This window comes from Vombatus ursinus, unplaced genomic scaffold (assembly GCF_900497805.2).
Source record: "Vombatus ursinus unplaced genomic scaffold, bare-nosed wombat genome assembly UNPS02014825.1, whole genome shotgun sequence".
Classification (NCBI taxonomy): Eukaryota; Metazoa; Chordata; class Mammalia; order Diprotodontia; family Vombatidae; genus Vombatus; species Vombatus ursinus.
The window spans coordinates 6,062,449-6,133,066 of NW_020954603.1; the positions used below are offsets into that span (position 1 = coordinate 6,062,449).

Consider the following 70,618-nt stretch of genomic DNA (forward strand, 5'->3'; position numbering starts at 1 on the left):
GGAGGGTCTTATACTTGAAGCTATGTGCTAAAGGGCTTTCTGAGCCCAGGCGAATACTTTATCTATAGGGTTATTATTAGGAAAAGAGGGGGAGACTTTCTCAGCCAGTTACTTTATAGGGTTATTATTAGAGGGACCTTTCCAGCCAGTTCTAGGGGCAAAAGTAAAAAAAAAAAATAAGCAAGAGATATTTGATACAGAAAACACGTCAATTAACTAGCAAAAGTCGGGAAACTGCCTTTGGTTGTTCTTTCAAGAGAGGACTCAAAGGCCTCCCAGAGATGCCAATATTTTCCCCACTTTGGCTTCTTCGTGTGAATGATTAAGTGGCTTCCGTTGGGGTGGGGGTGAGAAATGACCTTCCAATACACAAAGATGCTAATAGGAATAAAGACCTTACTTTTTAATATAGCTATATATAGATGTGCGCCCGCATTATTGATTCATTTGCATTCCTCAGAGTGAGGAGGAAGCGCACTTATTGAGACAAAGTTCTAAGAAGCCAAGCCAAGACCTCAGACACGTAATGAGAAAGGGTATAGAACTCCAGAGAGCCGACCTTGTGGAAGGCATGGAAGCGCTTAAGGTTTCTTGGTCCAGCCCCTGTGTCAAACACAGAAGAAAGACCAAGAAGGATAAGGATGGAGAAACGACCATCAAATACGAAGCAATTTCAGTAAAAGGGCGAGTGCTAAGTAGTGGAAGATCTGCAGAAGACTTCCTGAAGGAGAGGGTGAGTTTTCAAGGTTTTGGTGGATTCTTCATGGTGGAGGTGAAGAGGGAGAGAATGCCAGGCTATCTAAAGGCTGGAGATGGAATGCCATGGACAGTGTGCAGGTCAGCTTGGTTAGAATAGAGGGTGCATGAGTGCAGACTCATCAGAACATCATGCAGGGTAATGGTCAATCAGTCTAAAACGATAGGTCGGAGCCAGTAGGGGAGTTTGAATTTTATCATAAAGGGGATGGAGAGTCATTGAGGCTTCCTGAGCAGAGGAGGCACATGGTCAGGTTGGTGCTTTAGGAATGTCTATTTAGCAACTGTTTGGAAGATGGATCGCAGAGGAAAGAGATGGGAATCAGGGAGGCCAATTAGGAGGTTAGTGCAATAATCCAGGCAAGAGATGATGATAGCTTAAGCTAATTGACAGTGTGAATGGAGAGGAGACTGCCCCTTTCATCACTGCCCTTTGACCAAGCCCTTCTGCCTCAGCGCAAAGGCAGAGGCCAGCCATTTCCCCCTCTGTTGGAGGGTATCAAGGAATGCCGTGTAATTGCCTTATAAACCCTCAGGGCCATCACATTGGGTGTCCAGCCTCTGCAAACACTTCTTAAGACCATGGCTGTGAGGCGCTGTGTCTTTAAGAAGTACACAGGGTTATTACAGGCTAGTCTCTGGAGGGTCTCCATTGGCATCCTCTATTTCTCTGCCATCAGATCTCTGCTATTCCTACCCTTCCCTCTCATGTTCTAGCTAGGACCCTAACAGGCCCAGGGACCACCTGAAAAATACTGTACTGAGGCCCTTGTAACTCGACTGATTGTTTGACAGTCTGCTCCTCTCCTCTAGAACTAAGCTCTACCACCATTTGCTTTAGTTAACCTGCATTTATTAAGCACCTACTATGTGCCAGGCACTGTGCTAAGCCTGAGGATACAAAGAAAGACAAAAGACAGTCCCTGCCCTCAAGGAGCTCCCAGTCTAATGGGGGAGACCACATGCAAACGACTAGGTACAAATAAGATAGAACGGGATGAGTTGGACATTATCAGCAGAGGGAAGGTACTAGGATTTAGGGGGCCTGGGAAAGGCTTTGTGGCAGAAGCCCTTAGTTCTTGGCTGTTGAGAATGCTTTCCTTGTCAAAAGTCATTGACATCATCTTTGGTCTAGCCTGTTCTCCCCATGAAGGAGTTAAGCTCTTTCAACAGCTCCTGGTCAACCAGACCACGTGGTGGGACAGAAGGAAGTAGCTAATTTCACAGAATCACAAATGTCCCCATTGGGACAGCTCTGGATGTTAGGAAGTTCTTACTGACATCAAACCTGAATTGGCTTCTTGGCTACTTCCCTTTACTCATCCTGGTTCTGCCCTCCGTCTAATTCCTTTCCCATATGATAGCCCTTGGGATACTTGTACACAGCTCCTGTTAGTCCTGAATCTTCTCTCATTCATGCTAAGCCCTCCTAGTTCCTTCAACTGGTTTTCTCAGGACGCAGAATGCAGGCACCTTCCCAAGCCGGTGGTCCTCCTTTGGATACTCTTCAGCTGCTCCAAACTGCTATACCCAGAACTGGACACAAATTCCATATATGTTCTAAGGAACTCTTACCTCTTTATCCCTAGAGGCGGTACCCCTCTTAATGCAGCCCAAGGCCTCGTTAGCATTTTTTTAGTTGTCACATCATGCTGCTGACTCAGAGAGCTTGTAGGCCAAAAAAGCCATGGATCTATTTCAGAACATCCAATGTCTAACCATGCCTCCCCCATCTTGTATTTGAGAAGTTAATTTTTCTTATCTAAGTAAAAGACCCTACATTTATCCCTACTGAATTACATCCTACTAGATTCAGCCCAATACTCCAGGGGTGGGGAACCTATGGCCTCATGTGGCCTTGAGACGGCAGGTTCTCCACCCCTGCTGTAGCCCATCTGTCATCCAGTACGTTAGTTCTCCCTCCCAGCTTGATGCCATCTTCAGATCTGGTGATAATACTGTCTACGTCTTTGTGTATCGTGTCCCTGGTAAAAATATTAAACATAGATCCCTGGGATACTTCGCTGGAGACCTCTCACCAAGGGGACACAGAACCATTAACGACTATTCTTTGAGTCCAGCCATCCAATCATCTCTGAATCCATTGGACTGTCTTATTGTCTAATCCACATGTCTCCATCTTCTTCTCAAGAATAGAATGAGATATTTTATCAAAAGTTTTGCTAAAATCTAGGTTAACAATATCCACAGCATAGCCTTCATTTACTAGCTTAGTATTTCTGTCATTATAGGAAATGATGTTGATCAAGTTCTTGATGAAATCACATGAGTGCTTTGTAATCACTGTCTCTTTTTCTAGATGGTCACCAACTATCTCTTCAATGATATACTCTAAAAATTTCCCATAAATCAAAGTCAAGCTCACTAACTTAGAGTTTTCAGACTCCGATCTTTATTCTTTTTTTTTTTCCTTGAAAATCAGGACATTTGCCCTTCTCCATCTTGTGGTCTCTCTCCCATTGTCCATGATCTTTCAAATATTTCTGAGAGTGGCTCAGTAGTCACACGTGGCAGACCCAACGATGTCACTCATCTGGGCCATCAACAGCAACTTGGCTTTCATACTTATTTATTTTGCTTATCAACTCCCAGTCATTTTTGTTCTGTTGTTTTCAGCACAAAGGTCATCCTCATTAAGCAAAGGCCCTATCTCTTCTTTGATTCTCCTATTTCTCCCAATATAGCCAAAAAAATCCTTTTAAAAAAGCCTTTGCTTCTGTCAGCATCCTCAGATCATTTTGAGCTTTTGCATTCCTCATCCTATCACAGAATTGTAACTTACTCTTCTATTAACTGTTTATTCCCTAGCCTCACTTCCATTTTCCTTACATTTCTTTTAAAAATTTAGGATTACTGTTGAATTCCCAGTGCATCCACATCAATATCTTTAGACAAATCTCATTTTCCTCCTCATTGGTATTATTTCCCTCGGTGTCTTCAAAATTTCAACTTAGAGCATCTTCCATCCTTCTTGGCTAACATCACCTGTAGAATCTGATACATGGGATTCTATCTATTTTTCCTCTGAAATCTTTCCTGATTCCCCCTGGCTGCTAGTGCCTTTCCTCTGTTGATTATTTCCAATTTATCTGGTACATATTTTGTTTGTACATAGTTTTTTGTATGTCGTCTCCCCCATTAGACTGTGGACTTCTTGAAGATGGGAACCATTTTTGCTTATTTTTTTGGATCCCTGACCTCAAAATGGCCCCTGTCCTCCTCAAGGGGCTTGTGGAGAGACAATTTGTGCCTAAGTATATACAAGATACATTTGTAACAGGGAGCTGGCCAACTATGCCCAATCTTTTTGAGCATGTGCAGAGTACTTGGTTGATGTAATCCTCACATGTACTTTGGAATATGCACAGACCTTCTATAACTGGTTTCAGTGTGCTAGCCATATGAAGAGGAGCCTTCATGATTGGCCACAGAGATGGAACTGGGGGGTGGGGGAAGGGGTGAATTGAGAATGCACCAGTCTGTGGAAACCAGTCCTTCTTTGGCTGACTCCTTCATAACTGGTGGCATTCTGATGCTAGAGACAGAGCTAGAGGGGAAAGACTTCAGGATGACAGGCAGCCCATGAATATGGACCTCACTTTTTTGTATTGGTATTTATTCTTTCCATCTTAGGTGAATATATTAGAGATGCTTATGCCCTTGTGAGCTTCTAGAGGTTAGGAAAGTGATCTACCCAAGGATCAGGAGTGGAATCTTGCTGAATTTTGTAGCCAGTCTAACATAGGGGCATTGAAGTGAGGAATAACTATTGGTATTCAGCCAATGGCAACACCACATTTGTTCATGACCTTGGTGGGACCAACGTCATGCCAAAACTATTCACCTCTGAGACCAAAGGTATCACCCACTAAGAATGGCAGACAAAGCAAAGCAAGGCAGCAAGCATTTATTAAGGGCTTACTATTTGACAGGTACTATGCTAAGTACTGAGGATACAGTGTAAGCAAAAATACAGTCCCTGCCCTCAAGGAGTTTGTGTTTTAATGATGTAAGATAACACACAAAAAGGAGCTTATCGGGAAGAAGGTGGAGGAAGGTACCTATGCCAGGGAGTGGTGTCGAAGTCCAGAAAGTCAGAATCAGAGCCAGGAGAAGAATAAAGGTTGGTCAACCTGGACACCCCCTCAAGATGGAATCCCCTGGAAGAAATCACCAATGGAAGACGGGGGGCCAGGATGGTAGAGGAATGTTCTAGGGTGATACAGCAGCTGAAGCACCATAGTGGCAAGGTTCAGAAAGTCAGAAACAAAGCTGGGATGGGAATCCACCAATCAATCAACTCACATCATCAGGCAGCTGACAGGATTTGAAGGATCACAGGGAGAAACTGGTGGGGTGTGTCATGCAGATGTTGTGCAGAAGGATGGCATAGGGGTGGGTGAGTTCCTCTGCAACAAAGATACAGAATACGCCTTGCTTATACTGGATGACTCCAAATTCCATTCTCATGAGGATGAAACTTCCTTAATCAGAGTTTATCCAGAAAAAAAAAAAAAGCATCAGCTATCTATGGCTATTCCTGCTTTAGGTCTGGATCAAGGGGCCATGATTCTCTATATCAAAGCAGTGGTTCCCAGACTCTAGCTCTCCCTATGCATCAAACTAAAACCACTGATGATTTGTGTAGATGTGTGTGCATGTGTATGTGTGTGAACCAAGTTGCTTTCTGCTTGGAATCTATAATCTAAATTGACTTAATGTCTTAGGAAATTTTAAAAATAACTTTTTTTTTAAAGGAAAAACTACATAGCATGAATGGTGTAAAGCTGAGTGTGCCCTTTCAGTTGGGGAGGAAAAATATTTATAATTCTATTCTTGCTATATCTTCAAAGTAAATATCCCTTTGTAAAAGATCATTGATGTTAATTGGTTAAATGGAAGTCAGGAATTAATCACTGGCAGACAAAAGTTGGGGGGGAGACACATCAGAATGAGTCCTTAAGCCTATAACATTAGAGAAAAAATACCCAAAACCCCTCAGACAGTACCCCTAGGACCTTGAGGGGAAGATCTAGCTGACCTCACCCTTGGAGTGTGAAGGCAGAGCTATATTTACACATACGAGATAGTATTTGTAAAGTGCTTCATAAACCTTAAAGCATTATATGTGTTAGGTATTATTATTGTTGCTGTTGTTGTTGTTGTTGTTATATATACACAAAATACAGAAAGAAGGCAAATAACCTTAGAGGAGAAGGTTGTAACAGTTGGGGCATTTGTAGCATAATTCCCATGGTATCCTCCTCACCACACTACCAGTGGGTGATCCCCCTCTACCCCCACTCAACAGTCCTTGAAGAGGGTCCAAGTCAGTCTCCTAAGCACCAATTCTATCATACCAGAGTAGGTAAAGTAGCTATTCATACCAACACACTAGCATGTAATGTGCCTTAGACCTTCTACAAAATACACCATGACCCCCTCACAAAGTCAGCAACAGGACTTCAACAAAATATGCAGCGTCACTTTAACAGAAGCATAGACTGCTTTCCTGAATCAAAGGGCTTGGATTGCCAACATGATTTACACTGGGAAAAAAAAAAACTGCTGCCAAATTACTGGAGACTGAGGGGAAAAAATTCTCAATGCTACCAGTATAAGCAACTTAAGCAATATAATTTTCTGCCACTTGCTTTCTGCAGTAGCAAAAAAAAAAAAAAGAAAAGAAAAAAAGAAAACAACGTGGGTGTCTATTGATTGTTGAATGGCTGAGTAAACTGTGGCATGTTGATGTCCTGTCATATTATTCCACTCTGTAAGAAATGACAACTATGAGGAATTCGGAGAAACATGGGAAGATATGTATGAACTGATGCAGTAGGAGATAAACAGAAATAGGAGCACAATAAACACGATTGCAATCCTAAATGATACTAAAACATACTAAATGATACTAAAATGTATGATACTAAGTGATGCTAAAAAGTAGCTAGACTCTGATTGTTTGGTCCCAAGAGACAGATGGTGAAACATGTCGCCTGCCTTATCTATGATTGTAAGGGAGAAGTCAACAGGGGTATATCAGGAAAAGACTGGTGTAAAAAAAGAAGTCATTACTAAAAATGTCTCAAAAGGGGAAAAAAATGGTGGCTACTAGTATCAATAATTTACAATTTAAATTTTGTAGCCAAAACCTCCCTCTCCCCCCTCCCCAGTTTCAATGGATCCCTGTAAATACCCTATCCAGAACAATGCATTGTATATTCATAAATAACATGAGTTTCCAGGATAAGCCCCCACCCGACGATGTAAGGAGTCTCCCACTCAATCCTACACCCTCAGTTCTACTTTGGTCCAATGTGGAAACCAATATTTAGATTTTGTCTCTGCTCATTGTATTCTCTCCCAATACTCCTGGGAAATATTTACTTTAATCAGGTGGCAAAATGTTTCATTGGAACAGAATTACACAGTAAATACCAGAGAAGGAAAATCAAGCAATAGAAACCTGCTCAGTCCCGATGAGTGTCCTTGTTTATAGGCTCCTTAAATTTTCTAGTTCACTCTTCTTTTAATCCCATCTAACAGCCTCCAGCATTTGGAGGAGGGAAACCATTGTTTCTAAGATGTGTGCCAATGGGAAAATGCTTAGATGTCAGTGCCTTGAATTGTGGCTCCTCCTTAGGAACGGGCAAGGGCTTTTGGTAAAGCCTCTGCCTGGGCTCGTTCTGGGGTTCTCCAGATTCTGCTGGATCTAGGAACACCATGGCAGTCTTGCTCCATGGAGCTCCTCTGCCCAAAGTTTGGCTGGTACTTTCTGTGTACTCTTGCCTGTTGGCTGGTCCACCTCTTAGACCGCCCACTTCTCCTAAGACTTCCCACCAATCAGAATCTGTGACTCATTGTGCAACCACCTGCACCCAGACATAGGGCCCCCTGGGAAATGGAGTCCTGGGAACCTCTCCCAATGAGAGTTGCTCTCTGGGCCCCTAGCATTATGGGGGATGTAGTCAGATGGCCCCGTCCCATCTGTCCCATCTGTTAACAGAGCCCTAACAAGGAATTTCAGCACCTGGGGCAAATAAAGTTGAATTGAGGAGGTTTGGGGGAGGGGCTGTCTAAGGTATGAAGGATCTTTTGGATGGTTGAGACAGACTAGAAGCAGAAGTCTTTTGGGGAGCTTTTCCTCTGACTACTGCCTAGCTAGAGGAAACTGAGCAAAGTGTGGAATAGCCACAGTTCACGCAGGAGCGGATTCAGTGAGTTAGCAGACACTATGAGTGTCAAGAGAAAAAGAGAGTAGTCTTCCCCTCAGGGAACTTATAATCTAATTCAAATTCAATGTCTGCCAAGTGAGAGAGGGAAGGGGCTAGAGTTACAGGCTTGAGGAAAGAGGAGAAAGTTTGGAACAGCTGCATTAGGAATGTGTTAGGGAGTCAAAGATGAATAAAAGGATTATTGTACAGCAATGAGAAGCTTGCTGAGGTGAGAGAACATGAATTTTCAGGAGACCTCCTCAGTATGGGTTCATGACTTCCTTCTTTTTTTAATCAATGTTGAATTAATATTCTTTTCTTTCTTATATTCGCCCCTATCACTCCCCACCGGAGTCGTTCCTTTCTTCCCCTACCCCCACCAAAGAACTTTCCCTTGTAACAAGTAATTACCATTAAGCAAAATCAATTAACATGATCTTGCCTAAATATATATGCCTAGCTCTACACCATAGTCCATTACCTCTTCACCAAGAGGCAGAAGACATGCTTCCCTGTCAGCCCTCTGAAGTCACAATGGGTCATTGCCTTGTTCAGAAGTCTTCAGTCTTTTGATATGTATTTCCTTTGCTTTAATGTGGTCATTATGTAGATTGTCCTGGTTCAGCTTCCTTTGCTCTGTGTCAGTCCATCCAATTCTTCTTTGATTTCTCTGAATTCTTCCCATTAGTCTTTCCTTGTGGCTCAGAAATACCCCATTTTGTTCACATCTCAGAATTTGATCAACCATTCCCAAATCAGTGGTTGTCGACTTTCTTCTATTCTTTGCTACTACAAAAAGCTTCATGACTTCTGTTGTCTAGACGGTAGTACTATAGGAGCAGAGAAGGTATGTGGTACCTCAGAATTGATATTTGTAAAAGTCCTTTTTTAAAGAAAACAAACATTACTGTTAGTGATATAAATACTGTACAATTGAAAGTGTCAATGCAGCCAAGACCTCCTTTTCCCTCTCTCCCCCAATTTCAAAGGGATAAGGGACTATGGGATCATAGATTTAGACCTGCATAGATCTAGAATTAGAAGAGACCAGAAAATAGCTAGCCCAACCCTTCACTTTATAGAGGAGGAAACTGAGGCTCAGAGAGAGTGAAGTAACTTATCCAAGGTCATATAGAGAGTGTCAAAGATGAGATTTGATCCCAGGACCTTCGACTTCAGAGGTCATGATCCTTCTACTATACCATGGAACCTCCTCTATTTAAGGGTGGAGGACAGTGCCTGATTGAAATGGTTAACTATAGAGTCAATAGTCAAGATTGTGAAGGGAATGAAGTGAATGTGTCCTGCAGGGGCAGCTAGGTGGTGCAGTTATGTGTCTGGCCTCAGACACATAACACTTACTAGCTGTGTGACCTTGGGCAAGTCACTTAACCCCATTGCCTAGCCAAAAACAAAAAACAACAGAAAGTGTACTAGAAGAAGAGGAACTGAGCAGTCAGTCAATAAATCAACCAACACTAATTCAGCTCTTACTATATATACTAGGTGCTAGAAATAGGAAGACAAAATTGAAGCAGTCCTTACCCCCAAGAAGCTTAGATTCTAATGGGGGAGTTAATATGCAGATACCCAAGGATAAACAAAATGCATAACAAACAGATTCAGGGTTATCGTGGGGGAGAGAGGGTACTAGCAATGAGGACAAAAAGCCCTCATTTCAGTGGAATGAGATCATGGAAGAGAGGAAAGGACAGAAGATAGGCACCGCAGTGAGGAATTTCAGAATTTGGGATCTTGGAAGCCCCTTCAAGGCAGAGAATGTTTTTATTTTGGGCTTTGCATCTTCTATCATGGTGCTGGCACATATTAGGTGCTTAGGAAATGTTTGATAGATTAAACCAGTGGCGAAGCAATTTCAGTTAATGGAGAAGCCTAAGATCTATGACCACATTTGTGGGAAGCTGAGGTGGGCTGGAGATGAAGGTCCTAGGATTTAAAGAGGGAGGATCTGATGGTGTATGTTTGTGGTGAGGGGAGGTATCAGAGCAGAAAGGCAATATGATACAGTAAAAATGGCATTGGATATGGGATCAGAGGACTTGGGTTCAAATTCTGTCTGCACCACTTACCATCTGTGTGACCCTTGACACATTTCATCTCTCTCTGAGTCTGTTTTCTCATCTATAAGATGAGGAGGTTAGATCTCGGATCCTATCTCAGAAGACTCACCATAGTACAACACCCTGTTATAATGATTAGCTCTTTTAAGCCCAGTGGACAATATAATAGCCGCTAAGGTCTGCCAGGTTTCCTTCTCCTTGACTTTTGGGAGTTTATTTTAGAAGAAAAATTCTGACTTTGTCACAATCACTCTGAGCCCCCAGTTTGGAAAATTTCTAACACCTAGGCAGAGTTTAGGTTAGGTTCTCTGCTTAACCTTATTTTTATATCTATCTCTAACTCCTGATGGCTTTGTGGTTGAGGCAAAACGGAAATTACTGGAAACATCTGGGTAACAAAACAGCAGATTATATTATGTTATCTGTGGCTAACAGGCATCAGGATGGGACATTGGGGAAAGAGCAGACCTTTTCTTGGGACTTGCTTCAACCTAGATTGTCCTCTCTGTCATACCTATAAAGCCAAGAAGTCTCCTAATATAATCTCTTTGGCTCAGTCTTTCCTTTGCTCTGTGAGATGCTCAGAATCTCTTCTTTCCTGATTCTGAAATAAATTCTCCCTTTAATATGAAGGCTTTAGGTTATGACCAAGTCACTCACATAGTGACTTTGATTGGTGGAAGAGGTGTACAGGTTGGTTTGCACTCTCCTGATTACTTGATGCCATTTTTAAAAAAGTGTTCTCAACTGGCCAAGGCACCAGAACCAGACAGGATGATTTTGATCCCACTTTTACAGTAAGGTCCCAGATTAAGAGCTGGAAGGAATGTTAGGGACCCAAAGTCCAACTCCCTAATTATATAAAGAGGTTAAATGATTTGCTGAGGGTCACATGCTAATAAGTGGCAGAGGCACAACTGAATCCAGGTCTTCCTGACTCCAGGTTTAGAGTTCTATTCCCAGTATGAATACTGAAGTCATCAAGATGATGGGGTGGAGATCACCTCACTGCCAGATGTGGAAGGCAGTCCTTGAGCAGGGTGGGAGAGGGATCTGGAGGTCAGTCAATAGTAGCAATAAGCATTTGGACAGGGCAATAGAATTGGATAGAATAAACTTCAAGGTGTGTGTGTGTGTGTGTGTGTGTGTGTGTGTGTGTGTGTGTATGGGGGGGGTATCTAAAAGTGGCAGTAGAGAACAAGGAATCTATTGGGTCTCCCCTCTCTGCCTCCGGCCCCATCATATGTGAGAACAGTAGGAAAGAAGCCCCAGAAGATGGTGGCATGAGGTGTGCAGACTCTGGGAGAGAAAACCAGGTTTCTGATGGTGCCAGGATATGGAGGGATGGTGAGAGGAAAGGCTCCAAGGTGAAGGGAAGTCTATTAATGGAATGGGCACAGTCTGGGGGAGGGCTCCCTGACCACGCCTTCTGGTGATCAAGTCAGAGATCCTGATGACGAGCCCCCCTCACACTAACAATACATTAGGTGTCCCGGTGGCCAAAGGAGGAAAAAGACTGGGAAAGATGTTGGGCTGAGCTGGCTAGGGATGAGGGTTTGTCAGGAAAGTGACTTTTGCCTAGACAGGTGGCATTTCTGAATGACAGGGATTAGAGGATCAGAAGGATTTGCTAGCTCTGGAGAGAGGGGGGAACAAGGAGTCAGAAGCTTGCAGCGTAAATGGACTGCAAGATAACGGCTGGAACACTGGCAGCCCGGGTGCTTCGGCCATGGTCTCCTTTTCCCTGGTGGCAGTCCCTTAGGTGAACAGAACAGGGTCCTGCACATAGTAGGGGGTCAGATTATAGTAGGTGAGCCAAATTACAACCTGCTTGAGAGTAGGAGTTGCCTCATTCTCTGCACATGTATCTTCAGGCCCTAACAAGGCCTGGGACATGATAGGAACTTAATATATGTTTGTTGATTGATTGATTGAATTCAAATATTCCAGGCTCCTAGAGGACTGGGCAGCAGTTTTTTCTCCCCTTACCCAGTGTCTCCTAGCACAGGGCTCGATCAACATTCCCTGGATTGAACGTGCTCCAAGAAGGGCTACAGCTAAGCCACCCTTTGCCCTGTTTCCCCCACCTTGTGAGGAGTCAGAGGAAGGACTAGTAAAGTCCTCTTCACTCTTCCCAGAGACAGATGAAGCAAGGGATGCTGCCAATTTGGCCTAATCAAGCATAGTCATAGAGACCCCAGGGCCATGCTGAGCTCAGAAACACACCAAAAATTGGATAGAAATTTCTTTGAAAATAGAGTGCAAAGCAAAAGCAGGATGAATACTAATTAGTAGAGAAGAGGATTCAGTTCAACTGCCAGGCACAGAGCTAGGCTTTGGGGATACAAAGACAACAATGCCATAGCCCCTGCCCTCAGGGAGCTTGTATTCTATTGGGAAGGGAGAGAAACAGCATGTACACAGCCAAGTCAGTACAAAACAGAGAATTGATGACAGTAGGGGATTGGTTAGAATCAAAGAATGTCAGCTTAGAAGGGATCTTGGAGATCATTGTGTCTAACACCTTCATTATACGAGTGAGGAAACTGGAACTGAGGACAGGGGAAATGACTTGGCCAAGGTCACACAGCACATTCACCCCCAGGTCTCCTGATTTCCAGGCTGGGCTTCTTTCCATTAATACTTTGACTCAGGTGAAAACTCTGAAAGGAAAAGCCTTCAGGACTGGTTGATATCAATCAAGAAATGCTTCTTTATTCAATATTTCCTGTGGGATTTGAATCAGGTTTTTTGGGGGGGAAGCAAAGACAAATTAGGCAATGAGAAATGGATAAGATTTTGAGGGGCTCTGAGATGAGTTGGGAAGACAAGATACCCAAGATACTTTGCTGAGTGCGAAGGGATCTCATAGGTCAGCTAGTACTGTCCACACCAAAATATAAATCTCTCCAACTGCATCCCTACCAAATAATAGTCCAGCCTGCACTGGGAGACCCCAGTGATGGGGAGCCCAGTACCTCCTGAGGCATTCCATTCCATTTTGAGACAACTCTCATTGTTGTGGGAAGTTTTTTCCTTACATTGAGCCAAAATTTGCTTCTCTGTAACTTCCCCCCATTGTTCCCAGCTCTGCCCTCTGGGGCCAAGCAGGAGGCTGATTCCCCTTCCACAGGACAGACCTTCAGATACTTAAAGAGAGCAAGTCCCCTTCTTCCTCTCCTCCCCCACTCCCAAGTCTTCTCATCCTCAGACTAACCATCCCCAGCTCCTTCAGTCAAGTGACAAGCTCTTTCACCATCCCAGTCACCCTTCTCTGGACGTGTTCCATTTTAGCAACATCCTTCCAGAAATATAGCACCCCAAACTCACCAGAATTCTCCAGACAGGGTCTGACTAGGGCAGTGTACAGCAAAACAATTCTGGACACTGAGCCTCTCTCAATACAGGCCATGATTAAATGGGCTGCCTTGGCCACCATATCACACTATTGAGCTTGCTGTCCACTAAAACCCCCAGATTGTTTTCCAGATGAACTTTAATCTAGTGATGCCTCCCCTGGCTATGCTCCAGAAATGAAAATCCACGGCAGAACACTATCTTTTTAACGAACTGCTCATTTCTGAAAACTTCCCTTGCTTTGCTTCATCTGTGGTGATGAAAACAATACTTGTGCCTGCTGAGGTCTTCAAGTTCTTTCCAGCCCTTACCGATGCGTTCTAGCATATTTGAGAGTTGGAAGGGACCTCAGCAGCCATCTAGAATGATCCATATTCTCAGGAAGCATTCAGGCAGTACCATTTATGCCCACGTGAACCACCCGAAACGAGTAGATTATGGCTATCCATTCAGCAAACGTTTATCATTCACATACATCTATTAGGCACTGGGAAAGAAATAGAGTTTATACAGCACATGGTCCCTGGAGCTTACAGCCCAGTAGTTGTTGAATGGTAATCTAACCCAACTTCTTTTATAAATGAGTAAACAGAAGCCTAGAAAGGCAAATAGTGTTCCCAGATGAAGAAACTGAGGCCAAGCAAAGGGAATTAACGTGTTGGGCTGTTGAATGAATCAATGAATGAGATTTGGCCAAAGTACACAGTTATTACAGCAGTATCCATAAAGAGGCAAAAGAGGACTGGAAGACTAGAGATGTCTGATTTCTGATCCTGGACCACTAACTGGTTTTGTGGCCTTGAGCAAATAATCTCTCTGGGACTTAGTTTCCATTTCCTCTCTCTGTGTCCCAGTTTTCTCCTTTGTAGCAGACTGGAGCATCTTTAAGATATCTGCTAGTCCTAATGTTCTATATTCTATGTTCGAACATTTTGTGTTTTAACGTCTCTGCCAGCTCTCATCTTCCACATTCTATGTTCTAACATTTCGTCCATATTCTATGGTCTAACATTTCATGTTCTAAAGTCTCTGCCAGCTCTAATATTCCATGTTCTAAAGTCCCTCTTAGCCCTGGAATTCTGTTCTAAGGTCCTGTCAACTCTGACATTTATGTGGAAAAGAGAAGACTTATTGTTGTGAAATCGCTCCGGGAAGAACCCAAGCCTTGTCCGTCCTCAGTAGCACACAACCTTGTAGGAACTGAAAAGGAGACAGGTAGAAGCAAACCACTAGGTATTTTGGAGTCAAAATACCTGAGTTCAAATCTTGGACCTGCCCCTTCTTCCTAGCCCTAAGACCATAGCTAAGTCAAATGCTCCTTCTGAGCTTTCAGGGAACTCTTAAGAAGAGCCCTCCATCCTTCCTGGGAGGTGGCTTTGGGTTCTCAAAACTTCTGCCATTAGAATGCCAACACCTTCCAAGAATCTCACAATCAAGATCTGAAAGGGACCTGAGAGGTCCTCTCATCCCAGACTTTCATTTGACAACTGAGGAAATGGGAACCCAGAAAGGGGAGGTGCCCTGCTCACCACCACACAGGGAATCTGTGTCAGAGCCTGACTGTCAGCTCGAAGAGGTCCAGTCGTTCCACCACCATACAGCATGACTACCTCCTTTAGACAAGAAGGGCTGAAGCCCCTAGGCCAGAGAACCTGGAGGGAGGGAGGAGCTGCCATGAGCCCCAGTGTGGGGGGGCACCACCAGAAGTAATGGCTGCTTGTCAAGCGTCATGGAGAAAATCCTCAAAAAGGAGCCTAGAGGAACATTGCATCCCATCAGCCACTGGTCAGTGGCATTTCCAGGTTTCCTGGAAGTGGGATGACTGGGAAAAATTCAGATTCAAGGGATTAGAGTTCCAATCCCAGCTTTGCCATTTCCTCTGCATAATCTTGGTCAGGTTAGTTTTCCTGTGTGGGCCTCAGTTTCCTCATTTGTAAAATGAGGGATCTGGCCTCTCAGATCTCTTCCGGTTCCTTTCTAAAATCTCATTATCCTATGACCTGGGTTGAAACTCAATATTTATTATCAAGATGACCTCTACCTTCCTGGGCCTCAGTTTCCTCCTCTGTAAAATGAGACTTGGCAGCACCTCCAAGTCTATGATCAGCCTCCGGTTCTTTGTCCTGTCCCCCGCCAGGCCCTGGCCAGCCCTGGGTGGGGGACTCCCCATTGGCTGCCTTTGGACTTAAACTTTGTGCATGGGCCCCGAAGGAGGCCCGCTGCCCCCAGCGCTCGGGGGATGGGGGGGAGGGGGGCAGCGCCACGCAGCCCAGCCCGAGCCGCCGCCTCCTGCGCTCCTCCTCCTACCCGGCCCGGCCCGGCCCGCCAGCCCTCCCTGCTGCAGCGCCCCGAATTGAGCCATGCTCGGCCGCCAGACTCCTTGCCGCCCCCTCCCCCTCGTCCCCCTCGTCCCCCTCGTCCCCCTCCTCCTCTTCCTCCTCTTCCTGGCCTCCCCGGCCACTCCGGGGCCCAAGGAGAGTGACTTCTACAACTTCAAGGTGGTCAATATCAGGGGCAAGTGGGTGTCCCTGGAGAAGTACCGCGGCTCGGTAAGTGCGTGGGGCACCGGGGCATTCACCATCCGCCCCCACCCCCACCCCTCACACCCCGCACTCTTTCCGGCCCCAACTCCGAGGGGCCCAGGCCGGCTCTGCGGCAAGGGCATGACTCCGTAGGACTCGGGCCCGGCCCTAGGATCCAGACAGGATGAAGGGGACTGGGGGGGAGGGGGCGGAGGAGGGGGGATGGGCGCGCCTCTCGAGCGGCTGGAATCCGGCTCGGATTTCCCCCCAAAGCGGTAGAGCTGCTCAGAGCCCTGGCCTCCTGAACTCTTCTCCGCTAACTGCCCGGCCCTCTCCCACCGGCCTCCCTTGGCCGGCCAGCAGCCCTGGAGTCTACGTGGCACGCCCCCGCCCCGGGAAGGGACTCAGCCCCATTCCCACCCCCGGAGTTTCCAAGGGGCTTAAAGAGCGAGGATGTAAGGAAAAAGGCCCTTAGGCCTCACTCGGTCACAACCTTGGTCCCCTGGGGCGGGGCTAGGTGCTGTCTCCTCTCTGAACCTCAGTTTCTGCATGTGTCAAATGGAGGTGCTGCTCCCTACCCCAACTCTCCCGCGGACAGGGTTACTGGGAGAATGAGGAGGGAGACACACTTGTGCCAAGATTGCATCCTCCAGTTAGTGGGCAGATCACTGTGTTGGAAACCAGGGGACCAATTTCGGCAGAGACCAAGCTGGTTAACTGGTCCAGTGGTTTCTCCTCTCTCCCAGCCTTCATTTCCTCATTTGTACTATAGGAAAAACCTCCCTGGGCTGTCCTGGATGCACATGGGCTCCCACTGGGCAGCCAGGGCCCTGGCAGCAGGTGGGGATGCCCATGTGGGCAGCAGAAGGAGTTGGTACTGCTTTCACAGTGTTACAGACACTCCAGGCTGGAGGAACCCTCTAAAGCCAGCTAGTCTGGGCCCGGGGCCTACTGGAGCAAGAGTCCTCCTACATGGTGAAGAACAACTGTCATACAGCCTCTGTTTGAAGGGAAAGCCCCTGGAAGTATGAGGGATGATAAGCCTGTGCCACAGAGGGACAGCTGAGTGGAAGGAAGGCTCTCCTGATGTCCCACCTAAATCGGACTCAGCAGCTTCACTGCTCTGGGGCCCAGCAGAACTAGTTTAATCCCCCAGATGTAATGTGGAAGGAGAGCTGGCCTTGGAGTCAGGAGGAACTTGGCCTTGGAATCCTGGCTGAGTGACCTCCTAACCCAATCTGGTTTAAATGAATCTAATTTGCCAAGCAATGTACCAGGCACTTTGCTTGTGCTGAGCGTACAGAAACAAAACCAAACATTCCCTGCCCTCATGAAGCTTACAGTCTACTGGACACATGGGAGGTAGGGATAGATAGAACGTGTAGCCCACTCATTAGAAGCATTTGAGCTTGGAGAACTCGGGAGCACCTTCTGCTAGTAGATGGCTCGTTAGCTGAGCCTTGGCAAAAACCACCTAGTATCTGCCTTCAAGGAACTTCTATACAAAGTAAATACTGAATATTTGGGGGGAGAAAACTAGAAAATGAGGGGATCAGGAGAAGCCTTATATAGGAGACAGGGTGGAAAAGCTCAAGTCAAAGGACCTGGGTTCAGATCCCATCTCTGACATTTCTATGGGACTGGGCAAAGCAAGTAATGTCCTTGGGTCTCCAGCTGTCAAATGAGGGGGGTGGATGAGGGGCAATGTGGGGCTGTTTCAAGAAGGGCACAGCTTCCAGGAATAAGGAGGTGATCTCCCACTGTCCTCTCCCTGGTCACACACCACAGTTTTGTAACACTAATAAGCTAGAGGGCCACCAGGGTGGACAAGTGTCCTGAGTCCATGTTATATGAGGGTAAGTTGAAGGAACAAGGTGTGCTTAGCTTGAAGACTAGGAAGCCATTATGGTGATTTCAAGCATTTGAAGGAAGGTTATATGGAAGAGGGGATAGATGTGTTCTGAATAGCTCCGGAAAGCAGAACCAAATGCTTGAGGCAGAAGAATTTCTGAACGGAGCTGTCCAGAAGTGGAATGTGCTGCCCTCTGCTCAATGGAGGAATCAAACAGATGCTGGGTGGCTACTGCTTGGATATATCCTGGTGGGATAATGTATCCCATCGTTAGTCTAAATGGCTGCCAAGGTCCCTTCTAACTCTCAACTTCCATGACTCGGTGACTTCTAAAGGCCCTTTCCTTTCTAAGAAAGATTATTGACATCACCAAATATTAAAGCCCTAAAGGACCCTAGACACCACCTCTCATCCTTCTCCGTTTGACAGAGGAAGAAGCTGAGGTCCAGAGGGGTGGTGGCTTTTGGAAATGGATGACAAACTTGAACCCGGGCCAACCAGAATCTGGTTCGGACGCCAGTGGTCCTTCCAAGATGCTATGATAGTCAATTCAATACAATTTAATTAAATCGGTTTCAACACTTATTCTAACCAGATCAATACTACCTTTGCTGCCAGAATGGGATCTTCTTGCACAAAGCATCCCATCTTCCACCTCTGTGTCTTTGTGTGAGTTGTTCCCCCCATGCCTTGACTCTGTCCCCTCCTCACCTCTGTCTACTTCTTGAAGACAGGGACTGTTTGGCTTTGGGCTTTAGATTCCAAGGGCCCAGCACCGTGCCTGACACAATGTAGGGGCTTAGTCAATGCTTTTTCTTTCATTCATTCATGCATCCATTCATTCTTTCAAGTCCCTACTAAGTGCTGGGTGCTGGGGATGCTTAAAAAAGGAAGGCTAGAATGAGAGTGAGCAAAGCAGCTGACCCCTTGCCGAGCAGTTCCCGTGCTAGAGGCTGTACTCCACTCCTGCCTGTCTAGGTAATCGTTGCTGGAGGACCCTGTGGCCGGCTGCCCCAGTCCCGGGCAGAATTGTGAAGGGGGCAAAGTTGGTCTAGCACCCTGCCTATGTTGTTCCCCTTTGCTTTCTCCCCCATTTCAGAAGCTCAGAGCACCTTAAGAAGAGACCTCAGAGATCATCTAGGGAAGCAGTATAGTAGGGAAGAAAGGATGCTGGTTTTGATTCATGGGACCTGGGTTCAAATCCTGGCTCTACCATAATACTACCTATGGAACCTTGGGGAAGTCACTTCTCCTCAGGGGGTCTCAGTTTTTGTTTTTTTCATCTAAATGAGAGGACTGGAATGAATGGCCTCTGGGGTTCCTTACAGTTCTAGAGCTGGGAACCTAGCCCAACCCATCCCTGAATAAGACTCTCCACCATGACATGCCCAGCCAAACAACAAGCATTTATTAAGCACCAACTGTATGAGTGACAGGATAGAAACACCAAGAATGAAACATCGCTACTCTCAATGAGTTACATTTTAATGAGATAGACAAGGGCGTTTATAGCTATATACAGTATAAATATAGAAAGAAGAAATACAAATAATGACAAAGTACAAGATAATTTGGGAGGGAAAGCACTAGCTTTCAGTCAACAAACATTTAGCTAAATGCTAGAGAAACAAAGAAAAACAACATGGCACCTGTCCTCGAGGAGTTCACATTCTAACGGGAGAGACAACATATAACTAACTAGATTGACATACAAGATCTAGCCGGCATCAATGGAAGTTAATTTCAGAAGATTATGGCCTTGAGCTAAGTCTTGAAGGGAGCCGGGGAAATGAAGAGAGGGAAAAAGAAGGGAAGAGCGTCAAAGGAGCGTAAGACAGCCAGGCAGAGGCTGGAAACGAAGCGCCCTGTGTGAGGAGCAGTGATGAGGCCAGAGTTGTTGGATGGCAGAAGACATAGAGGAGAAGTGTAAGGGGAAATGAAAAGGTAGGCAGGACTTTAAATGCCAAACAGAGGACTTGACATTTGATCCTGGAGGTAATGGGGAGCCACCGGAATTTATTAAGGGGCCGGGGGGACATGATCAGATCTATGTTTTAGGGGAAATTACTTTGGCAGATTCCTGGAGGATGGATTTTAGTAGGGAGAAACTTGGAAGCAGGAAACCAGTTAGAAGGCTGCTGCACTAATCCAGAGAAGAGGTGACAAAGATGAGAGCTAGGGTTAGATTGGATATGTGGAGTGACTGCATGTAAGGAGGTGAGGATAATGCTGAAGATGCAAGCCTGGGTGCCTGGGAAGAAGGAAGGGTTTGGAGGGAAAGTTAATGACTTCTGTTTGGGACTTGTTGAATTTGAGATGTCTACAGGACATCCAGTTTCAAGAAAGCCTCGGGGGAGCATTGCCACAAAATCTTTGAGACGAGAAGGCAATTGTCAGCATCAATGGCTGCAGAGAAGCTAAGAAGGCTGAGAACTCAGAAAAAGCCAGGAGATTTGGCAATTAAGGGATCATTGGGAACCTTGGAGAGAATCTTTTCAGTTGAGTAATGAGATCAGAAAGGCAGCTTGCCGGAGATGTAGAGGAAGTGGAGGAGTCAAGTACGGACCTCTTTCTCAAAGAGGTCAAAGAGAAGCTTTCACAGAGAAGCCAGGAGATAAAGTAATGAACCTGATAAGACAGGTTGGGGCCAGGTTGTGTAGGGCTTTAGAGCTAAAGAGAAGAGCTTCTATTTTATTCTAGAGGCAGTAGAATTGCTTTTGAGAGTACCATGGTCAGATCTGTACTGCATCAGCACTACATAGGGTATACTGGAGTGGGGAGAGATTTGAGGCAGGAAGACCAATTAGGAAGCTGTTGCAGTAATCTAGATGAGTGGTTGTGGAGGCCTGAACTAAAGTGGCAGCTGTGTGAGTATAAAGAAGGGGACAGATGTGAGAAATGTGAAGATTGAAATGGCATCCAGCCACTGCTGAATGCTCCTTATGAGAAGGACCCCAGCTCCTCTTGGGGCAGCCCATTCTAACTTTGGACAGCTCTGACTGTTACAGAACCTTAACTTACTCTTTTGTTCCTGCACTTCCTCCCCAGTCTCCTTCACCTCCCTTTTGTATTCTCATGGTCATTTCATTTCTGGTCATTTCAGTGTTTGAATTTGACAAGGGAATCCTAGAGAAGAGAGAAAGAAATGAATGGCTAAAAGTGAAATTTAAGAATGGCAGCATCTGGATGGTGGAGATAATTTGGAAGATTCACAGAGCCTTCCCAGTGTTCCTCCAATCATACTAGGTTTTTAAAAGGTTGATTTAGGTCCTCATCCTTCCAGATACTCAATGATTAAAGACTCTGGGCTAAGAATTGTCATATTTTTATCTTCTTGACAGTAGGTGGCTTTCAAATTCTAATCCCAATCAAGGAGATGCATAAACTGGACCTTGCAACCCACTGTGACCTGAAATGTAGATCCTATGAAACTTCACAAGCCTTTACAGTTGGAAATGAGCCTCAGGACTAACTGAATCCAACCCATGTCTAAGGCATAAAACCTTTTCATGATGTCCCCAGAGGTCATTCAGCCTCTGCTTGAAGACCTGCAATAAGGAGGATCTTCACCTCACAGGGCCCATTCCGCTTTTGAAAGGTTTCCTTGTCATTAAATTTAAATTTGATTCTTTGCAATTTCTACCATCTGCTTCTGTTGTCCTTTGGAGGCCAAGCAGACCAAATCTCATCCATTCTCCCTTCATCCATTAGTCTTCAGATACTTGAAGAGAGCTATTACATTCCCACTGAGTCTTTTCCAAGCTAAACAGTTCCTTCAACTGATCCCAAAATGGCTATGGGATCCTACCTATCCTTTCTCTGAACCCTTTGAAATCTGCTCTCCTATGTTAAAATTGATACACTTGTCAACTCCACCAGCTTTCCTCTCCATCTGTATCGCAAATTCTGAGATGGAGGAGTCACTTCCCACCACTTCTCACATAGTTTCCACTATTTCTACCCCAGCAACCAGTTCCCCCTTGTTGGTGAGAATCAGAGCCAGCACAGAAATTTTCTTCACTGGTTTCTCCAACTTTTGAAGGATGAAATTATTACTTACTAAGTCAAGAAATTATTAACTGCTCTTCTTTTGACAGAAAAAGAGCTCCAGCAGATGTCTGGATAACTGAAGTTGTCCATCTTACTATCTCATGACTTTATACCAGATCTATGGTCTATTTCCCAAAGACCTCACCTATTTCTTCCTTCTGCTGGTGGTCCATCATATATGCAGCCAATCATATAATCTCTATTTCTTCTTTCGTTGATCTCTCCCAGATACTCTCTATCATGTTTTCCCTTTTGGTTCCTAGATTTCCTCATAAATATATCTTCTTAATATTTACATATATATAAATTATGATATATTATATGTGTGATACTGTATTTTCTTAATATATAATGTTACAAAAGGCTTTTCAGTTTAATTAGAATTATAAGGTTCCAGGCAAATAGATTCTTATCAGTCCTTGGTAGGTGTACTTCATCCCTGACCGGGAAGCTGTTACTTTTGTATTTTAAGCTGTGGTCCAGAATTTCAAATCCCCTTCTCAGACACCATATTTTGAACTAATTGTTCATGTTTCAAATTTGACTTTCTCGTCGGAAGCCCTTGCCTTCTATCACAGCAAGAGTGATGAAAATACTACTTGTCCCCCTAAAATCTTATTTTTTGCCTAAAATCTTATTTCATCATTTTTAGCAATGCTTTCAAGGCTCCTGGAAGTATCATTTGTGCCAACAAGTATCACCAGACATAGGAGATAGTAGTCCTCTGATTTGACAAGGCTTCTAAAGCTCTCTGTCACATCTTGAATATATGCCAAGGGAAGGAAGCAGACCTCTCTGTTTTTGTGATTGAGTTAACAAATGGTTGCCTTTGTGCCCCTCAACAGGAATTTACTAACTACTAGTCCCCTATTGTTCTTCTGACCCTTTCTGAATGGTGGTAGCTAAGCATTACTTGAATGATGCCTCTTAGTTCAGAGGGTTCAGCTTTTTTCTCTTCAGGCAGTGAGTACCTCATATCTGTTACTGGCTCCAGGTGTCCAGTGGTCCTTCTTCTTCCCTTTCTCCACTGTGTCACATTCTCCTACTCTCCAACTTCTTGACACAGATCAAGATGCCTATCTACCTCTTCAGAGAAGTAACAGTCACTTGACCATAGTAGAAATGAAACTAGCAGTCCCTGCAAATTACACCTTGTTCTCCATACCTGCTGAGAGTGAGATATCCAGTTCTTGGTTTTTCTTGTTGTTAGATCCCCTGGAGAATTTTTTTTTCCAAACTGTGGGGAATCTTTTGTATTAGTTTCATCTTCTCTGTTTAGAGCTCATATGTACCTACTTATTTACATGCCATCTCCCCCATTAGAATGTGACTTCCTTGAGGGTGGGGACTGTTTTCGCCTTTCTTTGTATCCCCAACTCTTAGCACATGGCTTGGCGTATAGTAAACAATAAATGCTTGCTGACTGACTTCTCAATGTATTTAGACCTTTTTTTTTTTTTACCTCTGTGGCATGTTTCTACCTTGTCAATACCTTGACGGCCATGACTAACTTCCCTTTTCTTACCTTACTAGCTTTTTACCTCATTTGACTAACTTATCTTCCTTGTTTCCTTAAGGTTCTTCCCCTTGTGTCTTAGCTCACCTCTTCTTTCACAAGTCCTCCTTCAGCTTAAGTTCTCAGATTCACAGATTCTCAGTGTGGGCCATCTCGTCCAAGCCATACTTGACCAAGAATCCCTTTTACAACACATGTGACATATGGTCATTTGGCGTCCACTTGAAGACCTTCCGTGAGAAGAAATACATGATCTCCTGAGGCAGGCTGCTTCACTGTTAGCTCTCATTGATATTTTCCTGACATCCAGCCTAATCTGTATCTCTACAACTTGCACCCATCACTCCTATATTTGCCTTCTGGTGCCAGGCAGAACAAGTCTGATCTTGCTTTTATAAAAACCCTTCAAGTAGTTAAAGCCCCCTACCACCTTCTCCTTGAAACTCCTCTTCTCCAGCCTAAACATTCTCAGATTTTTCAGACACTGCTTGAGAATGTGTTCTTGACCTTCTCCCCACTCTGTGTGCCCTATTCTAAACATACTACAACTTGTCTATATCTTTTCTCAGATATGGTACCCTGAACTGAACACAATGCTCTGTAAGCAGCCTGCTCTCTGGTCCTTCTCCTTTAAATCCAACTTATTTTGCGCCTTCGTCTCAGATCTCTCTGCTTGAATCTTCCTTTTCCTTCAGCTCAAGATCAAGTTCTTCCCAGTTCAAGGTCAAGTCCATTTCCTTCAGGTCAAGTCTGTGTCCTTCTCTTCTAGCTCTTATCCTTCTTCAGCTCAAGCCTCACCATCTCAGCTTGAGTTTTACCTTCTCATCCTCCTTCAGCTTCTTGTGTGCTCCCAAATTTGCCTTCCCCAAATTCCGTGCTTGGCCCTTTTCACAATTCTCACCCAGCCACAGGAGATATCTGGGCTTCTTGCCATCTGCCCTGCCACTGACCCTCTTCACCCCAATGGGAACAGCCACCTTTGGGCCATGAACTCCAGAGACCATGCCCCAACTGACTCTGAGTTGGGACTCTGCCCTGAGTCTGAGCTGTCCTGATTGGTGAGTGACTGAATGAGTGCAAACTCACCTAACTCACTCTATCTAGCCAGCCCAGACCAGGCTCCACATTCCATCCGGCCACAGGAAACCAAGACCTACCCAAGAGGCTTGCTATCATCTGCCTGGCAACTGTACTAAACATAACCCTGCTTCCTCCCCTCACTCCTTGTGCTCCTGGATTTCTATGTCTTACTCAGGGGACGCACTGGCACAATAAGAAAGAGCACTGAATTTGGAATCAAAGAACCTGAGTCAAAATCCTGCCTCTATCATGACATGTTTGATCTTGGGCAAAACATTTCACCTTTCTGGGTCTCAGCTTTCCCATATGTAAAATGAGGCAGTTGGACTAGATGCTCTCTAAGGCCCCTTCTAGCCTTAGATCTGTGATCTGATCCTGAGCTCAGGAATCAAATCTGTATTGTGATTGCTTATGGAAGGGCATGACAGTGACTACTCTCGAGCTCTTCTGCTCATCCAGTGACCCTTTCTGGCTCCCACTCCCGGACAGGTATTGTTTCCCCCAGGAGATACTCAATGAAGACAGGGACGGGGTCACTTCTGTCTCTGCATTCTCAGTGTTGAGCACAGTGTACATTGTAATCACTTAATGAATTCTCATCCATCCATCCATCCATCCATTCATCCATCCATGCATCCATTCCCTGATCCCTCCAAGTCTCCTTCTCTCTCTCTTTTCTCCTTCAGATCAAATCCTTCTCCTGTCCTCTCTCCTACAGACTCTTCTCCCACCAAAGCCAGAAGTGGGAATCTCTTCTTCACATTGAGCTAAAAATCTGCTTTTCTCTAATTCCACTCCCCTCCCCCTTGCTCATAGTTCTGCTCTCTGGGGCCAAGCAGAATAAGTCAAATCCCTTTTCCACGTGACAGCCTTCCAGATACTTGCAAGCAGTGACCATGCCCTTCCCCCACACCTACCCTGTCCAGCCTTAAGTCTTCTCCAGGCTAAACATCCCCTGTGCTTTCATGTTTTTCTGTCCCCAAACCATCCTGGTTGCCCTCTTCTAGACATTCCAGCTTATTAATGATCCCTTCGAAATTGCAGCTCTCAGAATTGCACACAATATGCCAAATGTGGTCTGACCAGGTCAGAGAATTGAAGGGCTATCAACTCCCTCACTCTGGATACTGTACTTCAATGGATGTAGCCTAAAATCCCCTAAGCTGCCTTGGCTGCTGAGTCTCATCGATGACTCATCTGGAGCTTGCAATCCAGGAAACCTTTAGGTCTTATTCACATGAATTGCTTTCTAGCCATGTCTCCTCTATACTCAGGCAGTTGCTTTCTTTAATTCAAGGATAAGATTTTATATTCACTCTGCCTCTCAGAGATGGGAAGGCTCTCCCTTGGACAACCTAGTATAGAAATGCTGTGTACAATAATTCTTACTTTATCCAACATCTTCTGTTTATTTGTCTACCCTTTAACTGAATAATACCTCCAGTAACAAGGAATTCATTAATCAACCTGTCAAGGAGCATTGATTAAGTACTTGTGATGTGCCAGGCCCTGTGCTAAGTGCTGAGGACGAAGAAACACAAAAATATTGTTCCTGCCCTCAGAGAGCTTACTTTCTAATGGGGGAGATAACATGTAAATAACTAAGTCTATGCAATACATACATATATATATATATATATACACATACATATATACATACTGTATATATATACGTGTATGTATGTATGTAGATAGATAGATAGATATGGTGTAAATAAAAGGGATCTCAGAGAAGGCACTAGCAATGGCAGGGAGTGGAGGGGACTACCAAAGATTTCTTGCCGAAGGTGGGCTCTGACCTGAGTCTTGAAGGAAGCCAGGGAAGTTGAGACAGAGTTAAGGAGGACGAACATTGCAGGCAAGGGGGACAGCCAGTACAAAGGAGTCAGGAGATATAGGGTCCTGCATGGGGAACGTCAATTGGTCAGGATGGCTGGAGTGAAGTAAAATATAAGAAAATTGGAAAGGTAGAAAGGGGCCAGGTTGTGAAGAGCTTTAAATGCCAAATAGACAAGTTTGTTTTGGAGCCACTGGAGTTTACTGAGTAATGAGGAAGGCTTGACATGGTCACACCTACGGTTCAGAAAAATGACTGGCTGCTGAGTTAAGGAGGGATTGGGGTGGGGAGAAATTTGAGGCAGGTAGACAAATAATAAGGCTATTGCAATAGGTTAGTCATGAGGTGATGAAGGCCTGAACTAAATTGGTGGCTGTGGAGAAGAGAGAATGTCTACGAAGGATGTGAAAGCAGAAATGACAGCCTAGCAACAGATTGACAATGAGGGATGAGTGCAGTTGAGGAGTTGAGGGGGACACTGAGGTTGTGAGCCTGGGTGACTGCGACAATGGTGGTGCCATCTATGGTAATGGGAAGTTGAGAAGTGGGGAGGATATTGGGAAAAAGATAATGAATTCTGTTTCAGACATGTTGAATTTGTGATGCCTATAATGCATCCAGTTTGAGATTTTGAAAAGGTGGTTGTTGATGTGGGACTCTATCCCAGGAGACAGACTAGGGTTAGATATACAGATATGGTAAGCATTTGCATAGATATGATAATTGAGCCTATGGGAGTTGCTGAGGTTACCCGGAGAGATACTATGGAAGGAGAAGAGAATATGGCCTAGGACAAATCCATGGCTAGTGGACATGACCTGGATGGAGATCCAGCGAAGAAGCCTAGGAATGAGTGGTCTGTCAGGTACAAGGAGAGCAAACATTGAGTGTAGACAGTTTTCATGAGAAGTATAGCTGAGAAAGTGAGGAGGAATATAGGACGATAGCTTGTGGGGATGGTTGGATCATGTCAGAGTTTTTTAAAGCTAGTGAAGGGGATTTATGGGCATGTTGGAAAAGGAAAAATAGAAGATAAGTGAGAGAGTGGGGGTGATGAAGAGGGCAAGGTGGGATGGGATAGGATCACTTGTGCACGTAAGGGAGTTTGCCTTGGCCAAGAGAAGGGCCACTTCCTCATGAGAGAAAGGGCTGAAGAAAAGGGTCAGGGGCAGAAGGCATCTGGGTCAGGTGAGATGAGGAGAGGGGGAGAAAGGGAACTCTCAACAAAAGGCCTTAATTTTTCATTAAGTATGAAGTTTGGTCTTGAGCTGGGATCCTGGCTAACTAAAACACAAGGCTGAATCTAAAATGGTGAAATTAAATGGGGATAAATGTAAAGTCTTGGGTTAAAAAATCAGTTTTACATATACAAGATGAGGGAGGCAATATTAGACAATAGTTTGCTTTAAAAAAAAAGATCTAGGGGTTTTAGTGGACTCCAAGCTCACAATGACTCAGTGGTGTGATGGGACACCTCTCCCCCTCCAAAAAAAAAAAAAAGATAATGTTATTCTGGGCTGCGTTAAGTAAGGAAGCAATTGTCCTTCTATTTCCTGCCCTGGTCAAGCCAGATCTAGAGTGTTGTGTTTGGTTCTGAGCATCACATTTTAGGAAGTACATTGACAAGCTAGAAAGTGCCCGGAAGAGAGCAACCAGGATAATGAAGGCCTTTGAGATGATCTCATCTATGGATCAGGTGAAGAAAACAGGGAAATTTAATCTGGAGAAGACAAAATTCAGAGGAGATACTGTCACTATCATCAAGTATTTGAAAGGTTGTCGTGTGGAGCAAGGATTAGACTTGTCCTTTTTTGCCTCAGAAGGAGCCCAATTCCTAGGAAAATTTTAGAGCCGATCATTAGAGAGATGGTTGGTAACCATCTGGAAAAGGAAATAGTGATCCCAAAGAGCCAGCCTGGCTTCATCCAGAACAGGTCATGCCAGCCTACTTCACTTATGTTTTCGACAGGATTTCTCAACCGGTAAATGAGGGAAATACCGTGGCTATAGCTTGTAGCAAAACCTTTGGTAAAGTATCTTGTGCTGTTCTGGGGAAATACAGACACGTGTGCTGTGTTCTTGGAGAGCAGAACCAGGAGCAATGGGGGAGGGGAGGGAAGAAGAAGCAGGTTTAGCTCCCTGGGAGGGCAAGCCTTCCCAATGATGAGGGATGTGCTGTCCGGGAGTGGAAGAACTCGGCCCCTCCCCCTCTTAGACGTCTTCAAGCAGAGGCTGGTTGACTTCTTGTTGGCTATGGGACATTGCTTTTGGGTGTGGGTTGGATTTCATGGCCATGGAGATCCTTTCCAACTTGGAAATTCTGTGAATGGCTTTTACTCAGAGAGAGGTTTCACTCTTTTTCTTCGTCCCCATTCAGCTTGGTGCTGGGCTCCCACTCTTGCCCAGCCCCCCTTACTTTGAGCATCCTGTTCTTCAGGTCTTCCTGTTCCTCAGCCTCTTCAGCTCCCATGGCCTCTGTCTGCCCAGGATCATTCTCACCTTAGACAGCCTCCCCACCCCCACCCCCACAAGCAGCAACATGGATTGTGCTCCAGGTGCCAGAATTTTCCATTTGGAGCAAGGGTCTCTGGAGGGGAGCAGTGATCCCCCAGCAGCTGCTCCCTCTCAGGTCCCATGCAGGCACATCTCTGTCACCCCCCCTTCCCTCCCAACAAAAAAAAAGGAGGGGAGGCATTCTCAGGACTCCGAAAGGAGCCAGTGAAGCCGTGCTCTGCCTAACATCTCTATTCCTTGTTGGAACAGGAAAATAAACAGCATGTTAATGAAATCTGCAGATGTTGCTAAGTTGGGAATAGTTACAGACATCCCTGAGGATAGAATAGGAATGCAAATGGACCTTGAGAGGTTAGTCCCAGGCAGAGCACTGGTTTGTTAGCTGCAGATGTAGCAGAAAGGACCTAGGACTGGGAGACTGGAAACAACCTGGGTCCTGATCTCCACACTGCTTCCTGATTATTGTGTGACTGTAGGCAAACCACCTTAGTGATAGATAGATAGATAGATAGATGGATAGATAGATAGATAGATAGATAGATAGATAGATAGATAGATGGATGGATGGATGGATAGATGGATATAGATCAATGAATAGATAGAGCACTTTATAAATGATATGTGCCAGGCACTGTGCTAAGCCCTGGGGCTACAAATATAAACACACAAGACAATCCTTGTCCTTGAGAAGCTTACATTCTAGTGAGAGAAAACAATACAAAGGAGAGCTGGGGAATGAGGAGGGGAAGAAAGAATATCTGTGGCAGGTCAAGAAGTCCCAGACGAGTGATGTGAACATGGCAGGGGTCCTTCCTAACATGGTTGTCCTTGGAGAGAATCATCAATTGGGAGACGAGAGTCCCAGGGGAAGTCTCAGGGTGTCAGTGAGGTAGGTGAGGAAGAGAAGGAGGAGTCTGGAGAAAGAAAAGTCCAGGAGTGAGTGCTGCCCTTCAGCAGAGGCATATGGTGTGTAGTGGATAGAGCACCGGACATGAAGTCAGGAAGACCTTGGTTCATATCCTCAGATCCTGCTTTTGACACTTACAAAGTGATGTGTGACTGACCATGAGCAAGTCAATCATTCTGAATCTCAGTTGCTTTATCTGTGAAATTATGGAGTTAAATTGGATGATCTTTAAATCTCCTTCTAGCTCACGATCTATAATCCTTTTCTGAAAAATGGGGATCAGAGAGAGATGGACTACATGTCACAAAAAAGTCAGAGTTGGAAGATACCTTAGAAAGGAAAGGAACAAGCATTTATTTAGCACCTCCTGTGTGCCAGGCACTGTGCTAAGTGCTTTACAAATATCCCATTTGATCTTCACAATAACTCTTGGCGGTAGATACTATTATAATCCCCATTTTACAGTTGAGGAAACTGAGGCAGACAGAGGTAAATGATGCACAAGGTCACACAGTACGTGTCTGAGGCTGGATTTGAATTCAGGTCCTCCTGACCCAAAGGCTGGCACTGTATCCACTATGCCACCTAGTTGCCCCATCCACTTTGCTTTTCAATTTCTAAACATGGCATGCACTTTGTATCCTTAATTTGGCATTTAATCTTATATTGCCTTGTGTCTTTCCTTGCACAGTGATATTGTCATTTAGCATGTCCTGTGTGAAGGTCTTGTCTCTGAGCAGACCACGGGCTCCTTCAAGGCAGGAAGTGTGTCATTTCTGGGTATCTGTCTCCTGCCTCACTCAGCTATATGTATAGAAAAGGCACTCACTCCATAAATAATGAATGAAGGCAGCAGCTGAGAGGTTGAGTGCTTCCCTGGGTGAGGGGACAGAGGGGACAGAGGGAGCAGAGCCCCATTCTCCTCCCATCCATCTGCTCAGCATACATCTGTCCTGAGTATTAAAGTGCCAGCTGTGCCCTGAAGTTGCTTCCTTTCGGACACCTGCTTATCAAGCACCATTTCCGATGTACTGGGCTAGGCATTGGGGCTCCACAGACAGAGAGGACTAGGCCTTGCCCTCAAGGGGTTTACAATCTAGTAGCAGAGGAAGACATAATAATGGTAGGAGGGTCAGAGAGACAAGTATAGAAGAGAGGACTGAGCATGGTGAGATAGGGACTGGGTGAAGAGAGATTCAAAAACTTCAGGAAGAAAGCAGCATCTGAACTGGGTATTGAAGGAAGGCTGCCCTTTACACTCACCTCTTCTACATCACAGCATGGTACAACAGAAAAAGCACCAAGCTGGGAGTCTAAGAACCTGGGTTCAAATCCCAGTTCATCCTGCGTCTTAGGTGGAGGACCTTGGGAAATCTGCTTCACCTCTGTAGACCTCCGTTTCCTCATCTGGCAAATGCAGCGTGACTGGGTGGCATTGGACATCCTGTCTAAGCTCAAAGGCTATGGTTCTCTGAGCTGGAGTCCCCATCAATTGCTCCCTTTCTTGCCCACTCTGTCTATAGACTTTTTCTGCAGCATCTACCACTCACTTTGAAGCCTTTGAGTATTTATGAAGCTTCACTGCTCAGTTTCATAGGACCCAGTGCTGGAGATCTTAGTGGTGATCTTGTCTAGCTGCATTTTACTGAACCGAAAGCCCACAAAAGGAAAGCAGTTTCCTGGAGGTTACAACAGTAGCAAGGTGGTCATGTCAGCCTTGTACCCAAGGCTACTAACTCCAAAGCCTGGGCACTTTCCACCACACGATAACTCCATTACTAGAATGTAAGCTCCCTGAGGACAGGAACTGTGTCTTCTTCTTCCTTATCTTCCACACCCTCAAGGACAACTCTGGACACAGAGTGATCATCCAATAAAGACTGAGAGAAACACAGAATGTTTACAGGGAAATGGGAACTTAGATATTACAATTTTCTCTCTTGGAAAACAAGGGAGATGGACCAGGTGATATCTAAGTTAGTTAGGTGGCACAGTGGATAGAGCACTGGCCCTGGAGTCAAGAAGACCTGAATTCAAGTCCAGCTTTAGACACTTACTGTGTCACCCTAAGCAAGTCACTTAACCCTGCCTCAGTTTCCTCATCTGTAAAATGAGCTAGAGAAGGAAGTGGCACTCTAGTATCTTTGTCAAGAAAACCCCAAATAGGGTCACGAAGAGTCACACACAACTGCAGCAGCATGGTGGACAGGGCATTGGGCTTGGAGTCAGGAAGATGGATTCAAAGCCTGTTTCAGACCTTTTCTATCTATGTGAGCAAGTCACTTAACATCCCTGTGCCTCATTTTCCTCATCTGTAAAATGAGAATCTTCTTCCAGCTCAAGATAGATGATACAATGAGCCTATGAATTCAGAGGAGGAAGAGATCAGTGAAGGCAGAGGAAGAGGGATTAGGGAAGGCTTCATGTAGGAGGTGCTCTATGACTCACTCCTTAACAGGTAGGCAGGATTTGGATAGGTAGCAAAGAGAAAGCAGGTTTGTGGGTCTCCAACTATAGCTGAGGATTAGTGGAAAATTAACAGGTTGAGCAAGAATCAGCCCACCAAGTAGAGGAAAGGGAAAGAGTATGGTCACAGCATCTCTCCCCACTCCTGAGAGCAAAAGAAAAATGATTCAGTTGTTCCAGAAATCCACGAAGGTAACAGATCAATTAGGTTAGACAGAAGAAGGTGAGCAGAGTCCAAAAGCAGTCAGTCCAAAGCTGGAGGGTGGTGGGATATTTACAAAGTAGAAAGTCCTGAATACACCAAGGAGCGTAAGGCATAAGTAAGTTGTCATGGGCAAAGAATCTGCATTCAGCAGTGTCTTTCTATGTGGACAGTATGGTACACATGCTCCCTTCTTCACACCACATAGCTCCATATGCCTCCCTCAAGCTCCAGCCTGCGACATGTTGGGGTTTTATTGGTGGAAGGTTTTATTGTCGTTGTTATTGTTTTAACCAATGCCAAGATGTAGGTTCTTGTTTTTTCCTTGGGACCATAGCTCTACCAGGTATGAGCTACATCTATTTTTTCCACAAGTCCAAGATTACAAATTTTTATTCCCCATCTGTGATCCACGGGAGGCCGCTGAGAACTCAATGAATACAACTTAGGAAAGAGATGAAGCTTTCACAGCAAAGTCTGACGGAAAGTGGTGTGGATGTGTTACAAGGCAGGTAATCTAGGTTGCTTGGCCATGAGGTCACCAGTCATTTGACTGTGAAGGGTGTGGGTCATCCTAATCTGTGAGTTTTATGAAGGGTCTATCTGTATGCAGATTTCAGGGAGCTGGCCAAACCTCATGTGCTACTCACAAGATCTCCCTAGGGGTGCAATGTCAATTGGCTCCCTGATCAATGTGCCCCTCATTGTCCTGGGTGATATCCAACTCCCCAAGGCGTCTGGGACTGAGGCAATTGGGACACAGCTCAGCTAGAAGGGATGATTGATTTCATATTGCCTGCCATAAGATAACAATGTGCGAGACACATCCACCATCTTGATGATGCCTACCCATTTCTCTGTCTTTACACTGACTCTCTGACTTTGGACCATTGTTTATACCTCTTGTCTTATCCCTGGGATTGGGTTACCCCATGATCTCTGACATGGATCACTTGGAGAAAAAAAAGGAATTGTTTGAAAGCTGGGGATCCAGGACCATTTGGCCTTTTGTAGACTCAGAGTTGGAACTCTCTGCCTCCCAAAGCAGCCTGTCCCATTTTTGGATGGCTCTTGTTGCTAGGAAGTTTTTCCTTACATTGATCCTAATTCTGCCTCTCTGCAGCTTTCATTCTCTCTTGGCTCACAACTTGGATGAGGCTCTCCTTCCCCATGAAGGTTCGTTCTCTGGCTCCTGGCTAATTAGCCCCTAATCACCCATATTTGACTATATTGATGCCTCACCCAAACTAAAACAAGCTACATTCGGCCCTTGGGTTCTGGGGGCCAGAACCACTTGCCCCTTGCCAGCTCTTTATCTGGGGGTTCCAGGGAAATTGATCTTTCAGCTCTAGTTGGCGCAGACCTCTGAAGAACTGGCGAGGCTCCGGGAGAGATTTTTGTAGCCTTGTAGGAAGCAGAGAGTGGTTCCGGAAGCGGGTGGAGACAGCTGCCCTGCCTCCCAGAAGCACAATGAGTCCCCCAGATCTTTTTACCGGGTGAGCAGAGGACCTCCCAGTCTTTCTGGCCCAATTCAAGCTGTTTATAGATCTTCATCCCTGGGGACGCCCCACAGCTGGGTCCAAGGTGGCCTTCCTTATATCCCGGCTGGCAAAGCAGGCTGCCCAGTGGGCCAACCTCAAGCTCATGGGAAAAAGTCCCTGATTGGCCCATGTGATGAGGCTCCCCAAGGAGCCCAAGGCAATTCTTGACCCCTCCCATCTATCCAAAATTGGCAACTACCAGATTTTCTGGCTCACACAATGTAGACTCTTCCAGCTCCTTCTGGACCCTCAATCAGGACTTGTCCTGGAATACTCATTCCCTGGAAGATCGGTTTTTGAAAGGGTTGGCCCTGCCCAACTGCACGGTATGATCCCAGGGCAGGTAGCCACAAACCTCCCCATGCTCAGCTGGCAATGTAGCCACATCCCATCCTGTCTTTGGTCATGGCCAAGCTATGAGGATTCCGCCAGTATTCCCCTGGCTCACCCTCTGAGAATCCAATCTGCTCCATAGGGGAGGCCGACCTACCCTGCCATGCAGGCCTCGAGCATTGCTCAAGACCAAGGACATCGATCGACTGTCCTGCCTCCCCCCTCCCACTAGTCCCTAGGCCTTCCCCTAAATGCCTCTCTCCTTGGTCATCAGAGGCAGTGTGGTATGGTGGGAAAAGCCTTGGTTCTGTAGTCAGAGAACCTGGGTTCAAATTCTACTGTCATACTGCCTGATTGACCCTGGCCAAATCCCTTCATCTCCCTGGGCCTCAGTTTCCCCAGTTGTAAAGTGAGGGTCTTTGACCAGCTGACCTCTGCAGTCCCTTCCACCTCTGGATCTAGGATCCTGTGCTGATATTCCTTACCATCGAAATTCAGCTTCCAAACCACTGGGTTTGGAAGCCAAAAAAACTAGTGTGACCTTGGCTTGTATTAGGAGAGGCAGAGTTTCCAGGAGTAAGGAGGAGAAATGCCTGCTGTCCAGCTTACTGAATAAGATTCTGCATTGGTGGAAAGAAGTTTCTCACCAGGAGTCCCCACATCGGTAAAATCCCGGGTCTGGAGCCCCGCCTCCTCTCCCCTTGCCTTCGTCTCTCTGTTCAGCCTGATTGGGTTCAGTTCTGGAGGCCGTCGTTCAGAAAGGACATCGGCGAGCCGCCGAGTGTTTTAGAGCAGAGCAGCGTGATGGCGAAGAGCCCCTGAGATTGTTCAGTCAGGAGCTTGTGAAGGGACTGGGGGACGTTTAGCCTGGAGAGGAGAAAACTGGAGGCGGGGGAGGGGAGAACACCGCATTATCGATGACACAAGTATTTGAAGGACTGTCTGTCGTATTAAAACAGAATTAGCCTTGCTCTGTTTGGCCCCAGGGAACAAAACCAGACGTAATGTGGAGGGTGGGGGAGGGGAGAGTTGCAAAGAGGCTAATTTGGGTTTAATATAAGGAGAGGCTAATTGACAAGGAGAGCTGGTCCAGAGTGGAATGGGCAGCCTCTGGATGTGGGGCGCTGCCCTCACTGGAGGTCTTTGGTCAAAGGCTGGTTGATCATGGGTTGTGAGCGTTGTGTTGAAGGAGGGTTCTTTTGGGGGTAATGGAGCCAGACTACGTGTCCTTGAAGACCCTCTGCCTCTGTGAATCTCCAGCCAATCCGGGAGCCTCTTCTAATAACACGAGCCATTCACTCACCCCTAAGACTCCCTCTCCATGGATGATGATTTCCATCCCCAGTTTCTCCCTGTTCTCCCCTGACACCCTGCAGTCCCTGGGTGAGTTAGACTCCAGTTTACAGTGTGCCTTGCGGCCAGCTGAAGGTTTATACAAACCGGAGGCCAACTGCCATCTCACCCCCGTCAGCCTTAGGTGTTGGGGATCAGGTCTGGCTGCTTTCCTGAACCGTATGTACCAATAAATCTTCCTAGAAACAGCCAGGTTATTGTGGCTGAGGCAGAGCACTGCCTGGCCGGCCTCTCTGGGGGGAGGGATGCACAACGTTGCCAGGAAAGGCTCAGGAACTGGTTGGAGGTTGACCCTCCTTCAGATACAGGAATGGTGCCAGTTTGGAGCTCAGACAACTGGGCTTGGGTGGAGGCAGGAGCAGATCTGGTGGGTCCGCCTGGTGCTGAGGGGCTGCTTGGTGGAGGGAGAGTGTGCTGGAGGGCTCTTGAGGTGACAGATCCTCAGGGGCTGGATGCTGGTATCCTTGACAGTGCATTTGCCCTGGGATGGTGTGTTCCTGAATGTTGAAGGCGGTCTCATTATCCCTTCTAAGAAAGAACAGCCAGGGTGATCTGCTGTTGGTTGGTAGGATCGGCAGTCTAAAAGGGATCTAGATTCTTAAGGTCTTTCTTGACTCCTCCCAGCTCCTAGTGTCCTGCCTCCATTACTTTGTATCTATTTTCTATCTATCTATAGATGTGTGTGTGTGTGTGTGTGTGTGTGTGTGTGTGTGTGTGTGTGTTGTCTTTCCCAACAGAATATAAGCTCCCTGAGGAGAGGGAGTGCTTTACTTTTTTCTTTGTACCCCTCCCCCTGAACCTATCACAAGGCCTGGTATGTAATAGGCACTTAATAAGTGCTTGCTGACGGATGGATTGGTGGTCAACATGGATGATATTAGAGTGCTGGGTGCTGCGACCCTGGAGGCACCAACATTTACCATGAGCTGTTTATTAGGGTCTGGGTAGATCAAGACAGAGCCAAGATGGGACAAGAGGCGGTGTTATTCTGGACTTGGAGACAGGAAGACCTGGGTTCAAGTCCTGCCTCAGATAATTACTAGCTATGGGACCTTGGACAAGTTAGTTCTCTTCTCTGGGCCTCATTCTCCTCATCTGTAAAATGGGGGGACTGCACTCTCAGGTCTTTTCCAGTACCTATGATTGTCATGTAAGTTCACAAAAAGTCCCCTCACCTTTGGTGTCCCACAGGATGCCTTAGAACATTTCATGGGCGGATGACAAACACTGTCAGAGTTGGAAGTTTAGGGGTGAAGTAACGGTGATTCTTTGGAAAGTCATGGTGCCTATGGGCTTGGCACTTATGTGGGAGTCACCCCGTAGCATAACTTCCACCTTGTGTGGGTCTGCTCATACTCCCCATGGAATTCCATCTCTCTCTCTCGATCTGTCACTCCTCCAGATTGGCTTCCCATCAGCATCGGCAGACATCCTGGAGGATGGTCCAGGCCAATTTGTTGAGCTAGGTGGGGTCCTGGGAGTAGATTTAACATTAACAAAGTTTCATTATCTGTCTACTATCTGTTAAGCTCCTTTAAAGAGAGGAAGATGAAGAGCATCCTGGCCTTTGTCTTCAAGAAGCTTGTATTCTGGGGGAGGGGGCAGGATATGACACACAAATATGATATAGGGTATGTTGTGATGAGGAAAAGGGAAATCCACACAAGGGGCTCTAGAAACATTTGAGAAGGGAGATGAGACTATTGCCCCCTTGGGCCATCAGGTCTTGAAAGGTTGTGTTTTGTGGACCTCTGCAGGAGTCCACCACCCCCTGAGGCAGCCTAGTGCACCTTAGGATGACCTCAGTGGCTGAGAAGGTCCTCTTGACATTGAGCCCATGGGCCCAACTTCCTTCCATTGCTTATGATTCTGCCATTTGGGGCCAAGGAACAAGGCTAATCCTCTTCCTGCCCAATAGCCCTTGCAGTACCTGAAGACAGCTACCATGTTCCCCTGAGTCATCTCTCCTCCAGACATGCCCAGTTCTTTTAGCCAATCATTATGAGGGTGGAGGGGGAGTTGGTACCAGAGCCATAGCTAGTGTTTTTTTGTGGCAGGGACAAGCTTCACAAAAGGAACCAGGCAAAAAGAGCATGAAAAACAACCTCAGAACAACTTTTAAAGGAAAATTAAGGTGGGGCGGGGAGACAAAGTCCCCAGGACACCTAAGTAGAATACAGAAGCACATGAGGAGGCGCTAGTGGTGACAAGGATGGGTAAAGCTCAACTCCGGCCCTGCAGCTGAGTCACGGTCACTTCCTAGTTTAACATAAGGTTCTTGCTGGCTATGTATTTTTACAGTCATTGCTGTCAGTCATTTTTACAGATCCTGAAGAAGTATAAATGCCGTCAGTGCCCTATCGATTTTGACACCCTAGGAAAACACTCCAGTCACTCTCCCCTAGTTACAGCTCTGTCTTCAGTTTCTTTTACTGTGTTCAGGGTACTAATGGGGACAGAACTGTAACTTCACAGTGGTAAATTGAAGGGCCAAGGACAATTTCAAGGGTGACACACAGTTCTGCCATTGTCTGAAATAGGGGGTGAGTTTGTTTATATTTGGGGCACAAGACAAGATTTTCCTGTCCTGCTCAATCTAGAATGAAGCTGTCAATGTGTGTCAGGGATTTGTGACAGAAGGAGGGAAGAGTGAATCAACAGGCTGACAGGTAGGGAGATGATTATTCTGACTGGGAGTAGAGTGGAAAGAGCATAGTCCAAACAGAACACCCTGCCAAATTCAGAGAACAAGAGAGTAACCCATCAGCTCTTCTCTAAGTTAACCCAGAAATCCGTGCCAGTGGGACAAGGAAGTATGGGCTGAGGGCAGAACAAGATCAGAAAAATCACCTCCCAACAAATCAACCCTAGGCAGCTGCTTCATTCCAGCCATGCCTCCTCTCCACCCAGGAGAAGAGAGCGCATGGGACTAAAGGCTCCCACGAGGGCAAAATTGGATAGTGGTGTTAGCCAAGGTGTAGAGGTGAGAACGGATCTGACTTGTTGAAATGCATTCATTGGCTCAATCCAATGCCCTTACGAGGGAGCCCCATTTGCACCCATATCTTCGCAGTAATGGAACACAGTGGCTCAGCCTGATTCAATTCATTTCAACAAATGTGTGTTTGCTAAGTACAAGGCACCACACTAGGCACTGGAGATTCAAAGACAAAAATGAGACCATCCCTGCCCTCCAGATGCTTACATTCCAATGGAGGAATATGATATTCTTACAGATAAAGAAATACAAAGGATATACAAAGAAATATAAAGTAATTTTGAGCACTAGGGAGCAACAGTAACTAAAGAGGAGAGGCTTTGTCAAGGTGTTGGTGCCTGAGCTGAACTTTGAAGGAAGCGCTGGATTTATAGAGGTAGAGATGAAGAAGGAGTTTACTCCAGGCATAGGGAAGAGCCTGGGCAAATGCATAGAGGTGGGAATGTCATGGATGGGGAACAATTACTCAACCAATTTAATTGGAATGCAGAATGTGTGAAGGAAAGAAGAGGGCGAGGAGGCCAACGAGGATGTTTCTTTTGAATTTAAAAGTATTTATTGCCTCGTTATAGCCTAAATGTGGCCCTGGGTACTGGAAGGCTCCGTCGTTGGAGCACCAGCTCTTCGGGGTTCAAATACAGCCCTAATGACGGAGCAGAGCTTGTGCTTCTGGCGTCTGAGTACCAGCTGAGCTAAATGCTGAGAGCCTAATTACCAGACTGGCCTCAGGCAGAGAAATCTTTCAACCACAGTTACTTTCAAAAACCATCTCTCAAGTCTACAGCAGTTTTGATATGCATCTGTAGTAGGAATATCAGTACAGATGAAATCATAGGGTCACAGATGTGGAGCAGGGCGGGACCTCAGAGGTCCCAGAGTCCAACCCCCTTAGTGTGTCAATGAGGAAACTATGAAAAATGAAGTTCAAGGTGCTGCATACAGGTGGCAGAGCTGGGATTCGGACCCAGACTTCTGACTACAAATCCAGCATTCGAGGACCCTTTCAGGTCAGAGCATCATAGAGTCAGAGCCTTAGTAACAACCTTAGAGATCATCTAGTCTGACAGAGGAGGAAACTGAGTCCCAAAGAGCCCAAATTCACACAGGTAGTAGCCAAGCCCAGACTAAGTGCCAGGTCTCAGACTCCAAATGTGATGTTCTCCCCATTGCACCACACTGCTTGATACTCCAGTCCTCGGTTCCTGCACTAGCCTTCCATACCAAACCTGATTCCCTCTCATGGTTCAGCAGTGGTAAGTCTCATACAATAGACCTAGTGACCTCTGCATGCAGTTGGCACTTAACAAATGTTTTTTGCCTTGTATTTGATTGACCTGCCCACTTGCAGAATTCTAGGATATTGGAGCTTCCATAAAAAATATGTGCATTTATTAAAAGTCACATGCAAAGCATACCCTGCATGCTCCATCCTGGGGGACAGCCTGTTCTGCCCACCCTGTCCCTGCTGCCTCCTGATCCTCCTTTATCTCCTGGGTGGCTTGCTGTAGGGGGATGAGCAAAGGCAGGCTATCTCAGCCAGCAACTCCAGAGTTGTCGGTTCCGTGTTGGGTTCCCGCCAGTTTGGCCCCAAGTGAATCTGATTGCTAAACCCAACTTCCTAAGAACCATCCTTCTATTTATGGGTTTGCACGGTCCCCCAAAATTGTGAAGGCCCACGAAGGGGGGAGGATTATTTTCTTTCACCCAGGAGGACCCTGTTAACAGAGAAGCAAGCCGGGTGAAGCAGAAATGAGGTGACCAAGCATCATTTCCATCCATTTCCTCAATAAGAAGTCAACGATTCTTTATGGAGCCCTGGCCACAAGCCCAGCTCTGTGCGAGTTGCTATGGGCGAGACAGGAGATGGAAAAATCAGAGCATGCCAGAGCTGGATGGGACCTTAGACTATAGAACATAGAATGTTGGGGCCAGGAGAGCCCTAAGGACCTAGGATGTCAGGGCTGAAAGAAACTTCAGAACAGATACTGCTAAAACTAAAAGAGACTATAGAACATAGAATGTTGTTAAGACACAAGACATAGAAAGTTAGAATGTAGCTGGAAGAGGATTTAAAACATAGGATATCAAAGCTAGGAAGACCTTGATGATAGGGAATTTTAGATCTGTGAGTAGTTCAACTCCTTCATTTTACAAAGGAGGAAGCTAAGGCCCAGAGAAGTTAACAGGCTTGCACAAGGTTGCAGAGTATTAGAACCCAGATCTCTTGACTCCAGGCTAGGTATTTCCCTACCAGACTTAGTCATTCTTTTGACAAGTCTTCTATGTGTGCAAGCCCTGTGCTGGATAATGTGAGGGAAAACAAAGGTAAGACATGGTTCTTGCTCTCTGAGGGTTCTCAGAGCAGTTAAGTTGATCAAGAGTTCAAGTCATGGGAAAGTGGTGGGAGGAGGGAGCCATTCAGACAAATGTATGGAGTCAGGAAAGGGCAAGGCATGTTTGGAGAGAGGCTTAGTTGGAACAAAGAATAGGAAGGATAATTACAGGGGAGCAGGGGAAATCAGGCTGGGAAGGAGGGAGATTGTCCACACCTATGAAACGAAGAGGATGACTTGCATGGCTCTGTCCGGATCTAAGGCTCTGATCTTCTGGTGCTGTGAGACAAACCATGACACCTTCGAGGTCATAGTCATACAGTTTGTCTGCCCTCAATAGCCAACCTGCCTGGGGAGGATCAGAGGCCTCTGCTGAGATGCAGCAAATTAACTAAAGAGTGTATAGAAGGATGGAACATGAGCCAAACTGGAAATGTCTCATTCCCCTACTGGACAACAAGCTCTAGGAGGGCAGGAACCTCTCCTAGGACTAAACACACAAGCATTCAATCAATCCAATCCAATAAATCCAATAAACATTTATTAAATGTCTAGCTGAGCACTGGGCACACAATTAATAAAAATAGAAACAGTCCCTGCCTTCAAGGAGCTTACAATCCAAAGGGGGAGACAACAGACAAAAAGAGGCAGGTAGGAGGAGAGAGGGAACATCAGGAGGTACCCAACGTGGGGGCATCTTCTTCAGTGGAGTTGAAGCCAGGCTGAGCCACAGATGCAAAGTAGAGTGAGCTGAGAGTTTAGTTTCTGCTCTCTGTGAAGGAAGGCATTGAGAAAAGTGTATTAAGCACTTACTATATGATCCAGCCCTCCAAAAAGAGGGAAGAGGAGGAGGCTGAGGGAGGTAGTATCAATCAAGGCTTGAGTCAGCAGCATGATGGTGAGATTAGAAGTGATGAGCTTATCCTGGTAGAGGCGTCTTGTTCTGTGGAGTTGAAACAAGGAAGAGCAACAGATATTTTGGGGGTAAATTAGCATAATGGTTGACTGAATCAATTAGTATTTGAATCAATGAATGGGCTAAGAGGGTGCTTCAGGTATGAAACAGGGCATGAGCAAAGGTGCAGAAGTGGGATGATTTCCTTTTCGTCTCTGTGATAGAACCTAAGACCATGTTGGATGTTTCTGGAGACTCACAAAATGGCTTCTGATGCTTGAGTTTCCATTTAAGGACCATGGGGGCCAGGCAGTATTTGAAGACAGAAGACACAAGCCCACTTGTATTAAATTTCAACAAGCCTTTACTGAATACCTACCATCATGCCAGGCACTACGCATGGTGCTAAAAACACCTAGGCAAAAACCAAAACAGCCTCTGTTCTCAAGGACCTTACAGTCTATTGGAAGTATCCAGTCATCTTGATGGCGAGTGGCATGGGATCTGAGATACTTTTTAAGGGTTGGGTTCATAAGCTCAGTGTGGAGAGAGTGTATGTAAAGAGGGAGGAGTAAGGGGCCAAGCAGAGCTTTGGAGGACACCCACACATAGGGAATCATAAAGGGATGATGATACATCAAAGGAGACTGAAGAATCAAAGTCCAATAGGTAGGAGGAGGGCACAGGGAAGAATCTAAGTGAAGAACGTGTATCCAGGAGCAGGTGATAGTAAAGAGTGTCAGAAGTTGCAAAGAAGTAAAGGAGGATGGGCAGCTAGATGGCCCAGTGGATGGAGTGCTGGACCTGGAGTCAGGAAGACTCATCTTTGTGAGTTCAAATGTGCCTTCAGACACTTCCTAGCTGTGTGACTCTGGATAAGTCACTTCACCCTGTTTGCCTCAGTTTTTTTCATCTATAAGATGAGCTAGAGAAGGAAATGGCAAACCACTCCAGCATCTTTGCCAAGAAATTCCCAAATAGGGTCACGAAGAGTCAGAAATGACCAAAACAACTGAACAACAACAAAAAAGAGGATGAGGACTGAGGAAAGGCCATTAGATTTGGCACGTGAGAGATCATTGGTAAAGACCTCAGAGAGGCATAGCTGGACTAGAAAGAGGGCCTCTCAGGTCTCTTCTTATTCTGAGATTCTATCAGTACAGTTTCAGTAAAAAGGAAGTTGGAAGCCTGATCATTAGGTGGTTGGGAAGTGAATTGGTGAGTTATATAATTTGGTACACCCATTCTGGAAAACAACTGGGAATTATGTGACCAAAGCTTTTGACCCCCCAGTTCCATGGCTGCATATATACCCCAAGGAGGTCAAAGGCAGAAAGATGGGTCCTATATAGCAGCACTCTTTGTGGTAGCAAAAAATTGGGAACAAGGTGGGTGTCCATTATTGGGGAATGGCTAAGCAGATGGTGTTACATTCAGTATACGTAGAACATAGGAAGCACTTAATAAATGTTTTTGGCTGACTGAATGTAATGCAATAATATGATGCCATAAGAAATGATGAGTATGCGGGATTCTTAGAAAGCTGGGAAGTCTTGTATGAAGTGGTAGAGAGCAAAGAAAGCAGACCCAAGGGAACAGCATACCCAGTGACTCCAGTAAAGCAAATACAAAAGTAAAACAATTGAATTGGTTCTGGAGAAGAGAGGACAAACACATCCTTCCTCTTGGCAGTGAGGTGAGGTAGTGCAAGTGTGGAATGTTGCGCATTCTCTCAGATAGAACGGCTTTGTTGATTGGTTTTGTTTAATTGTATTTCTTTGTTACATGGCAAGATTCGATGATGGGAAAGGAAGTTAACAGGGAATGTATATATATATAGAGAGAGAGAGGAATTGTAGATGATGAAAAAAACCACCACGAAGTGAGTGAGTGGTAAAGAAGAAGAGAGCTTTAGGAACTTGATAATGAGACAAGACAAGGCAACAAGCATTTATTAGACACTTACTGTGTGCTAGGCACTGGGGATACAAATGCAAGCAAAAATACATAATGCCCTGTCCTTGAGGAAGGCCTTCTGATGGGGAGGGGAGGAAATGTAGAAGATGAGTTTGAGGTGATGTCCCTCTAGTGTCACATGAAGGTCTCGGTATATTTGTCTGAAGCAGGGAAGAGTAAATCAATAACAAGCATTTATTAAATACTTACTCTGTGGCCAGGTGCTATGCTAAGCTTTGGAAAGCCAGTAGAATGAGAGACTGCAGATGACAAAAAAGGAGGGAATGACTGGGTGCAGTGGTTAGAGCACTGGGCCTGGAGTCAGAAGGACCTTAGTTCAAATCTGGCCTTACTAGCTGTGCGACCCTGGGCAAGTCATTTAATTACTATCTTCCTCAGTTTCCTCATCTGTGAAATTAGGATAATAACACTTCCCAGAGTTGTTGTGGGGATCAACTGACATAATATTTGTAAAGCACTCTGCAAACCTGTTGTTACTGTTATTATTACTGGGACAATCCTGGAGGACTCTGAAGAGGGTGGGGCTGAGTGTCCGAGGAGAGTGATTGACCTTGATAAAAAAGGCTACTATTTCTTTGGAGACTGTCCGTGCAAAAGAAGAGCTATAGGAAAGTTTTGAAGTGTGGGATGGGGGAGATGAGGGAGCTCCTAACAGATGGCCCTCTGGATGAGGTCACATGCTTTGAGAGGAACTTGGAGGTGATGTAGGGAGACTGCAAGAGAGGTATTGGAATAACTGCAGAAGAGGAAATGTGGATGGAGGATCATGGGAGGAAAAACAGGATTGCCATGTAGCAAGGGAGGCCCAGTTGAGATTAGATAAAACAGATTTGTGGTAGATCCAATAGTATCCCAAAAGAAGCCGTTCATTAAGGCAAAGATCGATGGAGGGTCAAACAGAAGGAATACTAGCGTTTGCATTTCCTCCAGATCACAAAGGGAAAAGATGGAATGAGAAGAGGGTTTGGGAAACACACCGGACATAAAGGCATGCCATTGCAGTGATGGGACTTATGGTTATTCAGATGTTGGTTGGCTCTCTTCATCAGACAAAAGCTAAGAATGTATTACTTTGCCTTCCTGGTAATGTCATCCATCCTTCAAAAGGTGGAGAAAGTACCTAAAGTAATTGCTATTTTGTATCTTATTCTTAGCAACAAGAAGGAACTTGTTGCTGGGAGATGGGGAGGGGGAATGATGGGAAAGTTGGAGGCTTGTTAAAAGGAGAATTGTCTAAAGAGACAGATGTGGACGCATAGGGAGCTCACTAGCCAACACAGATTTTTCAAAAGAATGAGTACGGGAGATGAAAATAAGAACAGGAGACAGGTACATGACGTAGTGCTGTAAGAATCAAAGCTCAGAAGGATCTGAGGCTGGTGAGGTATACTAAGGATAGTGTCTCCTTTTATAATGCTTCTTTGGATCTGTGATCTTATTGGTGTAGCTCTTTTCAACCTCATATATCATAACCCATCCACATCTTCTCGTCTCACGTCAACTGGCATTTATTAAGTGATTGCTATGTGGCCACACTATTCAATACAGAGTCCATTCAGTGTGCTGGAGGCCTTCTTTTAGGTTTTTATCATTATTTGGATATTCATAAAACACTTGGGCTATGGTTGGGGAAGCTAGGTAGATTATTGGATAGAATTCTGGGGCTGGAGTTAAGAAGACGAGTTCAAATTCAGCTTCAGATGCTTCCTATCTGTGTAACTCTGGGCAAATCACTTAGTCCCTGTCTTCCTCAATTTCCTTTCCTATAAAATTAGGATGACAATAGCATCTACCTCCCAGGGTCATTGTGAGGTTGAAATAATATAGTATTTGTAAAGTGCTTAGCACAGTGCCTGGCACATGGTAGGTGCTATATAGAAGTTAACTATGTGTTATTATTATCATTATTATTATTATTATTGTTATTAATTGGGTTTTCTTTTCTCCACCAAGTCCTACCCCAATGCCTCATCAAGGATGGGAGGTGACCACGAATTCTCATGGGCTATGCCAGCAGGGTACAAGCTCTGTTAAGTTCTACCATGTTGGAAAGGCCTTGAGTATGATCTTAGCAATAGACTGTATCTACCTTCTAAGGACCAACTCAGCTAAGTATAGACGGTCTTATTCCCAATAATCTGAGAACAGCAACCTGTGGCCAAAGAAAAATACAAAATGGCATGGGTTCTGTGTGCCCCCCTTCTATTTCTATAGTAATGGTGGTAAATAGGTAGGAAAGGGGAGATAGGGTACTATATGAATCCCACAGTTTTTAGACCATCAATAATTAATAACTTGGATGACAGTTCCCAAAATGTGAGATCCTTGTCCAATAACCAGCATGTCAATCTACTGGAAGGAACCAAATTACATCATCCTTGACACTTTTTCTGGAAATAGAACCAGAAGAACAAAGGCAGCTATAGCTCAAGGGAAGGACACAGGCTTTTCATGAAGCAGCAAAGAAAGGAGTTAGCAGGGTTGGTTCAATTCCATATCCAGAGATAACAAAAAACAGCATTTCATGGGATACTTGATCATCTCCCATTGCAGTGCTCATGATGGGTATTTGCAACAAGACCATCATGAAGGTATTTACAGCTTACATCCCAATATCTGTTGCAGAGAATGAGGAGGTAGATAAATTCTACAGAGAATGCAGTACGTCCCTCCAAATTAAATGACCATATGCTTTAATATTTGAAGATTTCAGTGCCACAGTGGGCATAGAGGAGAACAGTTAGAAAAAAAAAGTGTTGGAAGACACAGTTCAGGAGAAAGAAATGAGAGAGACCAATAGCTGATAAATACTTGTATATCATCAATATTTTCTGAAGAAGAGAGTTGGAGAAGGCAGGATATGGTGGGCACTAGATAGAATCATAGATGTTGATCTGGAAGAGACATTAGAGGCCATCAAATCCCAAATCCTCATTTTACATATGAGGAAACTGAGGATGAGAAATATTAAGTGACTGGCTCAGGGTCATCTAGCTAGTAAGTGTACAAAATGGGATTAGAAATCAGGTCTTCCTGACTCCAAGTCCAGTGATCTACTAGATATATGACCTTGGGCAAGTGGCTTAACACCTGTTTACTTCCATTTTTTCACCTGTAAAATGGGGATAAAAATAGCACCTCCTTCCCAGGGTTGTTGTGAGGATCTAACGAGGTCATATTTGTAAAGCATTTAGCACAGTGCTTGGCACATAGTAGGTGCCATAGAAATGGTAGCTCTTCTTCTTCTCATTAGTTATTCACCACACTACACTGGCTTTCATGGAAAATGAAAGTGTTAAATGCTTATAGACAGGAAATGACTGGTTACCAAGGTGAGAGCCCTTTCTAAATCAGCTGCTTGTGTGGTTCAATCCATAGATTTGTCAGAGTAAAAAGCAAAAGTAACACCAAATTAGAAGAATAAAAATAGGAAGAAGATATGATATTATTGAGACAAAAACCAGCCTGACCTATGTAAATGGGAAATGGATAAAAGAAACAGCATTAACACAGATTATTACCATTTCTTAAGGATGCTTAGGATATAAACTAAATACTACAATGAGGATAGCAAAAGATCCTAGAAACTGTCTCCACCAGCAAATAGTTGATCTTCTTGTTAAGAGAAAAGATGACAGTCCAGGGCAACAAAGACTTAGAATATATTTGTACAGTCCTACAGAAAAAGATGATGGAAGAAACAGAGCATTATTGCCTAATAAAATAGTAAGGAGCAGTATAGAAGAAAACAAATTTAAGGAGACAGTGTATGCCTATCAACTGGGAAATGATAGATTATGGTACACACACACAGTGGAATACTGTGCTTTAAAAAGTATGACTACAGAGAATTCAGAAAAACATGGGAAGATTTGTAGGGGCTGATCCAGAGCAAAGATGAAACCGAAGAGGCTAGATGCGGAGATCTTCCAGATGTTCTTATTTGCAGATGACATTATGCTGATTGCATCCGGCTCTGGAACATTGCTGAGCCCCTTTGATGATATTCATAATAACACAAAATACCTTAGTCTAACTGTTCACACAGGAATAAACAAGGTGAAGGATATCTATTGTCTAAAATAAGATGCGAGGTTGGATGGACAATCAACAATTCAATGAAGATGGTGCATCCATACATAAATCTTGAACAGACACTGCAGATGGGCAATGAACTGGGATCAGAAATGTACAGGAGGAAGAGAGTGGGCTGGGCTGACTTTGGAAAATTGTGCAATGCTTTTAATAACCTCAAGCGTTCCCCTGAAACAAAAGCCCACCTTTTTTACATCAATATTCTTCCATGATGCTGTATGGCCATGAATCATAGAATACCACAGTCTCTAAAGAATTAAAATTGTGGGTCACCTAAGACGCAATGGACAGACCCGTGGGGGACATCAGCATAATGCAACATGTTCCCAATGAAGACTTGTGCAGGAGAAGCGGCATAAAGGATGTCATCAGAGAGAGGTAGGACTGTGAGAGAAAGGGGCTGGCATGAAGGCAAAATTAAGGAAAACCAATGGCCATTGGTATCTGTGTTATATTTTGCTATACAAGGAACATCAAGTACAACTACTTCATGCTTTAGGGGTCTGTGATTTAGTCAGTGAGCAATTCCAACCTTCAGTGGAGCAGATTTTAGCCCCTCTGTGACTTACTGTGCTTCAGGAACTACTATGTCTAAGACTGAGGCAGGCATAGACTGAGTCTTTCTGCCTTAGCTACATTGGTTCCTAGGAGTCAGTACAGCCCATCATTAACTCCTCCAATTCCACTGGCTTAGCCTTTGAGAAGTGAGGCTTAGCTCTGTGCCTTGAAGAAGCCTTGGGAAAAGACTTCAAGGAAAGATCAATGGCAAGGCATTCAATAAATGTCAGATATTAAAAGAGGAATCCTCCTCATCCTTTCTTCTGGGCTCATTGTAAATGCTGGCTCCCTCCTCCCAGGAATCCTTTCCTGGTTCCTCCAGCTGAAAAGAATCTCCTCTGATTGTAGCACTTTATGCCCTTACTACACAGTTTTCATCTTTTCTTTTGAATTATGGTCATTTATATACATGTCATGTCTTCTGAGTTGGCTTGAACCTCCTTGAGAGCAGGGACAGAGTTTTACTTGATTCGGCATCTCTCCCAGCATCGAGCACCAGGTTGAACACACAGTAAGGCTTATAAGGGTTGAATGAGTGAAAAAAAAATTCTCTTATGGGTCTGGTTTTTAATTTAATTTAACGAACATCTATTTCAGGACCACCATGTACAGAGACAACATGAGATAAGAGCAGCATGGACTTTGGAGTCAGAGCACCTGTGCTGACTCCTGGCACTACTCACCCATGTGATGGAGGGCAGTTCATGCCTCCTCACTGGGCTTTAGCTTCCCAATATGTAAAATGAATTGGACTCTAAGGTCCTTCCCATCTTTGCCAGCCTACATTCTAAGATTCCACCCAAGTCTGATGGTTCTTGTGCTGAAGTGTATCTTGGGTGCTTAGGTGCTTATCACAATGTTTAATAAATGCTTCTTAACTGACTAAGGAAGGTCCCACCCCATACTGACATGCTGTTTTAATATTCTTCGTTCTTAGGACTCTCCCAGCTTTATGTTCTAAAGCTTCTTCTGGCTTGAGCTCTATCTTCCTTGCACCTTGACATCTGTGTTCTAAGATCCTTTCCAGCTCTGATAATATATATTCTGAGGTCCCTCCCAGCTCTGATGATTCATGTGTCATCTCCCTTCCCACTCTAACAATCACTGATTGCCACTCATGATGGTCATTGCAGCCCTGGCCTTCTGGGTTCTAAAGTCCCTACCAGCTCCCAAGTTTGGGGTTCTCACATTTTCAGTTCTGAGGTCTCTTCTAGTTTGGATGGTTCTGTAGACCCATAGGGCCCTAACATTCTGGGTCTGGAAGCCCCTCCCAACCCTGACATTCTACGCTCCAAGCTCCCTCCCAGCTGTGCTAGTCCATCTTCTTGGGTCTACTGCCCTTTGTTCTTTAGCCCCTGCCAGGCCTCAATCCTCTGATCCTATGATGTGGTGCCTGACATTCTTTCCCTGGAAATCCATCCCCCTCTGGGCTAGGCTAAGTCAGCCCCCTGCTTGAAAGCAGAGGCCCCTACTGGCCCTGCCTGCCACAGTGACCAGGGCCCCAGGCAGGCAGCTCCCTCCCTCCCTCCTTCCCTCTAAATCCCGGGAACCAGGAGACCCTTCCAGCTCCCAGGCTGGGCCCCTGCCGCCATCAGAGGGTGCCAGGCCCATAAAGGCTGGGGAGGCCACCAGCGAGGGCTGGGAATGGGGCCCGCCATGGACCCTAACACAGAAAAGGGCTTCAGAGCTGAAAGCCGCAGCTGTTGGGGCCTCCCGGCCTGGCTGCCCCGCCCTGGCGGGAAGACAGTCTCCACCCGTGGATGGGAGGGAGGGTGGCTGGGCAGCCTGCCAGGCTCCCCAAGCGCGTAGGCTGGGGAGGCCCTGGCGGGGAGGCGCTGGCTGGGGCCCTCCCGGCCAGCCCGGCCCAGCCAGACGTTTGCAGAGGCCCAGCGCCAAGGCCGCCGCCGCCCCCACCCCCCCAGCCCCCGGCCCCCGGCCCCCGGCCCCTTGCCTGAGATGGCTGGGCGGGGAGCCAGCCTCAGCCGCTCCCATAAGGCACCGCGGCACTGCGGCATGGGCACGGCCGTGAGGGGGGGCCACTGCGGCAACTGCAGCTGCCGTTGCTACTCGGCTGCCGGCAGGGTCCGCCACGCCCAAATGCATCATTCCCCCCTCCCACCCCAGAGCCAAGGAACAGCCGGGCTAGGGTCCCTGGAACAGCTGGCGTAGGGTCTCCAGAACAGCCGGGCTAGGGTCTACGGGTCCGGGAGGTGGGGTCCACAGGGCCCGGGGCAGGCGGTGTGGGAATGGGGGGGGTCTGCGGGTACGGTCTACCGCCGCCTCCAGGCAAGGTCCACCGCTGCCGCAGCCATGCAGGTGGGGTCCGTACCGTCCCCCTGCAGAGCCTCCTGGCACATTTATTGGGAATGAGTTTATCAGATTAGCTAGTCACCCTGGTCCCCCACTGGCTTGGGCCTGCAGACCCCCAGAACCCCCCGGGGTGGACCCAGCTGGTCCGCTCTGTCAGAACCCCCTGATTGGCAGCTGCGGCCAACCGCAGGTGGTGCGCTCCAGGCGTCCTGACGTCAGTGCGGGGCCCAGCAGCCCAGGGGCTCTCTTTTATTAATAATTAATAACAGCCCTCCCCCCACCCCCTGGCGCTTCCCGGCCCCAAGCGTTATTTTTGCCAGCATTCTTTCATTTGAGCCTCCCAACAGCCATGTGACTGGGGCAGGAGCCAAGGCCAGCAGTCAAGGGCTCTTGCGCATGCGCCGTTGGCGGGGCCAGCGTGGCAGCTGCTGCCACGGTGGCGGCTGCTGCGGGTAGGCGGCGGCCACTTCCGGGGAAGTTGCCTTCCGGGGGGCGGGGGGCGGGCCCAGTGCAGATGCTGCTGTCACTCTGCGGCCAAGGCCGAGGCCAAGGACGGATGCGCACGCAGCCTTGCTACATTGACACCTGCTGTTTGAGCTACACAAGCAGGCAGGCAGGCCCTAAATGGAAATAACGTGGGCCTGGAGAGCCCCTCTGTGTGGCGAAAGCCACAGGCTCACAGGCCTAGAGCTACAAGTGACCCCAGGGGCAGCTAGTTCAGCCCCCACCCCCTATTTTATGCAAGGGAGGGAGCTGAGGTCCAGGAAGGGGATTATTCTGAAAGTCATATAGCTAGGATTATAGAATTATACAGATGGGGGGACTTCACAGGAAATCTAGTCCAACTGTCCCCCTCAAGTCACACTCAAAGCAAGTGGCAGAGGCAGGCCTCAGGATGCCTTCACTCTTTTGGGGCTCCTCAGATGTACACTGCAAGGCCAGGCCACAGCTAGCCAGACCAGCCAGAACCCATGAGGGGGCCAGTTCATAGAGCCTGACTTACAGGGCACTCACCCTAAGCTAGCCCCTCATCTGCCACTATTTAGCCCTGGATCTGACCATGGCCTAGTCCCTGCTCCTCTCTGAGGCACACTTTCCTCCTCTGTGAAATGGGCATGATTGGCCACTGCCAACCTCAGAAAGCCATGGGAAGAAAAGGCAAAGACCATCTCACATTTGTTTTTTCTATTCCTCAATTCCTGGCATAGTTCCCCATCATATAAATCCTTAATAAACATTCATTCATTGGTGGCTGATCAAGCCCAAAGAGTTCTATGCTGTTATGTCAATAATATATTGTTATTTATTATAATATCACAAAATTATAAAATTAGGAAAGACCTGAGGAGTGTATTCATTTAGCCCAGGGGTTCTTAATCTAGCATACATACATGGAGAGATTTCAGGGAGGTCCGTGAACTTGGATGGGAAAATTTCTCTTTATTTTCATTAACCTCTGTCTTAAATTTAGCATTTTAAAAAATTATTAAAAAACCACAGTTCTGCAAAGGGTTCCATATTCTTTGCGAAATTGTCAAAGAGATATGGGACACCACGAACCCCTGATTTTGTCCAACCTATTCAATCAATTAGGCACGCAGGTGACACTTAAAGACCAAGGAGGAAAATCCAGTACCTACCTCCTGAGGTCGCCCGAACCACTTCTCAAAGGTATGGGAATTTTTTTTTTCCGACCTCACATTTAAATTGGCATCTTGGCACTTTCTAGCCCCTCCCAGTTCTGCCCTCAGGGGCCCAACTGAACAAGGCTAATCCCTCTTCCACGTGACGGATTTTCAGCACCTTGAATTAAGCTCTCCCAACCCCCTCGGCTCTTCTTTTCTCCAGGCTAAACACGCCTAGGTCTCTCCATGGATCCTCATATGGGGTGACCCTCACATGGAATGGACTCAAGGCTCTTCACCAGCCTAGCCATTTATGGTCATGTAGTTGGATAATATTAGTATCCAAATGGCCACTTACATACCCTAAGCCTTACCTACTAAGTTATAGACAAGTCACAATCTGCAGCTGTTGGACAAAATCATGGACCTGCTGTGTGGACACCCTTCCTCCTTACAAGGTAAAGTCGGGAAGTTCACATAACATAGGATAGGGGAAGCAATTTAAAACCCAGCCTGGGCCTGAATGTGCGCTATTATTATTCCTTTCTGACAGATAAGGAAAGCCAAGCCCAGTGTGAAGATGCAAATATATTTTTCCAGCCAAGACAACTTTGTGATTTGGTGGAGGTCAGATTTTGGCCCTGCCTCAGAGGTCTGACCTTTTCCTCCCCTTCTTCCTGGAAGAGTTGGTGCTAATGCATAGAGAAGACAAGCCAACTTGAAAGGTTGTCCCTGAGAATGAAGGATTTCTTTTTTTTTTTTAATGGAAGAAATGTAGAAACAGAAGAATTCTCATATGGTTGGTCCAGTTTGAACTAGAGGATCTCAGTTGTTCCTCTAAGCCTACCTGCCATGGTGTGATTCTGGGATAGTCTAAGGATCCATAGGCATGAGAATTCTGTGGGTTGTCTATGGATGTGCATGTGTATGCATGTACATTATATTCATGCCTGGGAACATATTTATATACATGTATGGGCATGTTCTATGACATTGGACATCTGTGCTTGTGTAGATGTGGTCATGTTCCTGCACATGGTTCTCTGCTTATAGGTGTCTGTGTAAGCTGTGAGAGGCAGTGTGACAGTGGGCAGAGAGCTCTCCTTGGAGAGTCTGGAGGACCTAGCTTCTAGTCATGCCTGGGACTCACCCTGGGCAGGTCACTTGAGCTCTCAGTGCCCCAAGCAACTCTCCAAGACTATAAGTTGCCAAGAAGGTGCCAATTCTGCTTTGGGAGAGGAAGTTTCTTCATCTGGGAGTGCCCTTCACCAATGAAATCCTAAGTCCAGCCTTATATGTCTGGGTGTGTGAATACATACACATATATGAGAAGCAATACTACCTAGTAGAGAGAGAGGAGTCCTCCAAGTCATAAAGACCTGGGTTCAAGACCTGTTTCTAACATATCTTGACTGTGGGACCCTGGAAAATCACTTCTCAGGGTTCCATCTAAGCCTGTCAGCTGCATGAGGGAAGGGAGGTCCTGGCTAAGAGCTCAAAAATCACAGAGCTAGTCCAAAAAAACAAATTGGCTTATGGCAAAGGGAAGGAAAGAAGCATTCGGTAAGTGGCTACAATGTGCCAGGCACTGTGCTAAGTGCTTTACAAATTTTCTCATTTGATCTTGTAGCCCTATTTTACAGTTGAGGAAACTGAGGCAAACAGAAGTGAAATGACTTGCCCAGGGTCATGCAGGTTGTAAACCTCTGAGGCTGGATTTGAACTCAGGTCTTCCTGACTACAGGCCCAGGACTCTATCCATTGTGCCACTTAACTGACAGTATGAAAATCACAGATCCAGTCTAATGTCCATCAATCCACAAGCATTTATTAAGCAGGTACTATGTTCCAGGCACTGTGGTAGGCCCCCAAACCTTCCCCCCTTTCTAACTTTTTAACTTCCCCATTGCTGAAAAAACATTGCCATCTTTCCAGTTGCCCAGGCTTATAGTCTTCTCAAACAAGATACTCCAATTCCCAAGTCTTTGCATTTTCATTGGAATTCATTATTCCTTCCTGGCTTTCCTAGCTCCCTTATAGTTTCAGCTAAAATCTCCTCTTCTGCTGGAAACCTTTTCTTATCTCCCAGGATGCTGGTGCCTTTCTTCTGAGATTATCTCCAATTTCTCCCATATAGATTTTATTTACAGTCAATAAACATTTATTATGTGTAAAGCATTGTGCTAAACTATAGGTTTACAAAGAAAGGCAAAAATAGTTCCTGCCCTCAAGTAACATACAATTTAGTGCAGGGAGAGGACAAGCAAACAACTATTTACAAATAAGAAACATACATGTAAATTGGAGATAATCTCCGAGAGAAAGCCCTAGCATTAACTGGGGAATCCAGAGAGACTTCTTGCAGAATGTAGGATTTTTTTTTTGAAGTAATGGGGGTTAAGTGACTTGCTCAGGGTCACATAGCTAGTAAGTGTCTGAGACCAGATGCTGCCCCACACCTTTTTTGAGGCAAACAGGGTTAAGCAGAAGGTAGGTTTTTAGGGGAGACTTGAAAGAATCCAGAGAAGGCAGGAAGTGGAGATGAGTATTCCAGACATTGGAGAAAGCCAGTGAAAACACTCCAGAGTCCAGAGATGGAGTATCTTGTTTGAGAAACAGCAAAAAGACCAGTGTCACTGGATCTTAGATTATGGAGAGGAGAGTAAAGTATAAGAAAATTGGAAAGATAGGAAGGGGCTGGATTATAAAAGTCTGCAAAACCCAAACAGAAGATTTTCTATTTGATCCTGAAGACAATGAGGAGTCACTGGAGTTTTTTTTTTTTTAAATAGGGAAGTGATAGGTGAGACCTGTACTTTAGGATGATCACTCAGATGGCTGAATAGGATAGATTTGAATGGGGAGAGGCTAGAGGCAGGGAAGTCAACCAGAAGTCTATTGAAATATTCCAAGCATGAGGTGATAAAGGACTGCACCAGGCTGGTGGCAATGTCAGAGAAGGGATGGGGTGTAGGAAAGATGTTGTGAAGTAAGAATCAACAGAACTTGTAAACTGATTGGGTATGGGGGCGTTGAGAGAGAGTGGCGTCAAGGATGATACCCAGGTTGTGAGCCTGGGTGACTGAGGATGGTGGTATCCTCAACAGCAATAGGGAAGTTCAGATGAGGGGAGCTTTTGGAGTGAAAGGTGAGTTCTGTTTTAGATGTGTTGCATTTATGATGTCTATGAGACAACTGGTTGGAAATGTCCAATAGGTAGCTTGTGAAATGGTACAGAAATTCAGAAGAGAGAGCTAGTGCTAGGTGTTATTTGCATGGAGATGATAAATTATATATAAATATATATGCACATATATATGACTGGATCTATGATATCTATAATGAGATAATACATAAAATGAGATCATATTTGTAAAGCATTTTGTAAAACTTAAAGCCCTATATAAATGCTGCAATTATATGTATATTTATGTATGTGTATATAGATATATGCTATGTCTCCATCTGTGTGTATATATATACATGTCTTTATGAGTATATATAATTTAACATTGTGTCTCACACTTAGATGTATTTGTGTTCTATTAATCTACTAGACTGTAGGCTCCATGAAGACAGGGACTGAATCTTAGTTAAACTATGTATCTCCCCTAGTGCCCAGTTGTTTGTCATTGCTGTCATATCTGTGCCTGTGTTCATGACTCCATATGAAACTATAGCTCTTCCTGCATGTTGGCTTGGCCATCCAATTCTGTGAGTGTGTGTCAATCAGTCAATAAGAATTTATCCTTTTTCCCCAGGTGTCACTGGTTGTCAATGTGGCCAGCGAGTGTGGCTATACAGACCAGCACTACCGAGCTCTTCAGCAGCTGCAGCGAGACCTGGGCCCACACCATTTCAATGTGTTGGCCTTTCCTTGCAACCAGTTTGGCCAGCAGGAGCCAGACACCAACAAGGAGATTGAGAACTTTGCCCGGAAGACCTATGGAGTCTCCTTCCCTATGTTCAGCAAGATCGCTGTCCGTGGTACTGGGGCCAATGCTGCCTTCAAATATCTAATTGGTGAGCTGCATCCCCTAAGGAACTCAGGGCCAGTCTAGGCATCCTATAAAACAGTGTCTCAGGTTTCTCTGGTCCCTTAGGATTGACACATCTTATTCAAAGTAATCTAAGGAGCATTTGTAAAATAGCTACTATGTCCAGCCTCTACCACACACTGGCTCTGTAACTCTGGGCAAGTCACTTACCCTCAGGGCCTTGGGCAACTTTCTAAGACAAGTACTTAATAAATACTTGATGAATTGAATTGGGTTTGCTTATCTGTAAACATCCAGCATCCCTTCCATAGAATGTAAGCTTCTGGAGGGCAAGGATTGTTTATTTTCCTTTTTGTCTTTGTATCCCCCGTGCCTGCTTAAGTAAGATTCATTGAAGACCCAGGCCCTCCCTTTCATCTAGATTCACACACACCTTCCAACATTCCAATGTGGTATAGTACAAATAATTTATTATTGTTGTTGTTTAATCAATTTGTTGTTGTTCAATCAATTTCAGTCATGACCACTGTTTGTGACCCCATTTGGAGTTTTCTTGGCAAAGATATTGGAGTGGTTGGCCATTTCCTTCTCCAGCTCATTTTACAGATGAAGCTAAGGCAAACAGGGTTAAGCGACTTGCCCAGGGCCACACAGCTATTAAGTGTCCGAGGCCGGATTTAAACTCGTGAAAATGAGTCTTTCTGACTCCAGGCTCAGTGTCACCTAGCTGCTCCAGTACAAAGAGTACTGGAGTTGAACTCAGGAGACCTGAGTTCAAATCCCTAGTTGTGTGACTCTGGACAAATCCTTTCATGGTAATACTTGAACCATCCACCTCAAACGCTTGTAGTGAGGAAAGCACATTATAAATCATGAACAACTCAGAAATAGGAGCCTGTAACTTTCTTTCTTCCTCTACCTCTCGCCAGCCAAAAATAAAGGGGAAAAATCCAAATCATACATTTGGAAGGAACCTCAGAAGCATATAGTCCAACTGGTATCTGACTTGGAATCTTCTCTAAAACATCCCTTGCATATGGTTACCCTCATTATCAAGACAATGCTCTCAGGAAAGGATCAGAAAGATACACTGAGGAGTCAATGACTGAGAACAGAATGGTTTATAGTATTCTTTCTCTCAGGACATGGAGTGCTTTTTCACAGGTTCAGAACTAGAGGGATGAGTGCTAATGGTAAAATTTCAGGAGAAGAGGAAATTGGAGTAAGAGAGTAGAAGGTCTGGTCTATGGAACCTAGAAACATCTTTCCCCACCACCTCCCTACAATGGGAGATGAAGACCTACCTGAGTTTATCATCTTCCTTCTCATCTTCCTTTTTATCCAGAATCCTCCGGGGAAGAGCCAACTTGGAATTTCTGGAAGTACCTAGTAGCCCCGAATGGAAAAGTGGTGGGAGCCTGGGACTCAACTGTGTCAGTGGAGGAGATTCGACCCAAGATCCATGAGCTTGTGGGGAAACTCATCCTGGGGAAGAAGGATGAATTATAATCACTCCTGACTTTCTCCTTGACTTCACAATGTCAAATGTGAATACTAAATGTGAATGCCAAATTTTTTCCCACAGGTGCCTTGCAGGGAGAGATTCCTCCTTCCTTGCTTTTTAAACCCAGGGAGAAAAACTTAGGCTTTCAGTGATATATTTTCTACTTTTAATCTAGACAGAACCAATAAGAACTTGAGACCAATAAGAACTCAGTAGCTTGTAAGAATTTGTGGCTAATATCTCAGAATCTCTTCCAAGTTACAACTTGGGACCAATAAACACTCAGCAGCCTATAAGAACTATGGCCAATAAGAACTCTGGCCAATAAGAACTCAGCAGCCAATAAGAACTTGAGATCAATGAGAGCCTAAAAGAATTCAAGAGCCAATAAGAATTCTTCATCAGCCTATAAGAAGTTGTGGCTACCAAGATTTCAGTAACTAGTAAGAACTTGGAGACAATAAGGATTCAGCAGCCTCTAAGAACTTCTGGTCAGTCAGAGGTCAAGAGGTAATGAGTACCTGGAGCCAATAGGATTCCTCATCAGCCTGTGAAAACTTGTAGCTATTAAGTTCTGAGTAACCAATAAGAACCTGTGATCAATAAAAACTCATCAGTCTATAAGAACTTGTGGCTACTAAGATCTCATGAAACAATGAGAACTTGTGGCCTTATCAACCTATGAGAACTTGTAGCTAATAAGATCCCAGTAACCAGTAAAACTTGTGCCCCATAAGAAGTCCTCATGCCTATAAGAACTTGCTATTAAGGTCTCAGTAACTAATAAAAACTCAGACCAATAAGGACTCAGCAACAAGAGATAATAAGATCTCAGTAGCCAATAATAACTCATGGGCAATAAGGAACTTATAAACCAAAAAGAACCCTTTATATAGCCAATAAGAACTCTTTGACCAATCAAACCTCTCTAGCCAATAAGAACCATAGTCAATGGAAACTCACAATCAAAAAGAACTAACCAACTAGTCAGAATTCTCTGTCAATAAGAAGGAACCAACCAACTTCAAAATGCCTATGTGAGCAGAGCTGGGAGTAAGTGCCAGAGAGAGTGGGGAAGAGAGGATGGGAGATCTTAGTGCCTGTGGGAGGAGGAGGGAGAGAGAAAAGGAGGGGGTGAAGAACCCCAGTAAATACCAAGCCCCAGGATGATTCCCACTACTAAGAAGACCAAACTGGAGCTAAGGAAGCCTGGTGCTAGTCCCAATTATGGGCAGGTACAAACTTCCCTCTGTGATCTTCTATAGGTTGCTTCCTTCCTCTGAACTTCATTTTCCCCACCTGTAAAATAGGGCCCAGTTGCACTAGATGGTCTCTGATGTTCCTTCTACTCCTAACTTCCCAAAGATTCTTGACAGTCCCCCCTTATCATGTTCCACCATAGAGCCATTGTGGCTACAAAGCAACCTCCTCCCAGGACCTTGCTCCCCTTACAGGAGGGCCCCAGAAGTAGAGGAAGGAGTTTGCCACATTTGGAGTCCAATTCAGGACACCCCCCCATCATTCACAGTGTGTTATTGGGTGGGGGAGAGAACCCTGACAACCATGCAGCTCAAGCCCCTCAGAATCTCCTCAGAATTTCTGGGCTGGAAGGACCCTCAGAGACCATCAGAACCTGAATAAGTCACTACCATTGATGTGGCTGCTGGAGGTTTTCAATATGCTTTACCTATGCAATCTCATTGGATTTAGTCCACCCTATACCTGACCAGGAATCCCTTCTCTAACTTCCCTGACAAGTAGGATTTTACAGAGGAGGAAACGAGCCCAGAGAGGAAAAGTGCCTTGACCAAGGTCACACAGCAAATCAGGCCGAGCCAGAATTAGACCCCAGATCTTCTGTTTCCCTCTTCGGGGCAGTGACCTAACCCTGCTCACCTTTCACCAACTCAGTTCATGAAGAGGTGAGCTGATTCATTAGCATGGTTAGCAGCTATTCTTGCCTTTTTAGAGGGGGATGAGCAGGAAGAAACTGGGGGCTGTAGGGGGAAAGAGGTTTGGGCCAGGTCACACAGTGAGTCAGGAGGACAGAGAGGTCTATCAATGCCTAGCATCTTTCATGATAATCTCTAACACCGCCCTCCCTAATCCCTTAACAATAAATTAAGCGCTACCTGTCCGTAGCCATGGCCACCCTGACGTGCCTGGAGCAGAGGACCCACCTGCCTGCCTGACTGTGGGGCCCAGCTCCTTCTTGGTGCTGATTTTATCCTCAGTGATGACTCACTCCATGTATGCAAACACATCCATTTTGATAATAAAGGTATATGGAAAACAAAACCAGCCAACGGTTCTTGAGTCCTGAGAAATACAACAGAGCAAGGCCGACCGTAAAACCCAGCTTGTCAGAGTGATGGGCACCTTGGCACACGGGGTGAAAAAAGGGTAACTATTAGGGACTTGCAGACACAAGCACGTCATATGGCATCACTTAAAATGACCTTAGCCTGTAGGATTTTAGAACAGAGAATATTACAGCTGCAAGCCTTAGAACATAGAATATCAGAACACAACATGTTAGCATTGGGAGTGACCTTAGAATGTAAAAGTTAGAACACAGAATATTAGAACTGTAAATTACCTTAGGACATTAGAACATAAGCTGTTAGAATACAAAACATTAGAACTGGAAATAACCTTAGAATATAAAATGTTAGAAATAGAACATTAGTGTTGTAAATGACCTTAGGACCTGGAATATTAGAATATAAGGTGTTAGAATATAAAATGTTAGGACTAGGGGTAACTTTAGAATATGGAACGTTAGAGGATATTAGCATTAGAAGCAACTTCAGAACTTGTAACATTAGAACACAGGACGTTAGAACTGGAGATAACCTTAGAATATATTGAGTATTAGAATGTAGAGTGTTAGAGCTGTAATAAGGGCTTAGAACTTGGAACATGAAAACATAAGATGTTATACCGTAAATTATTAGAGCTGTGGATGACTCTAAAATATTAGACTTGGAAGGCCTTAGAGCATAAATCTTAGCATATAAGATTTGATAGCTGGGAGGGACCTTAGAAAGACTTAAAATACAGAGTGTTAGAACTGGAGACCATATCGTCCAATCCTGTCATTTTATAGCAGAGAAAACCAAGGCTTATCGAAGTGAAGTGATTTCCATAGAACATAATTGGCAGATTTGGAAGTAGAACCCAGGTCTACAGGCCATGTTCTTTCCACCACGTCATGTTTCTCTGTCTTTCTTTTTCCTCTTCCAGTAAATAAATGTCCTTTGACACGAATGACCCTGGGAACTAGGTTGGCCTGAGACAAAAAGGTGTTGTTTGTCTGTGAAGTCCCACATTTTCTTTCTGCTTGCCCTTTTTCTCTCTCTCCTTTCAGCTGCTGTTTCCCATCCATACCTTCCCCCATCTCCACCATTTGGCTTTCCCCACCAGATGCCCTCCTGAAACTCCTTCCTCCTTACAGTTAAAGGTTTTCCCGTGGTCACTTTCCCAGAAATGTGTTTCCTTTAAATGAACAGTAAAGAGGCATCATGAGATTTTTACTCCCAATTTCTTGTGTGGCCTGAGGCAAGTTGCTTTCCCTCCCTGGGTCTCAGTTTCCTCTTCTATTAAATGAGAGGGTTGTTACTTGTAGTGGGATGGTTTAATTAAAATTAATTAAACATAAAAAAAAATGAGGTTAGCCAGATGATTGCTAAAGTTCCATCCAGGTCTGACATACTGTGAAATCTCCAATAATTTTTGTGGCATCTGAGTGGAGCCTGAGTGGGAAACACATCTTTTTGTGGAGTGGGGAACATCTTGGCACCACTGAAATCTCAGCGGTCCTTCCCTGAAGGGTTGCATTCCACTGTACCAGAGGGCAGTCAGGGCTGCTGCCAAAGCCCTTGTGACTGAGGCAAGGGAACTTGCAGTTACTATCTTCCTGGGGGCAAAGTGAAGTATCTCCAGGGACCATGAAGTGACCCTTGCTATGGCACAGAGAAAGGCCTGCAGGAACCTCTCACTATCTCCAGGAGGCCTTGCCTGTGCTTTAGAGGTCTTCTCTTGGGTTTTTGGTATGTGATGGTGTCGGGCAGGACAGATTTGGGGATGTTGCTCAAACCAGTAGGATGCTGGTGTAGAACAGTATGGAGGAAGCCAAACCACCTGGGAAAAACTTCAAGCAGACTCCCATCTGATCACATATCCCTCCCAGAACCAACACTAGAAGTCCCATGCACATCACCAAGGGGTATGAAGCCACCTGGGAATTAGACAATCTGCAGATACACCCCCAAAACACCCGAATCTCCAGATCCATCACACACTGGAGGCAGGTTAGTTAATTCTGCATGTCTTTTGGCCTATAAAGCCTCCAGATGGACCACATCTAGCCTCTACCTCCAGTGGGCTGGGGGCCCAATTCACTACCTGAGAGACAAATCCCAAGCCCACCATATCTCCAAGCCCTCGGCTTCTCTCTTCCCAAGGCCCAGTTCATCTAGCCATCCCCCTACGTCCTTTGGAACCCATGGTCAGTGCTCAACAGGCTTTCCTTCCTCTCTCCCCTGGCTTTAATGAAGAACACTGACATCCTTTATTCCTCCCTGTTCCTCATCTCTAATATCCAATCAGTTGCTCATTCTTCCTCTACAGCATCTCTCAAATCTGCTCCCCTTCTCTCCAGTCACACAATCATCAACCTCGTTACGGACTATTGCAGTAAGGTCCTAACTGATCCTCCTGCCTCTCCTCTAGCCTCTTTCCAATCCGTCCTCCATATAGCAGTCAGTGATTTCCCTAAAACACAAGTACACCCTTGTCATTCTTCAAGAGACTTCGTTGGCTCCTCATTGCCTTTAGGATAAAGTACAAATCACCCTTTTTAGTGTAACGCTGGATTGCTCCACCCCACTTCCTTCCCTTTCTGAAGCTCAGCTATGTTACATTTTACCCCTTCTTCAGGGTTCTCCATTAAGGGCCCTCTGCAAATGGCCCCTGCCAATGGTATTTTCCCAAGTGTAGGGGGTAGTTCCCCATACTCCAGTTCCATTTAACCACTAACAGATTAACTTTTACAGAGGAATATTTACTTGAAAAATTATAATCACAAATATGTGAATTTATTTTCTGACGTGTGGGACTTAACCCTCCTCTTCCTTTTCACCACTCCAGTCTCTGGGGAGAAGAAAGGGATTCAGCTCAGCTTAGCTCAGTTCCTATAGAGCACATAGTCCTAAATTCCAAATCTAAACCCACCTCAGGCTTGAGTCCAAGGCCTCCTGGCTTCTCCAGGCTTCCCTGCAGGGCTGACTGACTGCAACATCCCTCCTGGGGTCCTGGCTCCAAGGTCACTATGACTTGAACTCCCAGGTCCAGGAGGTACCTGAAAATGGCACCAGCTGGCACTGGAAAATGAGGACAAATGACCCAGTACAGAGACCCAAGGCAGAGCTGGGGTAAAAAGAAGGGGATATACCCCCCATTCTGGTTCAGTTCATGGCTTCCATGTTGTGGGTAAACAGTGATCTTCATCCTCTGGAAATAGCAGGAAAGAGAAAGGCTAGCACCATCCGGTCAGTTTTAAAGACATAGCCTGTTCTAACACCCTCGTGGTAGGAAAAGGCAGAATGCAAGGTGCTTCCATTTTAGAAGATACCATGCTTCAGAGCTCCATTATGTTAGCATTTGAAACTCTTTATATTCTGTCTCTTTTCTTTTCAGACATTTTGAAAAGACACATAAAAAGGATTGAGCCAAGGGCAGGTAATGGGAAAGAAGGGGGTCAGAAGTGTTAAAAGCTCAGGATAAACTGAGACCAAGAAATGCTAAGGACAAAATATAGGACCTTTTAAAGCTATATTGAGAGTGAGAGGAAGATCCAAAAAAGGAGAGGATGGCTACTTGGGATGGGTGGGAAAATCAATCAACAAGCATTTACTAAGTACCTACTGTGTGCTAGTCACTATGCTAAGGGCTAGGGGTACAAAGACCAAAATGAAATAGTCCTTGCTCTCAAGGAAGTTCTGATCATTGTGGATAATAAAAAGAAGGCAAAACTACTCAACTCTGTTTTCCCTTCTGTTTTCTCTACCAAATAAAATGATCTTGGGACTGAAAAGAACAGAATGACAAAGGCCAATAAGGATGTCTAAGCCAATCTAATGAGGCAAGTAGTTAGAGAACATCTAGCTGCTTTCAGTGAGTTGGAGTCATCAGGACTGGACAAACTATTTCTCAGGATATAGAAAGAATTGGCAGACATGGTTTCTAGCCTCTGTTGATGATCTTTTGAAGTCATGAAGAATGGGCCAGATGTGTCAGGACTGGGCACACGTAAATGTCCTGGTTTTTTAAAAGGGGAAGTGGGTGAAATTTCATGGAAATAAGGACAGGTGAGCTGGTCCTATTCCAGGTACAATCCCAGCCATTTTAGGTGGTCTGGATATGCACCAAATCCCTATTAGGTGACCAAAGCCCAACATAAAGTTTTCACTTGACTGGTCTGTGGAGAACACATAACAATAACTAGCATTTACATAATGCTTTAAGGTCTGCAAAGTGCTCTGCATGTATTATCTCATGCAATCCTCACAACAACCCTGGGAGGTAGGAGTTATTATTATTCCCATTTTACAGATGAGAAAACTGAGACAGAGGTTAAGTGACTTGCCTAGGGTCACACAGCTAGTAAGGGTTTGAAGTGGGATTTGAATTCAGGTCTTCTTGACTCGAGAAGTCCAGCACTATACCACACATAGGCTGTGGGTTGGACAAGGCCTGTTTGTACTACCCCCAAGAAACCAGGGGCTGGAATTTTTTCTAGGCTTCCATGAAGATTGTCAAAAAGATGGTGGTGTGTCTTGGAGTCCTCTGTTCCCAGGGCACCAGTCCTGGAGCTTAGCCACAAGGACTAGATGGGCCAAGTACCATTCAAACAACCAGGAAAGAGCCCTGGATTTGGAGTCAGAAGATCTGAGTTAGAATCCCAGCCCTACCACATACTACATGCCCTGGGCCTCAGTTCCCTCATCTATAAAATAAGGGGCTAGACTAGATCATAGGGTCATAAATTTAGAGCTGGAAAAAACTTCCAAAGTTATCTACCTTAAAAGGTAGATGAACTGACTTGTTCATGGTCACACACACACATATAGAATCAAAGTCACTGGCCAACCTAGATAGCCCGAAGGTATCTCTACTCTAACATACCCAACAAGTAGCCTCTGCTTGAAGAATTTCAGGGAGGGAGAAGCTACTCCCTCCTTAGATAGCTGATTCCACTTCTAGACAGTTTTTATTTTCAGAAGTTCTCTCTGACATAGTTTAAATTTATCTTTTTGTAACTCTCCTCTTCACCCCCATTGCTCTTGGTTCTGCCCTCTAGGGTCAAGCAAAACAAGTGTAATCATAAAGAATAAAATACTAGTAAGTGGTAGTGGGGACAACTGTAATCATCCCCACCCCCTGCCAATGCGACAGCTCTTCAAATACTGATTATGTCTGGAGTCCCTTCCCATCAACCAGTCGAGTCAAGAAGCTTTTGTTTAAGCAACTACTATGTATCAGGCATACTATGTTAAGTACTGGAGACACAAAGAAAGGTAAAAACACTGTCCCTGTACCCAAGGACTCCTGGTCTAATGGGGGAGAGGTCAATTCAAGCACTAGGCTGCACAGATATAGACAGAATAGATGAAAGGCAATCTCCGGGGGGAGGGGGGAGAGAAGCACTGGCTGCTACAGGGACCAGAAAAGGCTTCATGCAGAAGGTAGGATTGAGCTGAGCCTTGAAGGAATCCAGGGAGACTAAGGGGTGTAAATGAGGAGGGAAAGCTTTCCAGACATGGACAGCCAAGGCATATAGAGATGACACGTGGAGTGTCCTGTTTGAAGAACGCTAAATAGTGTTCAGGGAGGCGAGGACCCATGTCATGAAGAGCTTTCCACATCAAACAGAAGACCTTATAGTTGAACCAGGAGGTAACAGGGAGTCATGGGAGCTTGTTAGGTAAGGAGGTGACCTGATCAGAAAAATCACCTTGGTGGAAGATAGATTGGAGTGAGGAGAGACCTTAAGAGACTAGTTAGAAGGAGATTGCAGTAGTCTAGGTGAGATCTAATGAGGGCCTCTAAAACTGGAAAGCATGGGGAGAGGGGTGGCTGTATGAGAAAGAAACATGTACAGGAGATGTTATGGGGATAGAAATGGCAAGGGCAATGGATTGGATAGGAGAGGTGAATCTACTGGAGAAGCTGAGGATGACATCTGGGTGGTAAGCCTAGGCAACTGAGAGGATGATGGTACCTTGAAAAAGGAAATCGGGAAAAGGAGAGGGTTTGTGGGGGAAAGATGAGGTCTGTTCTAGACATGTTGAGTCCTAATTCTAGGATCTAAGTCCTGTGTAAATGGTGGATTCTTATCCATGTTGGCTCAGACTCTGATCATTAGAACTGAGACCCTTTCAATGGCATCCAGTCCCAGCCCTTCACTTTTAGGGAGACAGAATGGTCCCTCTGGCCTCTATCACAGCCCATATTGGAAGCATTATGGACACTACAATGTAGGAAGGATATCCTGGGGAGAAGAAAGAGACTAGAGAGGCCTCAAGACTATGACCTAGGATCTTTTTTTAATACTATGTTATGGAAATTCTTGTTTTATTCCATAAATTAAGATTTAAATTAAATTTCAAAAAAGACTATGGCATAGGAGCCTGGAGATGGTTGGTATGGAGAACATTTGGGGGTGGGGCCTGGGAGGGGGCCACCCTTTCAGTTTGTTGAGTATTTGAAGGGTTGGCTTGTGAGAAAGGAATTCAATTTTCTACATAATCTCAGAGGGCAGAACCAGTAGCAATGGTGTGGTGGAAGCTAAAGAGAGGCAGATTTTAGGTAAATGGAAGGAAAACCTTTCTCAGATTGGAGCTGCCCCCAGATAGGTTGGGCTGCTGCCTTGTGGACCCTCCCTGGTGAGGGTCAGGTATCAGGGATGGTGGGGAGATGCCAATCGGTCAGGTGGAAGCTGGACATGGCCTTTCCAGGCCTAGCCAGCTCAGAAAGCCCAGGCTTCTGGCCCAATGCTGCCTGATTTGCCTCCATCCCTGCCAGAAGGGCAGACCCTCGAGTGCAATTGAGATGATGGAGAAAAAGGTATACAGCCTGGGTTGCCAACTTCTCACCGTGGAAACACCTTGGGGATCCAGGGACCTCTGCTCAGCTCTTAGACTGGGGTCCCAGCATCCCTCCAGCACAGACCAGCTGTGTGATCAGCATGAGCTACAAGGACTTGTGTTAACCTTACCAAACCTTGCTTTTCCATTAGACTTTATAACTCTCAAAGGATCTTTATGCACAGTTGCTAATTTGGCCCTGACAGGAAGGCAAGGCGGGGTTTGTTATCCTCATAGAGATAAGGAAACCAAAACTTTCAGAGGGAAAGTTCCTTGTCCAGGGTCACACAGCCATCAAGTACAGAGGCTGGGACTTAGACTGAAATTCATTTGCTGGAGTGTTCTTTCTTCTCTGTCTCTGTCTCTCTCTGTGTGTCTCTTTTTCTCTCTGTCTCTCTCTCTGTCTCCCTCTGTGTCATTCCCGTCTGTCTCTCTCTTTCTTTATCTGTCTCTGTCTGCCCCTGTCCCTGAAACTTATCAACAATCAGAGCTATCCCACAGTGGGTGATGGAGTGAGTGATGAGCTCTCTTTCCTTGGAGGTAGGTCTTCAACTAGGGGCTGGCCTGGGTCCAACTAAATGGCCTTCGAAGTCTGTCTGGGATTCTGGGGACTTGACTTCACCACAAGTAATCACGGCTGGCATTTGCGTGGTACTGTCAGGTGTGTGACACGTGTTATCTCATTGATCCTCACAAATACTGTGAAGTGGTCTCATTGGCCCTCATTTAACACAGGAGGAAACATGGCTGGTAAATGTTTGAGGTTGGATTTGAACTCCAGATTTCTTGCACCTTATCCACTCTAACAACCTAGCTGCCTCAATGTGGAGTACAAGGTGACCAGCTCAGCCCCCAGGGACCTAATCACTACCTCACTCACCTTGCACTTCAAGGGTCACAGCTTGTAAGAGTTCTGAGCATGGGGTCTCTGGGCTGCTGCTGTTACAAGAACGTAAGGTTGGGAGCTATGGATGTTATCAGTTAATCATTCTTTATCCTGTGGCAGTTAAGTCCCTAGCTCTCACTGACCTCATCTGCATGTTTCCAAGCCAATATCACCTCTGCTGAGGTGAAAATCACCTCCTTATCTTTCCTTCTGCCCTCTCCTTCCTATCCAACTCAGCCTTACCTTAGCCCCAGTCCACGGCCTCCGCTGACCTCCCTTTCCATTGCATTAGGCTCGGTTGCTGAGAAACTAGACCGTTCCTGGTTTGTTCCCTTTCAAACCCATTCTGCCCTCTTGCACTAATGGGAACCTGATTATCCCCAGGAGACACTGTGTCCCTGGCCAAACCTTCAATCAGTCAGTCAATAAACACTTATTAATCACCAACTGTGTACCAGGCACTGTGCTAAGTGCTGGAGATAGAATGAATTGCAAAAACAGTTCCTGCTCTCAAGGAACTCTCAGTCTAAGGTGGGGGGAAATCACGTGCAAACAATTGTGTACAAATAAACTATGTGCAGGATAAATTGGAATTAGTCAATAGAATTAAGGAGGTTCATCAGAAAAGGCTTCCTATAGAAGATGATATTTGAGCTTTAGCAGAGCTAAAATTAGATTTAACCAAAAATGGTCCTTGCCTCAAGGAGCTTCATCCAAATAGAGGGGGCAACAAGTATGTACAACAAAGTATGCAAACAAGTATGTACATACAAAATACATAAAGTATAAATAGGAAGTGATCCCAGTAGGAAGCCACTGGGCAGAGGGAAGACATATAGCTGATGGCTGGGGATGTGCTGTAGGAGTTGGGATTTGAGCTGAGCTTTGAAGAAAGCCAAGAAAGCCATAGATGGAGGGGGAGGGAGAGCACTCTGGGAGTCAGGATGGGGAGGGAGGACAGTCAGGAAAAAGGCACAGAAATAGAAGGTGAAGTACCAGATGCTAGGAACAGAAAGGCCAGTAGGGATGGATTGCAACATACATAGAGGAGGCTAACGTGTAGGAAGACTAGAGAGCTAGGAAGGGGCCAGGCTATGAAGGGCTTTCAAAGCCACAGCTGATTGTACATTTAATCCTGTAGGGGATAGAATCACTAGAATTTACTCTGGTCAGTTCTCTGCTTTAGGAAGATCCCTTTGACAGCTCAGAAGAGAATAAACTGGAATGGGGAGAGACTGGAGGCAGACACGCAACTAGCTGCCTATTGCAATGGTCCAGGTGTGAGGTGATGAGGGGAAAGGGCATTGATTTGGAAGGAGTAGAACAGCCTTTCTGCTGTGAGGAAGCAGCAGAAATTAGATAACAAATTTGGAATAGACTCAATCAGCATGGTTTCCTGATTCCCTCCAGCTCCGTTCAGCAGCAAGTAAATAGTAGCAAAGAAGGAAAATGGTGAATGTAATCCCTAGTTGGGGGTTAGCAAGGCATGAGAAGGGATAGTGCAAAGGGGGCAAGGGATGTGAGAATAAAGAGTATTGTAGAGTTGAGTTGGTTCACCAAGGGGTAAAAATGGGGAAGAGAGGAGAGTGAAGCCAGCATGGGAGTGATCACCTTGGACAGAACTGAGGGGTGGAGGGAAGGAGGTCATGGTGAGCACAAAGGGTGATGAGATTCAGGGAAAGGCAGAATGACAAAATGATCTGGTGGTCTGATAAAGGAACTTTGGCCAATCACATTTGGCCCAAACACAACCCTCAGGGCACTGTAGGGTTACCAATGAACTCATAACTGCAAAATCTAGCATCCTTTTCTCAATATTCATTTTATCTGACTTTTCTGCAGCTTTGGACACTGTCAGTTAATCCCTCTTCCTAGAAATTCTCTTCTCTCTCTGCTTCTATAACACTGTTTATTCTAACTCTCTTCCTTCTCTCTGCCCATTCCTTTTCAGACTCCCATACTAGATCAACATCATCTCCTTCCCCGCTAGGCCTTCTTCTCTTCTCTTCTCTTCCCTTCCCCTTCCTTCCCTTCTCTTCCTCTCCTCTCTTCTCCTCTCCTTCCCTCTTTTCTCTCTCTCTTCCTCTCCTTCTCTTCTCTTCTCTTCTTCTTCTTCTTCTCCCCTCTCCTCTCTCCCTCTCCCCCTCCCTTTCTCCTCTCTTCTTCCCCTCCCCTTCTTCCCCTCCTCCCCCCCTCCTCTTCTTCTTCTCTCTCTCTTATCCCAACTCTATCACCTACTGTAGTCTATGTGTTAGTCTATGTGTCTCAGTTTCCTCACCTATAATATGAGAGAGGTAGACTACATCTAGATCTTTGTGGTGGCTTATATATCTACATCTATTATCCTCTCATAAAAGGATTTTGAGAACTGAATAGCATTTGGAAATTTGAAGTTCAGAAGGACAAGCATTCTCTATCATCCCTGAGAGTAATTTGGACTATAGTGATCTTTGAGCAGGAAGGCAAATTGAATTGCACCCAGGAGTTTTGAGAAAGACGTACACAATTTGTAAGAGAGCAGATTGAGAAGGAGACTACATGCCCTGAGTGGCAGCAGAATTACAAGGCACAGCACAGGGGTAATGGGAAGGGAGGAGAGGACAGGACAGGATAGGACAGAACAGGACAGAAGGCAGGAGAGGAGAGAAGAGGAGAAGGGAAAAGAGAAGAGAAGAGGAGAGGAGA

At 45.4% G+C, this 70,618-nt stretch overlaps 1 protein-coding gene across 1 annotated transcript; it reads left to right on the forward strand.

Annotated features, from left to right (window-relative positions):
• The first annotated feature begins 15,775 nt into the window (after positions 1–15,775).
• GPX7 (glutathione peroxidase 7) lies at positions 15,776–60,196 on the forward strand. Its single transcript, XM_027838059.1, has 3 exons — positions 15,776–15,981; positions 56,158–56,419; positions 57,740–60,196. Exons 1-3 carry the CDS (start codon positions 15,793–15,795, stop codon positions 57,901–57,903), a joined length of 615 nt encoding a protein of 204 aa, XP_027693860.1. The 5' UTR covers positions 15,776–15,792; the 3' UTR covers positions 57,904–60,196.
• Positions 60,197–70,618: the final 10,422 nt, after the last annotated feature.

Bases quoted from the DNA above. Each gene is read 5' to 3' on its own strand.
- GPX7 (XM_027838059.1), top strand. From the start codon at position 15,793: ATGCTCGGCCGCCAGACTCCTTGCCGCCCCCTCCCCCTCGTCCCCCTC. The intron at 15,982-56,157 runs GTAAGTGCGTGG...CTTTTTCCCCAG, and splicing joins TGGAGAAGTACCGCGGCTCG to GTGTCACTGGTTGTCAATGT. The intron at 56,420-57,739 runs GTGAGCTGCATC...CTTTTTATCCAG, and splicing joins TGCCTTCAAATATCTAATTG to AATCCTCCGGGGAAGAGCCA.